Source organism: Rosa chinensis, chromosome 2 (assembly GCF_002994745.2).
Source record: "Rosa chinensis cultivar Old Blush chromosome 2, RchiOBHm-V2, whole genome shotgun sequence".
Taxonomy (NCBI): Eukaryota; Viridiplantae; Streptophyta; class Magnoliopsida; order Rosales; family Rosaceae; genus Rosa; species Rosa chinensis.
In genome coordinates, this window is record NC_037089.1 from 87585162 (window position 1) to 87637975 (window position 52814).

The 52814-nt window shown below is 38.8% G+C and overlaps 7 protein-coding genes, 1 long non-coding RNA gene, 1 other non-coding gene and 1 pseudogene across 9 annotated transcripts; 7 read left to right on the forward strand and 3 right to left on the reverse strand.

Annotated features, from left to right (window-relative positions):
* Positions 1 to 2280: 2280 nt before the first annotated feature.
* Positions 2281 to 6953, forward strand: LOC112189792 (uridine kinase-like protein 1, chloroplastic). Its single transcript, XM_024329149.2, has 14 exons — positions 2281 to 2485; positions 2626 to 2717; positions 2820 to 2889; positions 3018 to 3136; positions 3296 to 3392; positions 4345 to 4424; positions 4600 to 4794; positions 5168 to 5251; positions 5336 to 5396; positions 5631 to 5691; positions 5932 to 6025; positions 6132 to 6204; positions 6414 to 6496; positions 6583 to 6953. The coding sequence occupies exons 1-14, from the start codon at positions 2281 to 2283 to the stop codon at positions 6727 to 6729; spliced, it is 1461 nt and encodes a 486-aa protein (XP_024184917.1). The 3' UTR covers positions 6730 to 6953.
* A 637-nt stretch (positions 6954 to 7590) lies between these two features.
* On the forward strand, positions 7591 to 10644 carry LOC112189791 (receptor-like protein EIX2). The gene has a single exon (XM_024329148.2). It carries the CDS (start codon positions 7614 to 7616, stop codon positions 10518 to 10520), a length of 2907 nt encoding a protein of 968 aa, XP_024184916.1. The 5' UTR covers positions 7591 to 7613; the 3' UTR covers positions 10521 to 10644.
* Positions 10645 to 18221: 7577 nt separating this feature from the next.
* Positions 18222 to 20116, reverse strand: LOC112185329 (protein SUPPRESSOR OF QUENCHING 1, chloroplastic). Its single transcript, XM_024323569.2, has 4 exons — positions 20053 to 20116; positions 19685 to 19852; positions 19017 to 19187; positions 18222 to 18695 (listed from the first exon to the last, which is right to left on the reverse strand). Exons 1-4 carry the CDS (start codon positions 20114 to 20116, stop codon positions 18541 to 18543), a joined length of 558 nt encoding a protein of 185 aa, XP_024179337.1. The 3' UTR covers positions 18222 to 18540.
* Positions 20117 to 21388: 1272 nt separating this feature from the next.
* LOC112185330 lies at positions 21389 to 22901 on the forward strand (annotated as a pseudogene).
* A 2882-nt stretch (positions 22902 to 25783) lies between these two features.
* LOC112185677 (receptor-like protein EIX1) lies at positions 25784 to 28933 on the forward strand. The gene has a single exon (XM_024323955.2). It carries the CDS (start codon positions 25795 to 25797, stop codon positions 28798 to 28800), a length of 3006 nt encoding a protein of 1001 aa, XP_024179723.1. The 5' UTR covers positions 25784 to 25794; the 3' UTR covers positions 28801 to 28933.
* A 6736-nt stretch (positions 28934 to 35669) lies between these two features.
* Positions 35670 to 39433, forward strand: LOC112187090 (uncharacterized RNA methyltransferase pc1998). Its single transcript, XM_024325736.2, has 15 exons — positions 35670 to 35931; positions 36021 to 36135; positions 36221 to 36332; positions 36427 to 36471; positions 36572 to 36639; positions 36713 to 36767; positions 36871 to 36950; positions 37036 to 37119; positions 37196 to 37309; positions 37653 to 37771; positions 37860 to 37977; positions 38250 to 38383; positions 38469 to 38622; positions 38756 to 38835; positions 39143 to 39433. Exons 1-15 carry the CDS (start codon positions 35723 to 35725, stop codon positions 39225 to 39227), a joined length of 1572 nt encoding a protein of 523 aa, XP_024181504.1. The 5' UTR covers positions 35670 to 35722; the 3' UTR covers positions 39228 to 39433.
* On the reverse strand, positions 39312 to 42529 carry LOC112187089 (chloride channel protein CLC-b). Its single transcript, XM_024325735.2, has 6 exons — positions 42306 to 42529; positions 42016 to 42216; positions 41717 to 41894; positions 41046 to 41578; positions 39780 to 40932; positions 39312 to 39648 (listed from the first exon to the last, which is right to left on the reverse strand). Exons 1-6 carry the CDS (start codon positions 42497 to 42499, stop codon positions 39541 to 39543), a joined length of 2367 nt encoding a protein of 788 aa, XP_024181503.1. The 5' UTR covers positions 42500 to 42529; the 3' UTR covers positions 39312 to 39540.
* Positions 41569 to 42881, forward strand: LOC121051688. Its single transcript, XR_005806486.1, has 2 exons — positions 41569 to 41890; positions 41975 to 42881. It is a non-coding gene; the product is annotated as an uncharacterized LOC121051688 (long non-coding RNA).
* An 806-nt stretch (positions 42882 to 43687) lies between these two features.
* On the forward strand, positions 43688 to 43759 carry TRNAH-GUG. The gene has a single exon. It is a non-coding gene; the product is annotated as a tRNA-His (tRNA).
* Positions 43760 to 48693: 4934 nt separating this feature from the next.
* LOC112185808 lies at positions 48694 to 49755 on the reverse strand. Its single transcript, XM_024324118.2, has 3 exons — positions 49572 to 49755; positions 49396 to 49471; positions 48694 to 49309 (listed from the first exon to the last, which is right to left on the reverse strand). The coding sequence occupies exons 1-3, from the start codon at positions 49617 to 49619 to the stop codon at positions 48846 to 48848; spliced, it is 588 nt and encodes a 195-aa protein (XP_024179886.1). The 5' UTR covers positions 49620 to 49755; the 3' UTR covers positions 48694 to 48845.
* Between the last annotated feature and the right edge of the window lie 3059 nt (positions 49756 to 52814).

A 52814-nucleotide genomic window follows, 5' to 3' on the forward strand; every position in this document is an offset into this window, starting at 1 on the left:
GTCGCTCCTCTTCTCCAGTTCCTGTCGTTCCTCTTCTAGCCGCTCAAGACTTCTCCTCTCAACCAGTCCGGTCGCTCCTCTTCTCCAGTTGCGGTCGTTCCGGTCGTTCCTCTCAAGACTCTCCTCTTCTAGCCGCTTCGGGTACGTTTGTTCTGCTCTTCTTCTCCTGAGTTCACTTTCTTATCCTCTTTGCTTTTCTGAGTTTTCTCGATCGATTTGTTTAAAAGCAATATTACTTGATTCACCTTTCGGTGAGTTTTGAAAGATGGTGAAGTTTGCTTTCATGGGTTTGGTTCTTAATCTCATTTTCTGATGTGTAATTGATAAACTTTAGTTCTTTGGAATCTGGGTAGTCGTAATTTTGATGTAAGAAGTGTTGGGTTGGTTTATATCAGCATGATTGTAGTAAAAAGTGAGCTTAATTTGCCTAAAGTGAGCATCTTTTTGTCATTCTCACGTTTTGATTGATGATATAAACGCTGATTAGATTGCTTTGTGAACTGAGAATCGTTGAAACTTGAATTGTGTATTGGTGTAATGTTGAATTGTGTATCTTTCAGGAACCATGAGCACCGGAGGAACACCTCCTATTAGTTCTAGTTCTTGAGATTGCTAACCTTTCACTTGATGAACCACAATTAGAGGGGGTTTTGTTTGAAGATGAAGATCTTGAGGATGTTGTCCAAGTTGAATGAAGTTCATGGTTGTTGACTTGTTATTAGTTGTGCTAACCTTTTACTTGAAACTTTGGATTGATAATACTTGATTGTCATAAACTAGTACTTGGTTTATGTTTCATATATTTTTTTTTTCTAATTATATATATATATATATATTTAATTGGCGTTTCCTTCACGTTTCCGTTTCCTATTACATTTAAGATTTGCCGTTTCCACGTTTCCGATCGTATCGTATCCGGAAACTCGTACCTGTTTCCGTGCTTCTTAGCATTTCACTAACAGATGGATAGAACAAGGAGGAGGGCTAAGAACAAAGAACATACTGATGAATGAACAAAAGAGGGAATTGGAAGAACAAAGAATGATAATTTCTTTGAGCAAGAACAAAACAATCATTTTTTTATTCCTAGGGTTAGGGCTAGAAAACCCTTTGCTGTTCCAATTCTCTATTGTTCAATTAGAACAAACACCACCGTTCAATTAGAACTACCACCACCACCAAGGTTTCAGAAACTTGGTCTGTTAAGAATGATTCAGCACGAACACGATTTAAGACCAGCCATATCAGACCAAAAAAATTGGCTAATGGCTTTTTCAGTTTCTATTTGTATTTTACACTTTTTTGTTTTTGTCTTTAACTTGCTTTGATATATGTTACCATACAAAATAGTATTTTTCATAAGAGTGCTTGTTTTCATACCTCTAAAATTGATAATTGAACCTCCATATTTTCATAAGAGTTGCGAACTGGTCAATTTTTGATTGTGGCCATTCATGACCGGAACATTTCAAGCATTTCGTTGATTAGATATGTTTCCAGCGACTTCACCTCCACTGGAATTTGGAGTGGTGACTCTTTTTTTTTTGGTGGAATGGTGACACTCTGAGCAAGTTCCATTGAGTTGCCATCATAAACATAATTCCAAACAGAAGCTATTAATATTTCGGTACTACAAGTTTGTAATTGAACATCTTAATGCTCCAATTGAGTGGCTATACAAATATGCTCGAGGAATGTTCTTTGGGCATATAAAAGAGTATAGGAATAGGAAAAGTTTGGTCTGGCTCCATTTTTTCCCCCTTCCCTGCAACAACCTACTGTTCAGGCTCATCAAGGTTGGTATACTTGGTGCAAATGCCAACAAAGTTACTTCTGCATGGCTAGCCTGATCTTAGAACACATCAACAAATTTACTACAGAATTATGGCTTCTCAATGGGAAGAATTAAGTGGCAACCCCTAAAAAGGAGAGGGGAGGTGCCTGCCAAACATTTATAAATAGTTTGTCGACCTCTAGATCATCATTCGAAATATTAATACTATATCTATGAGGGTACACCAACAGTTGTCAGGATACTACTGAAGTGCATACATAAAATGCAATCAGAAAAGCTTATTCCTCCAATCAGAAAAAACATTTAAACATTTTTTTTATCCAAAGAGAGAAATAGGTGGGGACCAAAAAAAAAAAGGAGCTATGCGCGCGGATCGATCGCGACAAATAGGCACAGTCACTGAGTCACGTTAGACTGTAGAGTGGTGCTGTAACAGAATTTGATTCCGATACTCGAAAGAGTGAGAGAGAGAGAGAGACTCCACGATGGCGGAGGAGACGAAGACCACCGTTGACTACCGGATGGAGAGAGCGTCTGGTCCCCACTTCTCGGGCCTCCGACTCGACGGCCTCTTATCTTCTTCGCCTAATTCTTCTCCTTTTTCAGCTTCGCCTCTTTCTCTTCGCTCTTCTGCCGCCGATTCTTCAAACCTCGCCGACTCCAACGCCGCCAAGCAGCCCTTCGTCATCGGTACTCTCTCTCTCTCTCTCTCTCTCTCTCTCTCTCTCCATTCGATTTCAGTTAGCGTTTCGATTATTCCGTGCATTTGATTCAGTCTCTGCTACTGCATTTTCTTTCAATTGTTGATTGTGGCTTCACTGATTAAGCAGGTGTTTCTGGAGGTACGGCTTCCGGTAAGACCACGGTGTGCGACATGATCATCCAGCAGCTTCACGATCATCGCGTCGTCCTTGTCAATCAGGTTAGGGTTCTATGCTGACTTACTTTGCATTTTCTGCCTGCAAAGTTTTCCTTAATTCAAAATGAAAATAAATTCTGAAGAAAGCTTATTTGATTTGGTTAGGATTCATTTTATCGTGGTTTGACGCCTGAGGAGTCTGAACGAGTGCATGAGTATAATTTTGATCATCCTGGTAATCAGATCATACAGTTCAATATGAATTGAAGTTAATTACTCTCGAAATGGATGTTGCCCGTGAAATTAGGCTGTTTGGTGTGCCGAAATTCTATTGAGTATATGATGGTTATGTTTGCTATGTAGACGCGTTTGACACTGAGCAGATGTTAGAGTGTGTTCAAAAGCTAAAAAGCGGGCAGTCTGTCCAAGTTCCAATATATGATTTTAAGATACATCGGCGCAGTTCTGATAGTTTTCGACAGGTACTCAAGTCATTTATGTTTATTTTACTTAGCTTTCATAGGAGTATAAAGATTCTTTTGCTTGTAAAATTGGTTGTTATTGTTGTTTCTATTGCTAATATTGATGTGTGGCATTCTCTTGACCTGTGCTATGCATTTTTTTTTTTACTTCTTTGTCAGGTGAATGCTTCTGATGTAATAATCTTGGAGGGAATTCTGGTTTTCCATGACCAGCGTGTCCGTAATCTGATGAACATGAAGATTTTTGTCGATACAGGTTTGATTTCCTCAGTCTAGTTTCTGCTGTCACTGTCATAATTTCATTGTATCATCTTATGATCGTCAAATCTTTTAGCTTTCCACATTAGCTATGTTTTGCATGGCATCCTTGTTTAGGTTCTCACACCATGTGGTCTTGATGTCTCAAATTACATTGTTTTATAGAGTCTAGAAAGATTTGCTTCAGCAATCAAATATGAAAAAGAAACAAATAGATAGATTTATGATACCTGGATTAGAAAAGGCATGGAACTCCAGAGCTGACCTGTAAGTTCTCATACTGCTTATCGATGTTAAGGTTGCTAATTTGTAAACTACTGCTTAAAAGAAACCATGGAGGCATAGGCGCTTGGATGGTTAATGATACTTTAAATTCTTAGCCAATCCATCTAGAATATCTTCATTTGTTTCTTTTCAAATTTCAAATAATGCTCTATCAGCTTGTAGGTTTTTACCCAAAAAAAAATAAAAATCCTTTTATGAAAATAAACAAGTTTTCTTTAGTATCTCATCTACCCTAAGCTTTCATTTTTAAAACTTCAGAAAAGAAAATAAAAATATGTGAATGGCTATGAAAAAAGCCATATGTACTACTCAAAATCAGCCTCACCTTTGCATTGTTCTTTTTTCATTTTGAAAAATATAAATAAGTGGAGTAGGATGGAATGAAAATTTTGGGTAATGAGTATGAAAATACATTTTGGGCTTGGGAAGCCTCGAGTTTGGCTTTTGATCTCTGAAATTCTGTGCTAATTAAAAACCTTATCGTTATGGACCTACAGAAATTTCTAGTTACAGAAGCCAAGAACTTCTTGGGGCTCACTCTGTGACTCTGCAATAGCCAGTCTATAAGAATTGTGTATCGGCCAGTCTCTATATGAATGTCTGAAATAGGTATGCTCTCTTCCTTTCTGAATGTTTGCTGTCTCCTTGTTTGCATATGCCTTCAGATGCTGATGTGAGACTTGCTCGTAGATTAAGACGAGACACTGTTGAGAGGGGCAGGAACGTAGACTCTGTTCTTGAGCAGGTAAGGCCTCACTCTTGAACAATCTCTTTGGAGACTACTTGGTGCATCGCTTAGTTCATAAGATTGGGAATACATAACCATGTTTCCTGTTGAGTTTTGTAAGAGAAGAGTATGACTCTATAGTAATTTTTTCAATTTGAATAATCACATCGAGAGCATTATGCTTATCATGCAGTATGCCAAGTTTGTCAAGCCTGCTTTTGATGATTTTGTTCTCCCCTCAAAGAAGTACGCTGATGTGATCATTCCCCGGGGAGGCGATAACCATGTTGCTATTGACTTAATTGTACAACATATTCGCACAAAGCTTGGTCAGCATGACCTTTGCGAAATATATCCTAATGTGTACGTTATACAGTCCACGTTTCAGGTATGCCTTCTGTTTTATGTTATTTGGTGTTGTAAGCATATTCTTCACCTTTTGTTTTTTGGGGGAGTCAAAACTTTGTAATTTTGGCTTTGACTTGTGACACTAGTAAAAGTTAATTACTGCTGATCTTCTAGTGCATAAAAGTAAGAAAACTTGCTAAACCTTGTTTCCTGCGCTTCTTGCATCTTTGACTCTAGACTTTTAATAGTAAATGTTTTTTGTGACCGACTTAGTCTTTGTTGTTGTTGTTGTTTTTTTTTTTTTTAACATTTCTATAATTTAGGCATGCAAACTATAATATGTAATTTTTAGTTCTGAAAGGATTTCACAATCACATTTCATAGACCTTAATCTAGTTGTTCTCATATTACAGATTAGAGGCATGCATACACTGATTCGAGACCGAGAAATATCAAAGCATGATTTTGTATTTTATTCAGATCGCCTAATTTGTCTGGTAATTTTTGTTTCACGCCTTACTCAAGTTTCATTTATACCATAGTTCAGCTTCTATGTTCTTATACTTTGATGTGGTCTCTAGGTTGTGGAGCATGGCCTTGGTCATTTGCCTTTCACAGAGAAACAAGTGATAACTCCACCAGGTGTGCCCATTATGTTTCGCCACCCTGTTCTTATTGCTTGTATTTATGTGCATCTCTATGAATCACTGATATGAAGCTTCATACATGTTTGGTCGCTGACAAATAGTGGCAGCTTATGTTTCTGTCTGGTCTTTCATTGGATCTTGTGTCTACTTTTATCTCTGCACATTTAGACATGTTCTGCAGAAGGAATAGTCTGCATGTTTTTAAATTTGGTCTTTTCTTGTATTTCAGGATCTGTGTATACTGGGGTTGATTTCTGCAAGAAATTATGTGGAGTTTCAATTGTTCGAAGGTGAGCTTTAAATCAGGTATTGTTTTTCAGAAGTTACAATTATGTGGCAGTCAGACCTGTGCACTTGAATATTTGGGTAACTGGGTTGGTTACCATTTTTTCTGTAGAATTGTGATGAATCCAATTCTATTCCAGCGCTTTTCTAGGTGTTTTGGAAGATAATAATAAATTATTATCCTTCATATATCTTGGTCTCTTGTTTACACATACCAACAACCTTTTCTTGTTTGTTATGATTAGTGGTGAGAGCATGGAAAATGCATTACGTGCATGTTGCAAAGGAATAAAAATTGGGAAGATCTTGATTCATCGTGATGGAGACGATGGCAAACAGGTGACATTATGTTTATGAAGTAGGATTAACTTTGCCAAGAACTAAGCCACTCCTCTCTCAAATTTGATAAAACTTCTGTATAATTGAGTTATTCCACCTCAAGCAGCTTATATATGAGAAGCTCCCCAAGGATATTTCAGAGCGTCATGTCCTGCTGCTAGACCCTGTACTTGCTACAGGTAATTCCATTACTTTTCTATAAGCTTGGTTCTGCATCTTTGCTATCTGCATGTACTGAGGAAAAGTAGTTGGTGATGTAAGAAAACTTTGTACTCTAATTGCCCAAAATATGATGAAGAATTTTTGGCCCATGTTAATAGAAGCATTTTTAAACATCCATACTTGCTGATGATCAAAATGCAATGACCAATCTGAGTGTGACTTGTAGGTAATTCTGCTAACCAGGCTATTGAACTACTCATACAGAAGGGGGTTCCTGAATCACATATAATATTCTTAAACCTTATATCTGTGAGTACTTCTTGATGCTTGCTGATTACATATTAGAATTTACATTATGAACTATGCTGATTTACCACTATTTTAATCTGCTTTAGGCTCCTGAGGGAATTCATTGTGTTTACAAACGATTTCCATCCTTGAAGATCGTCACTTCAGAGATTGATATTGCCCTCAATGAAGAATTTCGTGTCATACCAGGGTTGGGTGAATTTGGGGATCGTTACTTCGGCACAGATGATTGATCATGGATAAGTGATCCTAATCAGGCTGTGGCCTTGAAATAGATCGTTATGCAGAAACACCAAGGAGATATGTTTATGCAACTCCTGCCAGGGACTTGTCTTCAACTTTTGAATTATGGAATGTATTGCCCTTATGTCTTAATTACGGTTTGATTGCTTGAATCGGTCAAATTGCAGTATATAAACAGTGTGATGTCAGCAATATCATATGCCCTCGTATGCAATTTGTAAAAATTTGGAAATTTCAAAGCAATATAGCCAAGAATTGGAGGTCTAGAGTCTGGTATGTGCTCCGTGCTTGTTCCCATTTAACTCGAACACCTATTCCAATGTTATTATGACCAAGACAAAAACACCTCAAGTCTTTTACGGGTCTGAAAATGTATATATGAATCCCAAGGTTGATTTCTCCAAAAAAATAAAAATAAAAATAAAATAAAAAATAAATAAAAAAATAAATAAAAAATAAAAAATAAAATCCCAAGGTTGAAAATTTCCTCAGGTAATTTCTTATTTCCAACGTCTGGGTGAGAGTCGGCATCACATTGAATTGGACTTCTTTGCATAATGGCAGGTTCCATGAATTAGGTCTTATATGGTCGACCTTACTGGACTTGTCGCCATTGAATAGAACTTGCAAAGCCTTGGTGTTAGAAAATGGTGTCCATTTTATATGGTGAATGTCGGTATGAATGATATGGAAGTCCTGTAATCACGTGTTAGAAAATGGTGTCCATTTTATATGGTGAATGTCCCTGAATTCTCATCTCTTTTTTCCACCATGACTTGCCTTGGTCCTTTATATATAGGCCTGTTTTATATATTGCAAAGATATCTTTCTAGTCTGTATACATCCCATTGCTTACCATAATCAGTCAAGAAGCATGGGACACGTTACTCCGTTCTTACTTCTTTCACTTATACTACTGTCAGGAACAGTTGCACTTTCTTTCGGCAATGCAGATCCTAATGTGGGTTGCATGGATATCGAGAGGAAAGCCCTTCTGAAGCTCAGAGAGGGCCTTACTGATCCTTCAGACCAGCTTTCGTCTTGGGTTGGAGTGAATTGCTGCACATGGAGAGGTATAGGCTGCAACGAGACGACTGGACGTGTGGACAGCCTTAATCTTCGCAACCCGAGTGATGATAGAATACTCCATGCTTTAGGAGGTGAGATCAATCCTTCTTTGCTTGTTTTGAAAGATTTGCTTTACTTGGATTTGAGCATGAATAACTTCCGAGGTCTAGAACTTCCGAGTTTCATTGGATCACTAGAAAAAATGACGTACCTCAATCTATCTGGTGCATCTTTTGGTGGAATAATTCCCGCCAATCTTGGAAACCTTTCAAAATTGCTTCATCTTGATCTCAGTAATAATGCTATTGAGAGTGATCTCAGATGGCTTCCCAGTCTTTCTTCCTTACAGTTTCTTCACTTGGGAGGAGCAGACCTTACCAAGGCTGCACCATATTGGCTTCCCACTGTTAACATGCTCCCTTCACTTCTTGAATTGCATTTGCCTGGTTGTGGACTTTCCATCCTTCCTCCTACCCTTCCTCATATCAATTTCACATCACTATCGGTTCTTCACCTATCTGCCAATGGTTTCAACTCCACACTTTCTCCCTGGTTGTTCAATCTGACTCAACTAGTCAATCTTGATCTAAGTTCGAACAATCTGAATGGAGAACTTCCAGAAACACTAGGGAGTTTGACTCATTTGAAGAACCTTGATTTGTCAGAGAATTCAGATATTGGAGGTCAGTTGCCGAGAAACTTGGGGATGCTATGCAATTTGCAGTCTCTTAAACTTTCAATCAACAAAGTTACTGGTGACATAACTGAGTTCATTGATAGTATGTCTAGATGCACAAACAGCAGCTTAGAGAGGTTGGATTTAGGTTTTAACAGTCTCACAGGAAATTTGCCAAATTCATTGGGACTTCTTAAGAAGTTAAGATTCCTCAAGTTGTGGCACAACTCATTTCAGGGTTCAATCCCAGAATCTATAGGAAACTTGACATCTTTGGAGGACTTTTACCTTGCACAGAATAAAATGGGTGGAGTCATCCCAGAAAGTTTTGGGCAGCTCTCATCCCTCGTTGCGGTAGATCTCTCTGAAAACACATGGGAAGGTGTTGTAACAGAAGCTCATTTTCTGAAACTTCGAAGCTTAGAAGAGGTGGCAATCCAGAAAGCCTCCCCAAACATTTCCCTAGTTTTCAACATTAGTTCTAAATGGATTCCTCCTTTCAAATTGGCATACTTATACCTTAGATCATGTCAACTGGGTCCCAAATTTCCTGCATGGCTTAGAAATCAGACTGAGCTTGTCACGGTGGTCCTCAATAATGCTAGGATTGCAGATTCCATACCAGATTGGTTTTGGCAGTTAGATTTGTTATTAGATGAACTAGATGTTGCTTACAATCAACTAACCGGCAAGGTGCCTAACTCGTTAAGGTTCAGCAATCTTGCTAATGCTGATTTGAGTTCAAACCACTTTCAGGGTCCCCTCCCACTTTGGTCACCAAACATTACAACACTCTACCTCAGGGATAATCAGTTTTCAGGGCCAATTCCTTCAAACATTGGTGACGTGATGCCCTCCTTGACTGATTTAGACATATCAAGGAACGGTTTGAGTGGAAGCATTCCCCTGTCTTTTGGTAATCTAAGCATGTTGACAACTATGGTTCTCTCAAATAATTACTTGTCTGGTGAAATTCCTCATTTCTGGAACAGTATACCAGACTTGTATATTGTAGATATGTCAAACAACGGTCTCTCTGGTACAATTCCAAGATCCATGGATTCTCTTATTTCACTAAGATACTTGATACTCTCTAGTAACAACTTGTCAGGCGAACTTCCTTCACTGAGAAACTGCACTGGCATGAAGAGTCTTGATCTTGGGGATAATAAGTTCTTTGGAAACATTCCGGCGTGGATAGGAGAAAGCATGCTCTCTTTATTGATTTTACGCTTGAGTTCCAACTCATTCACCGGAAGCATTCCTTCACAGTTGTGTGGCCTTTCCAGTCTTCACATATTGGACCTCTCACACAATAATCTTTCTGGTCATATTCCCCACTGTGTTGGTAATTTGAGTGGCTTGAAAACATCTGTAATCTCAGATAAAGATACATCATACCTTTACCAGGGAAAACTGAAGGTAGTTGCAAAAGGAAGAGTGCAGGACTTCGATTCCATTCTTTATCTTGTTAATAGCCTGGATCTCTCAAGCAATAACTTATCAGGTGAGATGCCGAGGGAGCTCACAAGCCTAATAAAGTTGTGGACCTTGAATTTATCCATGAATCATCTAACAGGAGTAATTCCATCAAGGATTGGGAGCATGGAGTTTATAGAAACTCTTGATTTGTCAATAAACCAGCTTTCAGGTTCCATTCCACCGAGTATGGTTTCATTGACATTCTTGAGTCATCTAAACCTCTCATACAACAACTTGTCTGGAAAAATCCCAACAGGCAACCAGTTTAACAGCCTGGTTGATCCATCAATATATGAAGGCAATGCCGCTCTTTGTGGTTTTCCGTTGCCTGATTGCCAAGTCAATGGCGGAACACCTCAGGGTCCAAGTGGAGGTGGAGAGGACAATGGCTTTGAAATGTTGGGGTTCATCATTAGCATGGTGATCGGTTTTGTTATAGGGTTCTGGGGAGTTTGCGGGAGTTTGGTCATCAGCAAGTCTTGGAAGAAAACATATTTCCACTTCACTGATAAAATGATCGTTGCTTGTATGCGGAAATATCAGAGGAGACAGTAAATTTAAGTAGTTTTACTTGAAACTTTTTTTGTTTTTGGTCATTCAGGAATAAACCAGGGTTGTGTAAGCTTGTTGTTTTCTGTTCCTAAGAGTTTGTAAGCTTTTCCTGTTCTAAACTAATTAAACTGCAACTTGCATTTTCTTTTTGTTTTTACCTTTGCAGCATGGTCATTACTCTTAGTCCTGTACAAGTGCACATATTATTATTATTTTTGCATCATACAAATTATTAATTTTTTCTTCCTGAAATTGAAGCCAAATCGTTGCCAACTATTATTAATCAAGGGATCATTTTGTAGTGATCAATTATCATGTGTCCGATGGGGATCAAATGGCTGTTCATGTACCTTTATCTTTGGAGGCTCAAGCAGAGGCCCGTATACTTGTGTTTTCTCATATGAGTTTGTGAAAGTTTTGAAAGGCTCCGTCCCACACACTGCAAAAAATAAGATGACATCCAAATAAAATTATTACTCCAGATTGTGTTTTTTTTTTTCGTTTACTCAAGATTGTGTTTGGATAGAACAATTTCAATTTTTGTTTTTTGAATAAAGAACAATTTTAATATTTGAATGCTGAAATTAAAATTCAATCATTTATATATCTAATCAATCGTAGATTTTGTTTGTTTGGATGTAAAATTTGTAATTTAAATAAGGATTAATTACATATAAGTGCATATTTGAATGTTTTTTTTGTCATAAGGCCACAAGCTATTTTTTTTCTCTCTCATAAAGCCACTAGATTAAAAAGTGTATTAAATTTTAGATATAAAAAATAACATATTTACATAAATGCCACTAGAGTAAAAAGTCAACAATCATCCTCTCTCTTCTCTCTGACGAGGTTTCCGGCCAACTTCAGCGGGTCTCCAGTTGACCTCCGGCCAACTCCGGCGGGTCTCCGGTCAACCTCCTACGAGTCTCCGGTCAACCTCCTATGAGTCTCCGGTCGACTTCCAAGCAACTCCGGCGAGTCTCCGGTCATAAAAGCTACTATCACAAGCAATAAAAGCTATTCTGGTGAGATTTCCTGCAACCTCCGGTAAGGTCATAAAAGCTACTATCACAAGCAATAAAAGTTACTCTGGTGAGATTTCCAACAACCTCCGGCGAGGTCACAAAAGCTACTGTCACCAGCAACAAAAGCTACTATTACAAAAAAAAAACTTATGCTCCACAAAACCAAAAGTTATTATCCTCACCAACAAAAACTACTCTCACCAACATCAAAAGCTACTCTTACCAGCAACAAACGTTACTGTCACCAACATTAAAAAACTACTCTCACCACTAACAAAAACTACTCTCATCAACGCCAAAAGTAATAACCAAACAGAACAAAAACTATTAAAAGTTACTCTCATCAATGCCAAAAGTAATAACCAAATAGACCAAAAACTACTCTCACCAACGACAAAAACTATGTCACCAACATTAGAAAGGTACTCTCACCAAAGAAAAAAGCTACTATCACCAACAACAAAAAGTCAAAAACTACTCTCACTAATATAAAAAAACTACGTTTACCAGCACCAAAAGCCTAGTTTCACCAATACCAAAAACTACTCTAACCATCACCAAAAGTTACTTTCACCGACACTAACCAAGCAAAAACAAGCTATTCATACAGATTGAGAAAGTTATTACCAGAGATTAACAAATCTACTCTCACTGACTGAGAAAACTATTACCAACCAACACAAAAGCCACTATGAAACATCAAAACAATTATAAATCTACAATATTAAAGGCTTACGATGCTCAAACGTGAATGCATTGCACATATTATAATTTGGCAGCATAAGTTGTATCCATGAGCATCATTCACTAGAGTAAGTCCTAAAATCCATAGGAATTACCAAAATCAAACCAAAGCTATCAAATTCAATGAAAAATATGAACAAATGAGTTTCTACCTTATCCAAAAACAGTAACAATACAATATTCAAACCACAAATCTATACAAAAATAAAAAAACTCAACAAAACGAATGGCATTGAGGACAACTCGTCACCGGAAAGAAGCCAAACGAAATCGTGCTCTAGCTCAACCCGAACCAGACCATTGAAGACAGTTTTTCTAGGGGCTAAAGTCGGTTTCAAAGCAAAGCTAATAAAAGCGGCAGATTTTGGAGATCAGGGATCGGTGCCAGAATCTCATTTTCAGAATTGAAGGACGGCGGCGTCATCTACAATGCACCCAGCTACACTCTTAATTTCGAGGACGACACCACATGCATCGACGACATCCTTCTCCAGTCGCGGCTACCGGCCTCCACCTCCTGGAGTCTGACCCCGCCGGAGAAGTCAACCATGAGCTGGCGTATTCTGGATGATGTTCTAGAGGAAAATGAGGACAAAGCTAGAGGTCACCGACGAGGAACAAAGCTAGAGGTCACCGACGTCGAACAATTTGAAGGAGAAGCATCACCGATCGATGCGACGACGGATCTCCCGAGCTAAGATATGCTTCGAATCTTCGTCGAGATCAAAGAAAACAGCGGAGAAAGAGGAGGAGGTGTTGAAACGATGCCGTCTCGTTTCGCTCCGATCAACAACAAGGCTTCTCTCTATCGAGATTGTCTGGCCAACGCTGAGCTTCTCTGCGCAATCGTCAATTGCTGCCGAGGGAGAGTTTCCCACGTCAGAGAGGTTATTCGTCAGCGACGCCATGTATGACAACCACAATGAGAATTGAACAAGCTCGTCGGAGAAAGAGAACATTGAATCACCGGCGAGAGAGAGAAAAGAGAGAAACATGGATCTGATTTTTTTTTTTTTTTTTTGAAGAGAATGGATCTGATATCCTATTTAGTTGGCTTGTTATTAAGTGGAAGGGTAAAAATTGTCAAAGACCAAATAAAATAATAAGAACTTAAAAAATATATAAAATAATAATAATAATAATAATAATAAGAACTCAATTGTGCGTATTAGGTTTCTGCAAAAACTGAAACAGCAGCCATAACCCAATTTCTCCTTTCACTGTATATCCCTTGTATTTATACAAATCACAACACGAATAATAATAATTTAAAAAAGCAGTAGCAACCCATATATATGAAGAATACTAAACAAACTGCAGCGAGCAGAAGCTGGCAGAGGAAAACAGATGGTGTAATTGCCGCTTCTCACAGTTTCACCCTATTCATCTTTACTGATGTAAAAGATTTTGATCATTCCTCGTCATCATCAGTTCCCGCCAAAACTTTGATACGAGTCACCATGATTAGTGCGCACCTTACGTACCTTGGGCTCCATCACCAGTTTAAAACCACCACCACCAACATCTCCTCCGTCTCTCTCCGGCGTGCTCCCGGTATGACCTCGCTAACGAAAAGCTTATGCTTTTCCCTTTCTAATATTACTTAGGGTTTTGGTATGATATTTATCTGGTTGAGAAATAAGAAGAACAGTGTTAATGCCAAACAAGTCAAAAATGGTTGGCGCTCATTGCCGTTGAAGTCTTTCCATAATATATCATAATTTTCATGTGTATCTTAGTGCGACATTTTCAAGGATTTTTAATGCTTTGAATTAGGTCTGATAAATGATCTACCCTACTTGATCTGTTGCCAATGAATAAAATTTCCAAAGCCTTGAAATTAGACAATGCATGGTGTTGATTTTTATAGTGAATGTCAGTATCAATGGTTTGGAAGTCCTGTATTCATCTGAATTCTCATTTCCATAACCATAGTTTCCATGGATTGGAGTCTCTTAGTGTGATCTTGTCAATGATTTTTAATGCTTTGATATTAGTCCATGGTGGGTGCTACGGTTATAACCTTGGAAATCTTTACGACCGATCATCGGGTAATCTAGAGTTTTTGAGGCATTATAATTCCTTGGCAATGTTAGTCCTATATAAAGGGCTTGTGGTTTCTTTGAAATCATCTTCGATCAATCCTACATATCAAATTGCATATGAAACAATGTGCCACAGTAGTGCTTCCATTGAATTCTTTTACTTGCACTATTGTCAGGAGTATTTTACTTTCAAACAGTTCAACATGGCTTCTGCAATGCAGATGTCAACGTGGATTGCATGATTGTGGAGAGGAGAGCCCTTCTTGAGCTCAAACAAAACCTCTCAGATCCTTTGGATCGACTTTCGTCTTGGGTGGGAGAAGATTGCTGCAAATGGAGAGGCGTAAGCTGCAACAACTAAACTGGCCGTGTGGTCAGCCTCAATCTTCGCAACCCAATTTCAGATGGTTTGGACGGGGATGATGGAGCACTGCATGCTTTAGGTGGTGAGATCAAATCTTCTTTGCTTGTTTTGAAAATTATGATTTACTTGGACTTGAGCATGAATAACTTTGGAGGTGTCAAACTTCCAAGTTTCATTGGATCACTAGAGAAACTGACATACCTTAATCTTTCTGGTGCATCTTTTGGTGGAGTCATTTGCCCCAATTTTGGAAACCTGTCAAGGTTGCTTTGTCTTGATCTAAGTAACAACCTTGTTGAGAGTGATCTCAGATGGCTTTCCAGTCTTTCTTCCTTACAGTTTTTTAACTTGGGAGGAGCAGACCTTACCAAAGCTGCACTATATTGGCTTCCCACTGTTAATATGCTCCCTTCACTTCTTGAATTGCATTTGCCTGGTTGTGGACTTTCCATCCTTCCTCCTACTCTTCCTCATATAAATTTCACATCACTATCGGTTCTTGACCTATCTGCCAATGGTTTCAACACCACACTTTCTCCCTGGTTGTTCAATCTGACTCAACTAGTCATTCTTGATCTAAGTTTGAACGATCTGAATGGAGAACTTCCAGAAACACTAGGGAGTTTGACTCATTTGAAGAACCTTGATTTGTCAGAGAATTCAGATATTGGAGGTCAGTTGCCGAGAAACTTGGGGATGCTATGCAATTTGCAATCTCTTAAACTTTCAATCAACAAAGTTACTGGTGAGATGATTGAGTTCATTGATTGTATGTCTAGATGCACAAACAACAGCTTAGAGAGGTTGGATTTAGGTTTTAACAGTCTCACAGGAAATTTGCCTAATTCATTGGGACTTCTTAAGAAGTTAAGATTCCTCAAGTTGTGGCACAACTCATTTCAGGGTTCAATCCCAGAATCTATTGGAAACTTGACATCTTTGGAGGACTTTTACCTTGCACAGAATAAAATGAGTGGAGTCATCTCAGAAAGTTTTGGGCAGCTCTCATCTTGCTGTAGATCTCTCTGAAAATACAAGGGAAGGTGTTGTAAAGCTCATTTTCTGAAACTTCGAAGCTTAAAAGAGGTGTCAATCCAGAAAGCCTTCCCAAACATTTCCCTAGTCTTCAACACTAGTTCTAAATGGATGCCTCCATTTAAATTGAGATACTTGTACCTTAGGTCATGTCAAGTGGGTCCCAAACTTCCTACATGGCTTAGGGCAACTCCAACCGTAGGGTTCAAAACTAGATTTTGTTGAATTATAAGACTTATCATCTCCAACAATGCTTTTTAGGGGGAGTTGGTCCTAAAATTATAGGACTCGGGCTCATCCCAAGACTTGGATACTGTTCATGGGGCCCAGCAGATGGGTTATTATTTGCTTTTTCTCAAATTGACCTTATTTAATCTGACGGCTCAGATTTGAGGAAAAAAAAGTGATCAATGACTCTTATTAAATCAAGAGTTATTATTTCTATTTTGTTCCAAAAAAATTTTAAAAATCACTAGAAAATTGAGGGGGGAAAAAATACCTATTGGAACAGTAAATTGTGGGAAATTCTATAAATATCAACCCATTCTTTTCTATTTCCACACACCAAATATCATCCGTCTCCTTCACAATTGTTTACCTTATTTAACTATCACTATGCCAAAAAAACCTTCAGACGACAGATTATATCTGTCGTCTGATGAAGTAAAAATCTGTTGTCTAGGTGGCTGCTGTCTCTAAGCCATTCAGACGACAGATATTCTCCGTCGTTGATAATGCACTCAGACGACAGATTTACTGTCGTCTGAAATACCTAATATTGAAGAATCGGAGTCTATCTGTCGTCTGAAACACCATACAACTACATATTAATGTTGTTGGAAATTCACTTCATCAACGGATTTAAAAAATAACTGTCGATGTAGTTAATGTAAGATGACGGAGTTTTTGTTGTTTCTGTCGTTTGATTGAACTAATATTAAGCTTAATTGATGCTTCTGTCGTCTGATTTGAAAAACAACGACAGTTATATGTTGGTTGATTTTGTATGCAACAACATAATTCTGTTGTTTGAAGTTGGTAGAAACAACATATCAACCACCTACTTGTGTTGTCTGAGAGCTCTTTGAACTCTACTTTTCTGTTGTTTGAACGTGGTAGAAACAACATATCAATCACCTTCTTCTGTTGTCTGAGAGCTATTTGAACTCTACTTTTCTGTTGTTTGAACTTGGTAGAAACAACATATCAACCACATATTTCTGTTGTCTAAGAGCTCTTTGAACTCTACTTTTCTGTTGTTTAAACTTGGTAGAAACAACAGATGATCATTTGTTTCTGTTGTTTCTATTTTCTTGATACAACATAAATTGTGCTGTATTTTCTTGATACAACATAAACCTGCATATATATGTTGCCTTTCAACCATTTCAACATCAGTCATTTACAATAAAATTGGACTAAAATCAGCATTGAAAATGATGGCTACGTTTCATTAATTGCATCAACATCATCCAAAATACAATCCATAGTTCCAACTCTAAACCTAGCCAACAGTTACATTATGATCGAGAGAACCAAAAAAACATCTTATCTCGATCATTTACCTAGTGCACCATTCTTTTGCAATTTCCTTAAGGCCTTGTTAGTTTGTTCATCAAAGATCGACTTCTTCATTGTTGAAACCATCTGTACATTCACAAAATGAAAAGAAACAACGAATGACTTTTAGGAAAGAAACAACCATCTGTCATCACCCACTATGCCAAACTATTTAAATAAGCATGAATTTAGATAGCCTATACTCAATGCTTGAGGTAGAATGATCTGAAAAAGATCTATCTAAACAAATGGAAGAATCTGAAGATTAGAATGTCCAAGACACCTGAAATAACCTGTAGTACAAATGAATAGATAATGTCACTTCATCTTTATATTCTGTTAGCAACAGCTAATATATGTGAAGGTGTAAGAAACAAATGACAATTATACTTGCAGAGAAGGGAGTTGAGAATATTACCTACAATTATACTTGCATATTACAAAAGTGGAAATCCTAGGTAGAAGCTGGTATCATATGTATCCCTGGAGCAGCCCAATATTGCGGTTCAAATGCACTGTCTCGTATGTATTTGGAAGGTAGATATGGGCCACAGACAACTCCATTAAGTTATTCAACAATTAACCGTAGAATGAGCATGCAGCCTAGCGGAGATGAAAGGGAATCAGAGATGTCCTGATTATATATGTTCTAGTAATCAGTTTTGAATGTATTATAAACTAAGACCATTACTTACAGATTTTATATCCACACAAACACACATATTCCGCGAATTGAACCTGGGACCTTACCAAACTCAGAGGCACCTTAGTTTAGCTGAGTGGGTGACCATGCTCTCCCCCGTGTTTTGGAAAAAAACTGGAACATCCTAAGCATGATACAAGGACGCATTTTAAAAATGATGTCATTGTATCCAAAACCCATGTGTCCCCAATTTAGGTTTCTGTAATCTGTAGTAGTGATAGTGAACTACTTAAAGGTGGCTACTTTTCTATTTGTCACTATATGTACATATACATATGCATACTGGAACAACCTGTAATACAGTGCAATCACATCAAAGAACAAATTGACCAACGGAAATTCAAATGATGAATCTTGACTTATCAAAACTCAGCAAGACAAATCATAAATGATGAGGCATGTTTCAGAGAGACAAATGTGCAAAAACAAAAACAACTGTGCAATAATACTGAACCTCAGAGCAGTAGACCTCCAACAAATATGATAGTAAACCTGTGGAAGAGATTGAACTGTACTGATAATCACAATCCTCCTGGTTGAGAGATATCTACCTAAGAGCAGCATTTCCTCTATCAACAACAAGCAAGGAACAAGTAGGCTGGACATATACTACATCAAAATCGTTTGAGAACATTGCATCTTCACTGGGTCCATCCCTGTAGCCATCAATATTTGATTTTCCACCAGCTATGGTTGTCACACCTGCAGAAAGTTTGTTCTAGAATTTTAGCAAGATAACTTATAGAAAATCCACCTTGAGGCTCTTTTAAGGGATTTGTAAGCAAGGTTCCCAATACATCTCCAAGAAATTGAATTATAAACAGCCTAGAGTCCCATGTAAAAGTTAGATTTGAGTATCTAAGTTTGGTAACTCAAAATAAATAAGAAATCCATGCATGCATGAGTACATATATGCATGTTTAAACCTAATAATTTTCCTTATATTTAGTTTCACGTGTTACCAGGATAAATCAGTAGTATAAGCTTCCACCTGACTGCAAAAATTACATGAAGTACACGTACCAGCTTCTCCAATTTTTCTTATGGCGTGATTCAAGGTATCAGCAACATATACATTGCCTTTATCATCCATGGTTACACCTTTTGGATGATTGAAACGAGCATCACTTGGCTTTCCATCAACATGGCCTGTATAACCCTGAAATGATCCAGCAACCAATCTTCCCCTACTATCTGCAGCAATGAAATATTAAATAATATTAAATCAAGGAACCTGTATGTAAATGGAAAAATCTTGTTGATCTTAATCATCTTATAGCTCGACAAGTGGATTTCCATAATTTAACAAAACCTCCATCACTATGAATATGAGTAATGGTAAGAGAAAACCATATCAAACAAAGCCGAAATTCATTCTACATCCCACACAACAGAAGAACTATGGTGTTCGTCCTCTTGTACAACCTTTTAATAAGCTCAATTTTCTTCCAAGAATGGACCCAAACATCACATAAGAATAAGGTGTCGTTCTGCATGCAATACTTTCTCTTAAGAAATTATTGGCACCAAACAAGCTAACATTTCAAAATGTCAAAGAAACCGCATTTAAAAAAAAAACAAAATGTCAAAGAAACCCTTGTACTATGAGAGAGAGAAGGGGGGGGAGAGAGAGAGAGAACAGGAACTGTCTCAAATATGGTAAAACGGTACAAGTAAATACTTTTGCATACATTGGGACAACGGAGGAGTAATCCGAACAATGTTGCTATTAATGGACTCCACAGCAAAGAGTTCGCCATCCTCTGAAATGCGGATCTTGAAAGGAACAACTCCAATATCAGTTCCTTCCACAACAGTCTCAACTAAGTACCCACTCTCAAACTGAACAACATTCCCATCTGCAATACAACAAAACCGTATAAAGCTCTAAGAGATACATCCTCAACCAATCTTAGCCTCAGAGTCTTTACTGCATCTAGTTCGAGTTACTTGCTAAGAATTTAAACAAACAAAGAAAGCATGTCTAAATGGAATGGCAGGTCGCAGATGACAGTTGAAAGCTAGTGTGTCCAAAAATGCTATATTTGACTCACAAAACCAGCAGAATGGAAAGAAGAAGAGAGTTGAAATGCATATCCAGGGTCAGCAAGCTTCGCAACCATAGTTGCCTCTCCTTGTTGTGCCTAAGGACAACATTAGATACAGATTATGAGCACATAAAAAATACACCAATTACAAGAGTGAAATGGAAGCAGAGTTAGAGTTAGAGTTAGAGAGAGAGGCAAAAAAGGCACCTTGAGATCATGGGAAGCACATAATTGCAATCTGGGACCAACATCGACGGAGCTGTTGGGGAGGGTAGACTGATCTTCAAAGTTGTAGTGAATGGAGAGGTACTGAGAGATAAATGACACCTGAGGCGGAGACACCGCACTCTTGTGGTTGTTGTTGAACAACACCTTCAGCTTGGCCACGCATAATGCTTGTTGAACGAAGAGCTACTTCACGCAAACACAGTGAGGACAAAGCTTGTTGCTGCGGAACAAAATCTTATTGTCAAATTTCCAAATTGGTTCAAAACGATCGACAATTCTATATATATAGACACACAGAAGAAGATGAAGAGGTAGAGAGAACCTGAAGATGACTACCGGATTGGACGAGACGAGCTCCTTCACCTTGCCCAACGCCATTTCGAAAACAACGACTCTTTCTATTTCGAAACCCTAAATCCCCAAATCGCTCCCGATTCTGTGATCTCTGTTGGGTGTAGATCTGGACTCCCAGTCGGAAGCATATGGTGCTGACTTTCGGTATCGTTCTTTGGTTGTTGGTTTGTAGATCGATATGGAAGACCAATGGGCGGAAGAGCATCGAAGAAGAGGTGCTACTAGGTTTGGGTCTGGGAGATGGAAAATGAGTTTTCTGATTTTTTTTTCACTAAGTGTGGGAAAGCACCGGGGGGGGGGGGTGTCTAGGTCTATTAAGATAGATAAGTTTTAGTTCAGCCAAAAAGAGGTTTTTGTCCACAGAAGAAGAAATAATTTCTTCATTTACTCAGACAACAGAATTCTGTTGTCTGACTTTTCTAAATTACAACAAACTTGAAAAAATTGATCTAGTATTGATTTTGATACTATTTAGACAACAGAAATGGTTAAAACTGTCGTCTGAAGATGTTCAAAAAAATCAGACAACAGAAAAAATCTCTTCTGTCGTCTGAGGGGTATGGTCTAAAGCATTTTTTGGCATAGTGTATATTAACATACTTTTAATATAAAATTCATCAACATTACACTCATATTATATTTTAATCAAGAATAGTGAAAATAGCACCCATATAGCACCTCATTGTTGGAGATGAGAATTAAGTCATATATGAATAGTGCAACAAAGGGGTGCTAAAATGAGAATAACACCCCCAAATAGAGCATATGGTTGGAGTTGCCCTTAGAAATCAGACTGAGCTGGTCACTGTGGTCCTGAATAATGCTAGGATTTCAGATACCATACCTGATTGGTTTTGGCTATTGCATTTGGTATTAGATGAACTAAATCTCGCTTACAATCAATAAGCGGCAAAGTGCCTAACTCATTAAGGTTTAGCTATCCAGCTAATGCTGCTTTCAGTTCGAACCTGTTTAAAGGCCCCCTCACACTCTGGTCACCTAACATTACAACACTACCTCAGGGATAATCAGTTTTCACTTTTCAAGGCCAATTCCTTCGAACATTGGTGACGTGATGCCCTCCTTGTCCAATTTAGACATCTCATGGAACGGTTTGAGTGGAATCATTCCCCTGTCTTTAGGTAATCTAAGCATGTTGACAACCATGGTTCTCTCAAATAATTATTTGTCTGGTGAAATTCCTCATTTCTGGAACAGTATACCAGACTTGTATATTGTAGATATGTCAAACAACAGTCTCTCTGGTACAATTCCAAGATCCATGGATTCTCTTATTTCACTAAGATACTTGATACTCTCTAATAACAACTTGTCAGGCGAACTTCCTTCATTGAGAAACTGCACTGGCATGAAGAGTCTTGATCTTGGGGATACTAAGTTCTTTGGAAACATTCCGGCGTGGATAGGAGAAAGCATGCTCTCTTTGTTGATTTTACGCTTGAGTTCCAACTCATTCACCGGAAACATTCCTTCACAGCTGTGTGGCCTTTCCAATCTTCACATATCGGACCTCTCACACAATAATCTTTTTGGTCATATTCCCCATTGTGTTGGGAATTTGAATGGCTTGAAAAAAATCTGAAATCTCAGATAAAGATACATCATACCTTTACCAGGGGAAATTGAAGGTGGTGACAAAGGGAAGAGTTATAGATTATTATTCCACCCTTTACCTTGTTAATAGCCTAGATCTCTCAAACAATAACCTATCAGGAGAGATGCCTATGGAGCTAACGAGTAGACCTTGAATTTATCCATGAACCATCTGGCAGGAATGATCCCATCGAAAATTGGAAACATGGAGTTGATAGAAACTCTTGATCTTTCAATAAACAATCTGTCAGGTTCCATTCCACCGAGTATGGTTTCATTGACATTCTTGACTCATCTAAACCTGTCATACAATAATCTTTCAAGGAAAATCCCAACAGCTAACCAGTTTAAAACTCTGGTTGATCCATCAATCTATGAAGGCAATGATGCTCTTTGTGGGTATCCATTACTAACTGATTGCAAAGGCGATGAACCTCCTCAGCTTCCAAGTGAAGATGGTGAAGAAGATGACAGCAAGCTATGGTTAATCATCAGCGTGGTGATAGGTTTCATTACAGGGTTCTGGGGAGTTTTTGGGAGTTTGGTCATCAAGAAGTCGTGGAGATATGCATATTTTTAGTTCCTTGACAAAATAAAATATGCTCTTCTTGATTTGATCTCATCCATGGGCAAGCATATGCGGAGGAATGCAGATGAAATTTAAAAGCACTTGTTTTCTGCTATTTTGATTCAATAAATAAAGCAGTGTTATACATGATCCTTTCCTTATATGTAAAGCTTCTTTCTTTTGGGCAAGAATTTGTAAGATGAATTATAACCAGCTAATATCAGATGAATTCTAACCCCAAATGGAAACAAAAGCAGATGTTTCTCTTATTATATTTAGTAACATACCATAAAACTGCTAGACTAATTGCTGTTTTTCACCTTATTTAGTATTGCCTTTACGCATCAAATTTTCTGATAAACATTGTAAATTGTCCTGAAACCTGAGTCATTTTTCATTAGTTTCTATAGGCTTATATGCTTTCTTTTATTTCTCGATCTCTTTGGCATTACTTTTGGTTTTGAGGAGGGCACTTTCATTTATTTTCTCTTGTTATTTTATCATATTTGATGCAGGAAGCGTGATCGAACATGATAGTAAGAGACTCCGTCAAGCGTCGAAAACCATATGAGATGAGCTAGAATCCACTAGCAATTACTGGCACAGCCAGGAAACATAGAGAAACTTCTCTAATATTTGGTTTTTTTATTGATAACTTGAATGAAAATTACAATCTAAGAGGTGCCTGATATAGAGCACATAGCATAAACCTAATACAACTAGAAACATAAAGAACAATTTATTGTAGGCTAAAACTAAGAAACCTAATTAAACCTGATTAAATAAAAATCGGAAATAGAATCCTAGATACTAAAGAACATTACATTTGGTAGTCGCATCCTAAACCTACTCCATTTATGGAGATAATTTCAGGCTTCGATCTCTGTGCGTTGGCTTTTGCTATTCTCGATGGCAGAGCAGGGTTTGAGGAGAGTTTTGGCGTTGGTGTGGTCATGATGGTGAGCCAAAGGACTTTTGGATCGGCGAAGGAGGGCGGCGGTGGTTGTTGGAAGGAGTGGGATCCGGGTAGAGGGTTGAATTTGTTCCCTTTCTCTCACGGTGGTCCTAGCGGGTCGCGTCATCCCTGCGATGATGGCACGATGAGTAGGCTGTGGTCGAGAAGCTTGGGCTCATTCTTTTTCCAATCGGATCTTCTGAGACTGCTGCAACAGGTTTGTGGGTTGGCAGTTGGTGGGGATTCCGTTGGCTTCAAGGCAAGCAGTGACCTCCGACGTACGTAGACGCAGTGAGCATGGCGGTGTAGGCGACTGTTCATGTATGGGTATGGTATGGGCGCGTTCATTCTATGGGTCGGCGATTGGTGGTGCAGGCGACCTCTTCTGGCCGGTTAACTCCCAATCGTGTGGCGGCATGGCGGACACTCGATGCGTCCACGGCAGCAGGGACGAAGGTCGAGATGCGGTGGGTGCTTGCAAACGACCTAGTGGGCCTTGGGCTAAAGTTAATATCTTGGATCTGGGCCTGAGTTTAAGTGGGAGGACAATTGCCGGCCTGGTGGTCCACTCCTATGAGTTTGTGGTCTTCGATCCCATTTCGTTTGTTATTGACATTAGAAGGACCCAGATTTGGGATCCGAGTGGAATCTGCCAAGGATTCCGGATCTGGGATCCAAGAGGGAGTTGGGCTTGGGCTGCGTCCCACTGTTTTTGTTGGACTGTTGCTCATTTGATACCATGGTTTGGGGCTCCTATGCATTACTGGTATTGGATTCGGGACCTAAGTCTTTGGTATCTGTTCGTGAAAGATCAGCTGCCAACATGGCCATGTTCTGACACCCTTGGCTAGCTTCGATCTTTAGGTGGGAGAGTGCCTTCATTCCGGCGCCAAGTTGATTTTTGTCAAATTGTGCGTTGGAGTTCGATGGGTAGTCAAACCACCGACTACTCAAATCACTACACGACTGCAATCTGTAGTGTAAAATCAGCGCTGCGTTTCGACGTTGCTGCTCTTGCATTTTTAATTCTTTGTATTTCTGATGCAATGTTTGCATCTTTTCTTTTCGCATTGTTTATTTCTTTTTTATGCCTATTGGCTTGGTATCGTTGTAATCTTTCAATTTCAATAAAGGGCTGACCTCATTTTACTCAAAAAAAAAAATTTACTCGAGAATCCCGATATATCCTAAATAGTAATTTATGATTAATTCCATCATTAAGAAGCCTATTTGAATACCAATTTTCAATATTCAAATTATTCTTCTTAATGTGAAGACACTTATTTCTTTTAGAGATTTTTTCTTGAAACTAGCTAAAATCTCGTCCTACATCAATATTTAATTTGTACTGTTTTTTCTTCTCTTGTAGCAGCTCAATATTCATATTTTTTTATGATGTAGAACATTCATATATTTAATACCCACTTGGAGCTGCTTAAAGAAAGGTTTGTTTGGAGGTATGAAACTATGAATAAGACCATATATGCATTTGATGCTAATGGGGTCAAGTTTGTTAATGCTTCCATATTATAAATAATTGGCCGTAGTGAGAATTGGAATCATTGACTTGGAAGTCTTTGGATGATCATAGTTGATTAATTGGAGTCTCTTACTGTGCTTGACCCATATCTGCACTAAACTATGATTTAACATGATGAAATTCAGTCATGACTATAAATAAGACAAGGAACCTGGACTCTTGACTGGGTCCAAAACAAAAAGGTGTTGAACTATATTGAGGTCCGTGTATATATATATTGAAAATGTAGTTTCCCTGCATTGGAGTCTCACAGCAGTAGGAATATCCTCAATTAATAAGTTTAATATAATCGCTCCCACTAGACCTGTTGTTGTTAATGCCTTGCTCCTGGAAATCACGTATTGCGGGTCTGCTAAAATGACTTCGAAGTTATCACGTAATTCATACTATAGGAGCTGACGTAAATTGCCTTTGTCCTAAATGTATTCTCTCTATATATTATACATTCATCTTCAATCCAACATATCAGTATCCCATTTCATATCATAAGAAGCATGGAACACAGCCACAAAAGTGCTTCCATCTCACTTCTTTCACTTGTACTACTGTCCTGGATTTTATACCTTGAAACAGTTACACTTGTTTTCTGCAATGCAGATGTTAATGTGGACTGCATGAATATTGAGAAGAAAGCTCTTCTCAAACTCAAAGACGGCCTTACAGATCCTTCTGACCGGCTTTCGTCTTGGGTAGGAGAGGATTGCTGCAAATGGAGAGGTGTAGGCTGCAACAACACAACTGGACGTGTGGAAAGCCTTAATCTTCGCAACTCATATTCAGATGATTTGGACAGTGATGTTGGTACACTTCATGCTTTAGGAGGTGAGATCAATCCTTCTTTGCTTGATTTGAAAGACATTGTTTACTTGGATTTGAGCATGAATAACTTTGGAGGTATCAAACTTCCAAGTTTCATTGGATCACTAGAGAAATTAAAATATCTCAATATATCTCGTGCATCTTTTGGTGGTGTCATTCCACCCAATCTTGGAAACCTTTCAAGATTGCTCTATCTTGATCTCAGTTATTACCTTGTTGAAGCAATTGAGAATGATCTCAGATGGCTTCCTAGTCTTTCTTCCTTAAAGTACCTTGACTTAGGAGGAGTGGACCTTACCAAGACTGCAAGCTATTGGCTTCCCACTGTTAACATGCTCCCTTCACTTGTTGAACTGCATTTGTCCACTTGTGGACTTTCCATTCTTCCTCCCACTCTTCCATACATTAACTTTACATCCCTCTCGGTTCTTGATCTCTCTAGCAATGGTTTTAACTCCACCATACCTCACTGGTTGTTCAATCTGACTGAACTAGTCCACCTTGACCTAAAGTTTAATAGTCTCCACGGAATGCTTCCTGAAAGATTTGGTATGTTGACTTTTCTCAAGACACTTGATTTGTCAGAGAATTCAAACATTGAAAGTCGGTTGCCAAGAAACTTGGGACTGTTATGCAATTTGCAGACACTAAAACTTAGTGTCAACAAAATTAGTGGTGAGATTACTGAGTTCCTAGACAGTTTGTCTGGATGTGCAAACATCACCTTAGAGACGTTGGATTTAGGATATAACAATCTGTCAGGAAATCTGCCTAATTCTTTGGGATATCTTAAAAGCTTAAGATACCTCAAATTGTGGTACAATTCATTTCATGGCAGAATCCCAGAATCTATTGGAAACTTGACATCTTTGGAGAACTTATACCTGACTAAGAATCAGATGAGTGGGGCCATCCCAGAAAGTTTTGGGCAGCTCTCATCGCTGGTTGCACTAGAAATCAATGATAACAAATGGGAAGGTGTCGTAACAGAAGCACATTTTGTCAAACTCCGAAACTTAGAAGAGGTGTCAATTAGAAAAGATTCCTCAAACATTTCCTTAATTTTCAACATAAGTTCTGACTGGATACCTCCTTTTAAATTGAGATACTTGAGCATCAGCTCATGCCAACTGGGTCCGAAATTTCCTACATGGCTCAGAAATCAGACTGAGCTGGTCATAGTGGGACTCATAAATGCTAGAATTTCAGACATCATACCAGATTGGTTTTGGCAGTTGGATTTGCTTTTAGATGATCTAGATTTCTCTAATAATCAACTAAGTGGCAGGGTACCTAACTCCTTACGATTCAGCTTGAGGGGCATTGCTGATTTGAGTTCAAACCACTTCGCTGGGCCTCTCCTGCTCTGGTCATCAAACATTTCTGGTCTGTATCTCAATGATAATCTATTTTCAGGGCCAATTCCTCACGACCTTGGTGAAGTGATGCCTTTGGTAGAAGATTTAGACATCTCTAGGAACTCTCTCACTGGTAGGATTCCACTGTCTATTGGTAATCTAAGCCGATTAACAACCCTGGTTATCTCAAATAACCACTTGTCTGGTGAAGTTCCAAATTTTTGGAACAGTCTGTCCGAAGTCTATATTGTAGATATGTCGAACAACGGTCTATCAGGAGCATTGCCAATATCCATGGGTTTCCTTAGTACACTCAGATTCTTGATACTTTCAAACAACAAATTCTCAGGCAAACTGCCTTTACTGAAAAACTGCACTGGCATGAAGAGTCTTGATCTTGGGGAGAATAAGTTTTCTGGAAACATTCCAGCCTGGATAGGAGAAAGCATGCTCTCCTTGTGGATTTTACGCCTGAGTTCCAACTTATTCACTGGACACATTCCTTCACAGTTATGTGGCCTTTCCAATCTTCACATACTGGACCTCTCAAACAATGATCTTGTTGGTCACATTCCTCTCTGTGTGGGCAATTTGAGTGGTTTGAAAATATCTGAAGCCACAGATACAGATACAGCATTCCTTTACCAGGGAGAATTGGAGGTAGTTTCAAAAGGAAGAGTGCTTCAATATGACACCATCCTTTACCTTGTTAATAGCCTAGACCTCTCAAACAATAACTTATCAGGAGAGCTTCCTGTGGAGCTAACAAGCCTTATAATGCTGGGAACCTTGAATTTGTCCATGAATCATCTCACAGGTATAATCCCTGAAAAGATTGGGAACTTGAAATCGATAGAAACTCTTGATCTTTCGATGAACAAACTTTCGGGTTCCATTCCACAGAGTATGGTTTCTTTGACATTTGTGACTCATCTAAACCTGTCGCACAACAACTTATCCGGGAAAATCCCAACAAGCAACCAGTTCAACAGCTTGATTGATCCATCAATTTATCAAGGCAATGCTGGTCTTTGTGGCAGTCCGTTACCAACTCCTTGCCGAGACAATGAAGAAACACCTCAGGTTCCAAGAGAAGATGGAGAAGGAGATGATGGTAAATCTGAAAAGGTATGGTTAATGATCAGCATAGCAATAGGTTTCATATTGGGGTTCTGGGTGGTGGTTGGGAGTTTGGTCATCAACAAGACTTGGAGATATGCCTATTTTCGCTTCCTTGACAGAATGAAGTATGCTGTCCTTGATTTTGTCTTAGCCATTGGGAAATGTTTGTGCAAAAGATCAGGCATAGATGAATTGTCCTAGTTTCCCTGTTTTATTCAGCAACTAAGTATGTATTTTCCTTTCTTTTACAAATTTGTATAATAAGAGCTTGTATGCTTGCAATAAACTCCAATTTTTGCTTCAGCCAGCCACAAGTTGTACATTATTACCTGCAACAGACAAAAGCAGAAAAAAATTAGCAGGTTCTCTTGCTATCTTGAATTACACATCCACTTTTAACTTTACTTACTGTTGAGATTTTTTTTTAGATTTTAAAACAGCTTTTTTAGTCTTGAATTATCATTGCGAGATAAGAACTGAGCTGTATAAAAAACACCAAGGAATGGTGTGTTGTGATATGTGCAGGTGTCTCATGTGACTCTAAACAATGATAGTGCATGGAGTTAAATTAATTGTGGTATATGCAGATATGCAGATGCCCGGTGACAACATACTAAATTTTTTTTTTTCTTTTTCTTTTCTCCCAACTGCACATTACGTGAAGTACTGGAAATCGGGAATAGTGTGTTCATGACAAAGATCAGGTAAAATTTGTGAGGTGTTGAATTATTTATCTTATCAGGTATGACCGAGTTAAAGCATTGAGCCGCATAGAAAGATCAGGGAACTGGTGATTTTTGATATGTGCAGGGGGCTGATGCAATTCTAAATATCGATAGGGCACATATAGTTAGTATTTCTTTTTGAATTGGATGAAATGGTGCTGTATGCAGATCAGCAGATGCCTTTGACAACATACGAAGACTTTTTTGTTGGCCATTCATTAGAAAATAGTGTACCAAAATAAGGAATAATTCTTATGACTTTGAAAATTTTCAGGTTACCATATACTATCAAAGTTGGGCTTTAATCCTATAAATCAAGTATTTGTTTGAGTGAAAATGGAATTACAGAGAGAATTGTGTATTATTATTGATAATAGAAGTCCTTTATATAGGGATTTATAGAGTAAATGAAAGATAATAGAATCCGAACATAACTAGGAAATCTAGAACCTTCTCCTATTACAACTCTAGGACTAAAACCTAGTTTGAAGAGGCACACATAATGTCGACATCCTTCAACACTCCACCTTGTGCCGCTCAAACTTGGTGATGATGCTTGGATCGTTGCCTCACTAAAAACCTTGTCACGTAACAAAAACTATGTGGGACAAAAATAACCCTGGTCGAAGGACAAAAAGAGCACAACACGTCCATCACTCTTCGAGATCGAACATGTAGACATCATACCTCCCCCTAATGTCAATATCTCCCCCTGATTGCTACAATCATGGGAGTTCGGATAACTTTTTTAATCCGATACTCTTCACATGTTTCTTGAAAGTGGATTTAGGTAACGACTTAGTAAATAAGTCCGCTACATTATCCTCAGATCGGATTTGATTTACTTCAATATTTAGAAATGATTGTTATTTCTGCTTGTAAAAGAACTTTGGCGATATATGCTTGGTATTGTCGCCCTTGATGAAGCCTAATTTCATTTGCTCTATACAAGCTGCATTATCTTCATAAATGCATGTAGGCTCATCTGTGGTAGACTTCAAACCACAAGTTCCTCAAATATGTCTAATTACAGACCTTAACCAGATGCATTCTCGCACGGCTTCATGTAGAGTGATAATCTCTGCATGATTCGAGGAAGTAGCAATAAGGGTCTGCTTTGTAGACCTCCAAGATATCGCAGTGCTTCCCATGGTAAAGACATAACCTGTTTGGGAGCGACCTTTGTGAGGGTCAGAGAGATACCCTGCATCAGCAAAACCCATCAAGACATCGTTGTCATTTTGATGGAGGGGAAGAGGAGGACGTCGGCCACCATGGGCTGCGTCGCCGGCGTCTACATCACGGAAGGTGTCATTTTGCCTTGTGCGGTCCGATCCCATACTTCTGTCATTTCTTTTCTCTCTGTAGGAATAAAGCAAGTCCATATCAATCGTACCTCTCAAATATCGAAAGATTGTCTTTACACCAATCCAATGGCGGCATGTTGGCGCAGAGCTATATCGAGCTAACAAGTTCACTGCGAATGAGATGTCTGGTTTTGTGCATTGAGCTAAGTACAATAATGCGCCTATTGCACTTAGATAGTGCACTTCAGCCTCTAATAAGTCTTCGTCCTCATCCCTTGGAAGAAACTGATCTTTTCCGGGCTCAAGACTACGGTCGATCATGAGAATACTCACAGCCTTTGCTTTATCTTCATTAAAGCGCCTTAGTAATTTTGAGTATATGCTGACTGATGGATCATTATCCCATCACTACTGTGCTCGAGTTCTAGTCCGAAACAAAACCGTGTTTTCCCAAGATCTTTCATCTCAAATTCGGATTTCAAGTATTTAACAGTTTCCTTTAACTCATCTAGGGTTTCAATTAGGTTCATGTCATCGAAACATATTGCTATAATTACGTGAAGTACTGGAAATTGGGAATAGTGTTCATGACAAAGATCAGGTAAAATTTGTGAGGTGTTGAATTATTTATCTTATCAGGTATGACTGAGTTAAAGCATTGAGCCACATAGAAAGATCAGGGAACTGGTAATTTTTGATATGTGCAGGGGGCTGATGCAATTCTAAATATCGATTGGGCACATATAGTTAGTATTTCTTTTTGAATTGGATGAAATGGTGTTGTATGCAGATCAGTAGATGCCTTTGACAACATACAGAGACTTTTTTGTTGGCCATTCATTAGAAAATAGTGTACCAAAATAAGGAATAATTCTTATGACTTTGAAAATTTCTTTTATTCTATTTCAGGATCAGCATATACTATCAAAGTTGGGCTTTAATCCTATAAATCAGGTATTGATTTTCAAAATTCTGTTTATCTGTCAATATGACATCTTTACCTGAAAGTTTGAATTTTATGTAAACTGATAGTCTGATTACCGCCTCCAGTTTTTACGCTGGATCAGTAGTAACTGTATAGTGCAGATTTTGATCCCATTGTATATTGCTTAATGTGAATTAGTGACCCTTGAACTGGCTGTAATTCATGCCAAGTGAGTTCCTACGGCCCTTGAACCGGAGTAGGAATACCATGAAAGAGAATTTCGGTCCTTGAGCCTTGAACCGCCTTGGATACGACTACCTCCAAAGTAGGGATTTGCATCTACATTATATTAGCTTCCGACACATAGAATTTGAGTGAAGGAACCTCCCTAACACCAGACATTCCCATTTATTTGGTTACACTTTTATTAATTTATTTTCATTTTTATTAATTGATTTACATTTCATTACATTTTGCTAATCTAAAATCAACTCTCAAAATATTGAACTCCAACTCATTGTAAATATTCATCACTAGGCTCTTAGTTTTGATTAGGCTTTGGTGAAAATCAAAGCCGAGCATTGCTAAGGCTTGGTGCCTTAGATTAACATTTTTATTTATTCTCTTTGTTTGCTAAGTGTCTTTATTTTCAATTACCCAAGGATTGTGGGTTAGCCACTAACTTTGGGCATAATATTTCCCTATCTTGACAATGATACGTACGCTTGCGTAAATGTGTATCAAGTCATGAATCTTCAAAGCTTAAAAGAGGTAACAATTACCAAAGATTCTTCAAACATTTCCTTAGTTTTCAACATCAGTTTTGATTGGATACCTCCTTTTAAATTGAGGTACTTGAACCTTAAATCATGCCAATTGGTCCCCAAATTTCCTACTGGGCTTAGGAATAAGAATGAGTTGGTCACGCTGGTAATCAATAATGCTAGGATTTCAGACATTGTGCCAGATTGGTTCTGGTAGTTGGATTTTCTATTAGATGAACTAGATGTTTCTTCTAATCAACTAAGAGGCAGAGTGCCTAACACATTAAGATTCAGCTATCTTGCCACTTTTGATTTGAGTTCAAACCGCTTTGATGGGCCCCTTTCACTCTGGTCATCCAATATTACTAACTTGTTTCTTAGAGATAATCTATTTTCTGGCCCAATTCCTCGTAACTTTGGTCCAATAATGTCCAAGCTGTGGATTTTAGACAATTCTAGTAACTCTGACTGGAAAAATTCGCTCATCCTTTGGTAATCTAAGCTTATTATTAACCGTGGCTCTCTCAAATAACTGCTTGTCTGGTGAGATTCCTAACTGTTGGGATAGTAAAGAAGATCTATATATTGTAGACGAAAATGTTCCCCTGGTCAACTGCTGACCAGGGATTGTGTGGTCACTCACCGTCCGATTTCAATGGGACGGTTGACAGCTCTCACCACAGATCTCATCACTTAGCTGTCAACCGTCCTATTGTGGGGTTCTGGGGAGTTTGTGGGAGTTTGGTCATTAATGTAGAATGGATGGCAGCCCGGTTCGAGGAGTAGTTTGATCGAGCAAAAGGGGGAAAACGAAAAGGTACTAGTAGCCAGGAATGAGCTCGGTGTCCGATTGGGGCGGCCGTAGCTTTCCAGAAAGGAAATCGCACTAGAAATAAGATTGGTCGCTTTGCCACAAGTTGTGGGCTTTTTCGGGCTTTCGGGATCATTTAGGGCCTCAAAACTGCGTTTTTCTATTTTTTCCGAATTTTGGTTTTCTAATCTATTTTGGATTGTTTTCGTTTTTACCCATGGGCTTTAGGGTTTCATTGTTCGTCGCGCTAGAGTTTATTTTCTCTTATTTAAGCAGCCTTAAGTGGCTGCAGAACGCATCTTTGATCTTTTATCAATAAAAATAGAGAATTTTCTCTTTTATCTCTGGTGGACTCCAGAAGTCCAGAACCCTTTGTTTAGGTTTATCTCTTGTAAATCTAGTTTATCATTCCGACTGCGTCAAGTATGCTCTGATTGATTTTATCTCAGCCATTGGCAAGCATCTGCAGAAAAGATAGAAGGGCACATAAGAATTTTAAAGCAATGTTTATCTGTTTTTGTTTATTGATTCAGCAAATAAAGCAATGTATGTATTGTTCTTCCCTTTATAATTTGCAAGTTTTTCTACTTGCCAAGAGCTTTGTAAGCATGTACTGGAGTACCATATATATATTTCAGCAAATTCTACAGTCCTCAAGAGCATTGCATGTGTTGCATTTATCAACTATTAAAACTTTCGGGTAAACATAATTTGTGTAGCTCAGTAGTAGTATTGACATGTAGTTACTTAACCACCTTAACTTTTTTTTTTTTTTTGAGAGAGTGTGGGTGTCAATCCACTGATGGATATAGAAAATATTACATATAATAGCTCACCCATGAGAGAGCTACAACAAGATTGAGCCATCCTTAGGGAGCCCTTAGAGGGCCAAACCCGAATTGGAACAGTAGAACAAGGCTATCTAAAATGCAAAATTATCCAACATCACTAGAAATAACTAGTAACCTGACACTAGGGAAGATTCCGAAACGAAACCAAGAACTAACCCTAGCAGTATTCACTAAACCCTAAGATAACCCTACGTAGAAGAGGATCCTATAGGACAATGCTACATGAAAAAGTTTAAACAAATCTAGATTTAAAACCCTAAACAGACTGGGCCCAAAACCAATCAAGCCCAGCCCCTAGACAGCCCAACAAGAAGAAAACTCAAGCAAGGCCAGCACTTCACCCTTTGACCCCGATCCATGTCGCCACTGCCACCTATACTTCCTGGACTCCCGCCTCCGCCTACACCTACATACCCCGCGTGCGATCCAGACTAGACAATTGACGAGCAACTGCCTTCCTCTAACCAACTGAACCAAATCCAACGAATCAGATCCATGAGGACCACAACGGCCCAGCCACTCCCGGTGAAACCACCTCCTCCACCTGCGCTCCCCACAATGTGCCCAACCTCGCCTGCTTAACCAACTCACGAGCCTTAATCTAGGCTAGAATCGATCCAGCCGACATGTTGATGCATCGAGACACTTATTTCTCTCCCAACCCCCACCTCTCACTCTAGCAGGGATAGCAGATTGGTGCTGAGACTAGGAAGACCCGTCCGAAGACGTCGCCGTCAGACGGGAGCACGAAAAAGAGTGGAGGCTGCTTCTCGAGAGAGAGACGAGAAAGCAACCCTTTATTAGGTTAAAGTTCTGAGACCATATGACTTGACATCATTTGAATAAATTCAAATGTTCATTGAACATGGTAAAATCTTTGTTCCCTACAAATTAGTGAAAATTATTCTCTATTATTTCAATGAGTCTAACTTAGATTTTTGTACTGTGACTTTGTGAGCACCACAATCGAGTGCATTGGCGAGCAGAGCAATTCGTGTTTCCAGGACGAGGTGACAACTTCTGCTTAGTTCTGCACTAGAATTTTATTAATCTTTCTAGGTTTATTCTACCTGCTGCTATTGTTTCAAGATGTCCTTTTAACGATTATAACTATATTAATATATGCGTATTTCTTTTCTTTTCTCTTTTTTTTTTTTTTAAAAAGGTGCGGCTATTGCCACTCTACTAAGTACTTCGTTCACCCTACATATATTTTTGTAATTTCAAATTTACTTAGTTCACCCATTTACAGTATCTAAAATACCCTTTTTCCAATATAGAGTTTCACTCGAATTCTTTTTCTATTTGACCTCCTTCGCGTTCGAATTCTTTTTTTGTTAACATAACATGAGAACGATTAAAGATGATGAATGCTAAGAAAACATTAGGATTTAATGATGAATGAAGAAATTAATAATGAAGTTTAAGTACGTGTTCTGTAAGGTGTAATAAGATAAACAAATTGTAATTTTTAATAAGATATTGTGATTTATTGTAATTTTATATTATGACATTTTAGTCTTCCAATAAATCAACCAACTTGTTGGATGAAAAAAAAGTAATTAGTAGGTTGGCAATAGCAGCACCCAAAATAGTAGAATTTTCATACTAATTTTACATGATAAAGAGCCAGGCCAGTTAGTTACCACGTTTAAATTACCGTTGGGATATTTCTATCCGTATTTTCATCCAACAGTGTAATACTATCCATTCCCGCCACACAGCAGCAGCGGCGGAACCATGCCTCTCTGCTTCCTCTCCCCCCGCCTTCCTCCTCCGCCACTCATCACCTGCCGCGTGTCCCAATCCTCACTCCGCACCCTACTTCCTTCTCCTTCTCCGTCACCGTCACCGCCACCGTCACCGTCGTCTCTCTCACTCTCACTAAGCCCTAACTCAACCCCACCGCCGTCGCTAACCTGCGCCCTCCACTGCCCACACTTCGAACTGTAACTCCCCGACTCTCATCCCTAACCTCCTCTCTTCTCCTCATCTAATTTTCCGCCCTAACATTTCTCTCCGCCGCCTCCATTTTCAGGTGCTCCGGCTGTACTCACGAGTTCAATCTCCACCGTCCGGCCATCGTCGACGAGGCTACCAAGTTCTTCAAGTCCCTAGGCCTCTCCGATTTCTCATTCGACAGTTGCAAACTGGTTATTGCCTTCAATTCCATTGATTCATGCCTTTTGACTATTCTATTTTTGCTAGTACTGAGGTTTTGACTGGTCTTGTGTTCAGTGGGGATGGCGGTGCCGTGCGAAATTGGCCGTTCGCGGCTCCTCGGAGCACCCTCTGATTGGGCTGTATCAGGAGGGCACTCATAATATAGTTGATATTCCTGACTGCAAAGGTGTCAATGCCGATAGCTTTCTTTAGTGTATTTTGATATGTTCATTTCCACGGTAGTTTCTCGTTTTTAATTTGACTTTGATCTCTTTGTGCAGCTCATCATCCGAATATCAATGCCGCGGTAGAGCTGCTTAAGAAAGGTCTGTTCTGCATTACTAAGTCTCAATAAGTTTTATGCTTTAGGTTTTTTTTTTTTTTTAGTGTTGAATTTTGATTGTTAGTTTTTTGTATGATTTTCAGGGATTACTGCGCTAAGGATTGAGCCATATGATGAAGATGAGGGGACTGGTGATTTGCGTTATGTGCAGGTGAGCAATGGCATACTAGATGTGGTGTAGTTTGTAAGTTATTGGGTGATTGAATCAATGGTGGTGTGTGCAGATGGCCGTGACAACATACAGTACATCTCTTCCTGCTGCCGAAAGATATAGAAATGGTTAGTAGCTGACTTCTATTATATCTCGTTCTTAGAGTGAGATACACAGAGTGATCAGAAATATGATCAGGCATTAATTGGTTATGTTCTATTTTCTTTATAGGTAAAGTGCAGGTATCTTTAGTATGGAATTCGAGAAATGAAACCTCCCCAAATTCAGAGAAACTGCAAGCCTTGGCCAATGTGAGCTAGCTCCTTTATGTCCTGCAAATTGAATATTTTCTTATATATGTTTATATTGATCTGTGGTCTGTATGCTGGTTTCTAGTTTATATGGAGGAATGGTGGGCCAAGGAACAATGTCCATCTGATTCACTCTGTGTGGGCTAACTTTCAGACATCAAGTAACAATGTGAGTGCGAAGGGTTATTAATTATCAGTCTCATTTGATTGGTCTTCAATATACATGTTTTCACCTGGTGATGCAGATAATCTTTGGGAATAGATGGAGACATCTTTTAGGAGAAAGAGACTTTTGGGAGCATGTCGGAGGAATTGATATTTCCTTGGCTCCATCCAGTTTTGGCCAAGCAAACACACGGGTACTTTAAACTCATAATCTGACTAGTGAAGTTTGATTGAAATGCTTGACTTCATGTACAATTTATCCACTACTGTCGATGCTGAATATAGAGAAATCAAACCCACGTCACGTCTTAAGATTACTCATGTACGTATTATAATATCATTGTTAGTGTCTAACTGGAGCCTTAAGGTGTTGTCATTTGAAAGATGAAACGTCAAGAATCTTTGGTTAACCGTTATGATTGGAAAACATGTTTTCTGACACTTTATTTTTGGAAATTTAGAAACAATACCTATTAGTCTTCAATTTATTGTAACAGATTTACTTAAATCACCTTGCCTAATGCTAGTTTGTCCCAGGCATTTGATACCCTACTCCGGAAGCTACAAAGGTATGTCCCTCTTGGAGCATCTGTTGCTGATTTGTATGCAGGAGCAGGTGTTATCGGATTATCATTGGCTGCTACAAGAAAATGCAGGCAAGAATTTAAGATATCTGTAAATCCACAGTATTAAAACTCAGAAGTCTCGAACTTTATAAAGTGAAACTTTCTAATTGTTTTCTAGGTCTGTGAGATGCATTGAGATTAACAAAGAATCAAAGCTATCCTTTGAGAAGACGGTTGACCGCCTGCCAAACATAGTAGATAGCAGCATCAGCTGGCATCATGCAGACACTTCTAAGGTTAATAACCCTGGGAAAGTTCATGATCATATATTTTATGAGCTTTTTAACTCATGGTCTCATACATATGCAGCTCTGTATTCTTCAAATTTATATCTTATTGGAAATAGTGTTTAATTTACTATTTAAAGAGCAATGTTGTACAGAGCAAGGTGAAGATATTAGAAGTTGTACAGAGCAATGTTGTCATAGTTTTATTGGAGATTTCTTCCTTTATGATTATTGTGGAATAGTTTCAAAACTAATTCTAATGTTTCTAACAAATAAACTAGGAACCTCTTTCCTGGATCATGGGATCAGATGTACTTGTTGTTGATCCTCCCAGAAAGGGTCTGGATGCATCTCTTGTTGATGCATTGCGGAGTATATCTTCTATAAAGGATAAAGCTAGGTCATCATCTGAGAGGTTAGACCATTTCTGTACTCAGTCAAGGACCTCATAGCTGATCCAAGGGGAAGTTGATTAACTCGATGTAGTTTACATGTTTCAGTTCAAGCTCAAAGGAGAAGGATGAGAAGAGGCCATGGATGCTACGTGCAAGAGAAGATTCAATTCAGATTGGAAGCAAAATGACTTCAGAGGATAGCAAAATGTTGCCTAAAACCCTCATTTATATAAGTTGTGGATGGGAAAGCTTCAAAGAGGTACAATATCCTTGCTACAAGATTCCATGAGATTAGATTATACTCAGCTCTGGTTATCCCATCCCGTTTGCTATGGTTTGAATGTTACCATTTTTTTTTTCTATTATCTAATTAGGGACTCATATCTCAACAGGATTGTGAAGACTTGTTGTCAAGTAAGGGATGGCGCTTGGAAAAAGCCCATGGCTTTAATTTTTTCCCTGGCACACAGAGGTTCTTCTTTTACCCCCTCTCGTCCAATATGTGATCTGTCTTATTACAGTAAACTTGCATGAATTTGCGTATCTTATATGTTTCTTGGTATCAATATATGTTCAATGAATTCATGCATTACTAATTAAGAATAAATTTGTGCTTATTGGTGTTGGTGATATAAAATTGAGTTTCCAGAAAGCCAGCCTATTTGGTCAAGTATCAATCTGGAATATAGCATGGTCATAAAGTTCCATCATATTTGCATTTCATGCATGTCTTAATTTCAGTTTTCTTTTTTCTTTTCCCAATTTGTCAATGATGGCAGCATCGAGGTTTTAGCTGTGTTCAAGAGGGGCCAATCAGTAAACCCAAAGAAAAAGAAATCAGGGAAGAAGAAGAAACGCTTGTGAGAAATTTGGAAGTTAGATTTTGCCGAGACTTTTTTCCAGGGTTCTTATAAGATGTAGAGTAGAGAATCTAGTAGGAAGAGAAAATAGCAAAACCAATTCCTCTCTGTTGTTTCCTCTTTCAAGGAAAGGAATTTTGTTCATCATCTCCTAAAATATGTGTAAAATGAATAGTTACAAATTAATAAAATTGCACCGTTGTGCCATATCTATCTGACTTCTTTGGAATTTGACGTAAAAATGAATCAATGAGTATAAAGAAGAAAGCAGCATCTTGCCCCTAGAAAGCTGTGAGTTGGTTGAGGAGAAGACATTTTCAGTTCCCCTTCTCTCTGCCTTTGGGATTTTTGAGATGAGGAAAGGCATTCAAAATGTTGTAGGCTATCAAATCCTGCCTGGTTAAGATCCCAACCACTGGAGGCACCTACAAATGGAGCAGATACTAAGGTTAGTGATACTAAATCTTTTAAAATTTTAGGCTATATTGAATGACATCTTGGTGACTCTTGTTAACAACTGACATATAAATGAGAATCTGTTGATATATATACTCACCCCTGCTGCCTCGTACTTTGGCAGAATGAGCAAATGGCGGAGTCCCACTTGTCTGAAAAGCACCATAGCTTTTGCCACCGACATGCTTTCGATCACTGTGTAAGGTGTCGTATTGGTGAGTGGATGCAGATCGACATACATCTCCATTTCACCACTTGTCACAGCCACCTCCTCAATCTTTCCTTCTCTCTCGGCTAATTCAACTGCGGTAAACTTCTCTCTCACTTCCCACTCCTCTGTTCTTCTCCTTTCCTTTAGGAACCACTTCTTCTTCAGCACCTGGACAAGGTGAGCTCTTAGTATTAGTCCATGTAGTTCTGTTGCCCCAACAGCTAGTCCTACTGATGGCACAACTCCATCATCTACAACTGGGAAGCCATTATGTGTGGTGTTTCTGAGGACCTCCACAATCCGTTCCACCTTTTCGATTCCACGGAGGGTGACTACTGGAGGCTTGGCATCTGCAAGTTCACTTACATTCAGATTCCTCATCCATGGCTCTGGATGTGCATCTAAGAAAGGTAGACCTTTTAAGTGCAGTATAATCTCATAGATGCTTGGGTTGAAACAGTCTCCAACAGTTTTGGCAATTAGAAGGACAATCATTGTTATGGGCAGTAAGAGAAGATTGTTGGTCAGCTCAAGAAATATGACACATAGTGAAACAGTCATCCTCATCGATCCTGCCATTAGGGAAGCTGCACCAAGAACAGCGTAGAGTCCCTGGTCAATGTCTGTGTACGATTTCATGGCAATACCAAGCATGCGGCCATAGGCTGCACCCATAAGGATGATGGGGAGGAACAGGCCAGACGGCACAGCAATTCCAAAGGTAAACAATCCTAAGATGCAGAAGAGTGCAAAGAAGATTAGGAGGTTGAGTGGGTGATATTCAGTGGAAGTGTTTGTTGAGAAGATGTTTCGAACTGCATCATCATTAGTGGTAAGCAGTAGAGTAGCCAAGTCATTATAGTAGCCATCTGGGCAGTTGAACTGTTTGAAGTTGCCAGACCGTCCATTGGTGGGGCAGACAGAATCTGTAAGTGAGGGATCACAGGGTGTACATTTGGCAAGGAAAGGAAGACCATATAGGCACGTAGAGGTGAAAAGTGATACCACAAGACTGAGGAGGATCTTGTGAATTTTCCCCTTCCTGCCAAAAGAGGAAATCAAGAAGCAATTATTACTCGAGAAAATTAATTTACACCAATAGTTTATGTTTAGGACGAAGAGATTGAGGTTGGGAATTGGGATTAGGTTGCTTACTGATTTATGAGATTGTACAGTCTGAGGACCTTGTGAAGAAAATAATTGTACAAGCTTCCCAAAACGCCACCAATAATGCCAATCACAACAACAGGGACAATATCCATCCAACGGTATGTCACAGTTACAGTGCTGACATCAAACATGATAAGCCCTCCTTCTCCAAAAAGGCCACATTCCCCGGTGCTGCATATTTCAATAAAAGCCCTGAGCACCACCACCACAATGGCTGTGCTGAAAAAAGTTCTCCACAGAAGGGCACTCCTCCACCATGTTGCCACCTCTTCAAGAGCAAACAGTACACCACCCACAGGGGATCGGAAGGCTGCACAGACCCCTGAGGCGGCCCCACAGGTAATGAGATCCCGGCGGTCACGGTCGTTATTCATGTAGCGAAGCCAGCGCCATTTAACACGGTAATTGTCAGGCCCCCCTTGGCCTAGTAAGGAAGCAATGCAGCTTCCTATGTGCACCAGAGGTCCTTCTTTTCCCAGATCTAAACCTGCAGAGACGGCCCCAATGCTTCCAACTATCTGTGAAACATGATAAAAAAATTCTTAACACTTAGTTTACAAGTAGTGCAGTGATCTGAATCTAGTTTCCAGAGTAGTCTTATATAGCTGTCACTAAAATTATAAAGTAAACAAGATTCAGTTTGATAGCCAACTCACCTTGACGATCAATGTGGAGGCACCAAACATGTTGGGAGTATCAACTCCGTTTAGATAAGCTTTGATTTCAGGTATACCAGGTCCAGCTGCAGTGGGTGCGAAACACACGCAGAGAACAGCGGCAACTGCGGTGAATAGAAGATTTGTCACAGCTAAAAAGATGAACCCCATCAGGTACCTACACAACATGATTCCCAAATTGACTTTTCTCATCATAGATATTTAGAACACAATGTAAATATCATTTCTGGATTGCAGCAGCTGGGGATAACAAATGAAGTACAGGGAATGCCACAAACCTTTCCTCATCTATGTAAGCAACCACAGCAAGAAGCTTGTAGCCTGCAATATTCTCAACGGCGAGGTTGATGAGAGTGGCAATTAGACCGGTTAGAAGTCCAATGAGCCAGGCAAGCGTCCATTTCAACAATACATACTGGAAGACTTGGACCTTGGATCTGCTTCTCCAGTCGTGCTTAAACAGGTCATTCTCATTGATCCTGCATCGAACTAACTTCAGTTCAATGTAAAATCAAGACAAGGAAACCGGAATTGCATTACAATGAAACAGAGGAGTTCGGATAGTTACTCGTAGTCCAGACTCTCGATGTGGGAGACTTTGGCTCCAACCAGAGCCAGTGGATTGGAAGAGAGTGTTCTGTTTCTCTTGAGGAGTGGTTGGATCAGTGAATTGCTTTCTGGATCTCTTTCTTCCGATTCAACTTCTCCTTCCACGTTCTGGGGAATTGCTGCTTCTGCATAATGGTTTGAATGTTCCTCCATCGAGCTAATGGAAGCTCCACAGAGAGAGACAGAGAAGCTCAGACAGTATGAAGCTAGTGCTCTGTTCTGAGTTTAGAAATGGTGAGAAGCAGAGAAGAGATCTCATGCAACATTTATAGCGAGTATATTAATAATTACATATGGATAGACACTTGTTCGATTTTGTACATACATGACAACAGTGGCATTTCTCTATTCCAATGATTGATTGAGGTCATAGATAGATTTTCGTGCCGAATAGGCCAATGTGGTTAATTCCGTCGATGTGGGAGTTGGTCAATATGGTAATTTTTCGAATGGATGAAACCTTATCGATTATTAGGCTTGGACGTTTACCATAACTGAAGTTGAATAATTGAATTGCATAATGTGTTGCTTTCAATTGTTATCAAATTGGATTGTTTATCATTTTCATTTTGCTTATACTTTCAAGCATATGCATATAAATGATCTTATCATGATTTGTGTCATCTCTCAACTCATAAAGGTTTAAGATATACTAACTCCTTATATAGTTATAGATTAATTTGATATCAAACTAAGCTAGTCTATCAATACATGGAGTCATTATTCCTCTATATTAAACTGGAGTACTCGATGTAGCGATGTACTAAATTATCATAAGTGAATCCCTATTAGTCAAAAACATTGAAAGACAAGTCGGTACACAGATAATTTACACTCCTCGGTGTAAGATACAATAATCTGTTGTGTCATTTTCTGATCTGAAGCCTTTTCAATCTGCATCAACCCCCTCCCAGAGAGAGATAAGCACTGCCACTTGGCCGGACATACGTGTTATCATCTGATCCGTAGATCACAAAGATCCAGCGGGGAATATCAAATTGCCGCTTGGGGTGTTCCAAAAGCCATTTTATCCTTTGCTTGATTTATAATACAATATGAATTTCATGGCCAATAAAAAATGGGACCTATTTGATTTGGTTGATTGCTTCATGTTTGGTTCGATCAAATTGCACAGGTGAGGTGACATGTGGAGTATATATAGTCCCACTCCAACTCCCATAAAGATGATTGGTTATGGATTCTAGCTTCTAGTTACCACAACTATATTGCTGAGGCCACGTGGATAATTCTTTCCCGATGATCTATGAAGAATTCTCACTTTTGATTGGTCTGGGTTGTACAAAACGATAAATAATCACTCGCATTACGTTCTGTCAACTTGTGGCTGTAGTTTAGTGGTAAGAATTCCACGTTGTGGCCGTGGAGATCTGGGCTCGAATCCCAGCAGCCACACCTTTTTTTTTTTTTTTTTTTTTTTTTTTTTTTTTTAGTTTTCTTGGTTCATATATTCTCTTGTGCTCCGGTATCACTTGTGTTCCGATATTCCTTGGCTTCCAAACCATATAATTAAGATGATGCTCATTTTTCCCTAAAAAAAATGACGCTGGGTCTCTAGATTCTGCTCAAAATATATGTGATTCCGGTCTGTACATAAAATTATACTTTTCTATAATGTTGAACTATATCGAAATTGAATGCGTGACAATTGTTCAATTTGATCTTGGGTTTAAGGTGTGGTTTAATATGATAGAAAAACAAGTTGATTCATATTTTCCACAATCACACTTCTATTAGGTTATTCTTTTCAACTAGGACAAGATCCATTGCAAGAAATGATTTCATGCATCTTTCAAGATCAATTATACTTGCCCTAGTGTTTAACATGACAGAAAGACGAGTTAATTCATATTTTCCATGATCACACTTCTGATAGGTTCTTTTCAACTAGGAAAAAGATATTTTACAAGAAATGATTCCATGCATCTTTCAAGATCGATTATACTTGCCCTAGCCTTAAATGTGTACTAATTCAATAGCTATTTTGTGGCTAAATTAACGTCCTTATTTTATGAGGAATTTCCATGGCTGATATACAAAGGCAAAGGAAGTAAGCCATGAGAAGTATCAAGGAAAAATTTGCAAGGATTCTTTGCTTATGCTTGTAATTTTGATATATAGCTAATACAAAGAGCAAAGGAAGTAAGCAAGTATCCAGATATGATCGAATACCTTATTCCCAAAAAGATAAGACAACAATTGGAATAAGCATAACTATAAATCAACTCACTAGAGTTCAAATCGAAATCTTCAAATTATACTTGACAAAGTCACACTCAAACCCTCACTAGCTAGTAATAAAAATGTAGAAATCCATCCAATAAATAGTTAATTTCTCCATAAATACTCGGAGAATTACCCTAAAACTTCTTATCATCTCCTGGGCAAATATTTGGAGAAGAAAGAAGATCAACAAAACTAATATGTAAAAACTAAAACACCCCGCCTATATTGGTACGGCGGGCCACTGGTATTTTTACTTCGATCAGAATCTAATTATAATAGACGATCACATAATGGTGCACTGGGTGTCTGCATCATAAAATCGGTGACTCACCATAGTCGACTGATTGTCTAGTTGTTCGTAGCTCCTACTGAGAAGTTGACCATAAGAATCCCCCCCATAATTGTTACAGTTAGGACCATAACCATGAGAGCTACTACTAGTTTTCCCCTGAACGTTGGGGCCATAACCATAGCTAGTACTAGTACTTTTCTCCTTCAAGACTTGTTGACGATATCCTGAATCAACCCAAAGCAGCCGAGCATGCCTTCCAGACTTTGCTAACACTCTCAGAAGGGTGTCTGGGTGGATCGTACCAGCAACATATGCGATTCCAGCTTCTGCATCAATGTAGTATTTCACTCCTGATCAATGAACAACAATTGTTCAATTCAGTCAAATCATAAATCATAAATCATTATATTAAAAGATTCAAAAACAAGACTTTAATTTCTAATGTATTGAACCATAAAAATTGGATGGAATTGAATGCAATGACGTCTCTAGTTGAACCCTAATCAAGCTGGTAGTTCATTCAACAGTACTGACTAGTGTTGTTCAACATTGTAGAACATGCACCTAGAGGAAGTGGCCGGTTCATTTCTAACAAAATACACCTTATTGTCTTTGAATGTAACAAAACCTGAGTAAAGATCCGAGGTCTACACCATATGTAAATATGTGTTTATATATAAAAGTATACCTTTGATACTATTCAAAACTTTGATCATGGTCATATGCCATCCCTTGGAACTGGTATCCACTTTCAGTCCACAACGCTGCAAAAAGAAAAGAGAAACAAAAAAACATGATATATAGATACGTACAGTCCTAAGATGACATATACTGACTATCAATTATAAGCATGAAAATTCGGAAAAGTGTAAGAAAAGAAATAGATCTGAGGAATATAGTTTGGTCTAACGTCGAAACTAACCATATAACCACTATTGGTCTCCCCCATGATCGATCAGAAAACACTAGAGAGAAGATTAAACAGTTAGTAGATTGCTCTCTCTCTGCAGCTACACTTGGTTCATGAAGCTGTTTAAGTATAAAAAAACAAAGAAGATATGATAGTGGTACGTACTAGCTTAGTAGCTTATATATGAAACAAAGGAGGTCGGTCCTCTAGCTAGCTATTAATTACATTCCAAATCATACTATTAAGGAAAGTTTTATGGCAGATTCTCGAGCCATAAGGAAAGTTTTATGAAATAAAGTAGGCGATTTTGCTATCTTCTCGAGCCAAGGATCTCTGAGAAAAATAAAACTTGGAGACATAAAACTTTTCCATTTCCATTTCAAATATCATTTGCTCATGAAAACTTATGTTTTAGTGTTGGATCAATATGGAATGTGAGCGCCATGTGTTGCGCTGGACAATGAAACGAAAGGGAAAAAAATCATACAACCTCCAATTTACAATCAATCAAGTTTTTAGTGAGCCCATCTAATTTTCCGTGAAATAGATAATTAACTTTATTTAATTAAGATCGAGCTTATTACTTCTAATTACCACAAGATTGCAAGAAATGATTCGTATCTTGCAAGGGAATCTTTCAAGATCAACTACGTGCCCTTCATTTTAATTGGTAATTATTATGTTTTAATTTAGAAATTTGAATTCAAATAAGTGTAATCTCCAAAGAGCTGATTAATATCCCTCTTTTTGTATATCAGTCACTCTAAACTCAACTCTTGCTGGTGGAACATCAAAATCTTTGTTGATTTCGTTCTCGAATGTGTCTAAATTTGAGTCATATCTATTTATTTAAGTACTAAATCCTAGATTATTATCTTCACCAACAAAAAAAAAATCATAAAAAGGCCTTTTCAAGTGTATCCCAAAGGATTCAAGTTTCATAGATAACCAATTCATTTTCCTTCTTAAAGCATATAGACCAGTCAGAGGAAAAATCTTGAAGCCCATGGTTCAGTATAAGTATTTACATGTGGTTAGAAAGGAAAGGCTGAGAGAGAAGACAATGCTCACTCTAGCCAGTAGAAAAGTCTGATATGGTCGGAGATTATTCGCTTAACGTACGTTGTTTAATTAGGCAGTAACTTCTGAAGCATATATCGTCGGAACAAACATAAATTCGTCCTATAGTATGCATTCATTTGAAGACGAGAGGCATATATATGATGGCAGCCAAAGAACATTACATGATTTTATTAATTAAGGCAAGATCCATCTAATTGTGAAATGTATATCTAAACTTATATAATGGTTTTTGTCCATTTACCCCATTGTCAGATATTTTTTTCCCACTTACCCCATTAAATTTCTTTAATTCCATCTTATCCAAAATACTCTAAGGAAGTCTTCCCCAATACCCCATAATACCGTTTTACCCTCACTCATGTGTTACTTAGAGAGAGAGAGACTATAGGAGACTTCGCCGGAGCCCCATCACCGGCCGCAGGATTCGACCAACTTTGTCGGATTCTGGTCACCGGTCATTGGATTCCCGTCACCAGCTGCCACCTACAGGAGTTTTTTGAAAACCTCACCGGAGGTTTCCAAAGAGGTCGTTGGAGATTTCATAGGTCGCCGGAAATGTCTATTGCCCCCAATAGACGTATATTGCCTCCTAATAGAGGGGCAATAAACCTCTATTGCCCCCCAATAGACGTCTATTTCCCCCAATAGAACTTTTGGTAGTCGGAATGGGAACTAATCTTCCTAAAATTAGACAAATAAAACTTTGATTACAGAAAAAAAATGAATAAATTATATCAATTCAAAACGTATATTGCCCTCTAATAGACGTCTATTGCCCTCTAATAGACCTTTATTGCCCACCGATTTCTTTTTTCTTTTTTCTTTTCTTCTGGGCTTTTGCTGTCATTTTGCCAAAAATATATGATTTGGGTACCCAAAAAATATTGTGGGCACCCAATTGCATTGCATCAATACATCAATACACACATATATGAAAAAACCCCATTGAAGTATTGAACAATTGAAGTTAAAGTGAAATGAATCACAGAACATACGAACAGTATAATTCGAGACCAATTACAGTCCTTACTGACCGTAAGTCTGTAATCAAGTTTGGTGAGCTTCTGGGCCGAAGTCCGGGATATGGACCAGGGCAGATTCTCTTTACCGACGCTAGAAGATCTCGTGTCGGTTTTGAGAGCGCCTGCGGGGTTGGTTCATCGCGGAGGTTGGTTCCGATTGCGATGGTCTTCCCTCCAAATCAAATCGCTGTTTTGAAGAAACTGAAATTGATCAAGATTCCGAGTCTGATTGAGAATCGGAGTTGCCGGTTTCCGATGGGTTTGGGGCTTTCACTGCGAATCAGAGGCATAGAGTAGGCTCTGATCGTCGACGCTGTTGACGACGAGCTTGTCACCTTCACCGCCGCAGAAGCAGCAAGACTGCTCTAATGATCAGTCGCCAGAGAGAGAGAGAGAGAGAGAGGCATGGCATTGATGTAGTTTTTTAATTAGACTGAGGAAAAAAAGGTCAGGTTAGTTTAAATTGTGTTAGTGGGAATAAAAATTAGTGGGAATAAAAATCTGTTACAGGAGTAGTAGATTAATTTTGGTCAATTTTGGTACTTTGAGTCAATGACCCTTATATAATGGCAGGCCAAGAACATTACATAATTTTATTACTGAAGGCAAGATCCATCTAATTGTGGAATGCTTCTAAACGTTTATTAGAGTTAAAATAAGAAATTTAAGATTTCTACATTGTGCTTCAAATTCGGAATATTAAAACGCCGGAGAATACAGTTCAAATTATGCTCTTCCAGAAGTAGCACTCAAACCCACAATCGTAAAAAAGATGTAGAAATCCATCCATCAAAACTATAGATTGATGCTCCATACATACTCGGAGAATCGCACAACCAAAACTCCTTAACATCTCCTTGATCAATAAACATGTGGAGAAGAAAGGAAGAACAAAAAACATCTAATTAAAAAACTAAAACGAGTATCATAATTTCACTGAACGTATGGTTACATAATCGTGCATTGTGTCTCTGGATCGTAAAACGGGTGAATCTCCAACGGCGGTGGTGGCTGTGGAAAACCTAATCGTGGTGCAGGTGGCGCATGTGGCGCAGTGGGCCTAACTGGCTGCTGCTGATAATAATTAGGGTAGAGCTGATGATGATTGCGATAGTAATCTGGTGTTGTTCCATAAGGGTATCCAGCTCCACTCTGATTATAGTATCCATATTGCTGAGGATAATAACCATTAACATAACCAAAAGGGTATCCATGTCCATAATAATATTGTTGTTGTAACTGCTGTTGCTGCTTCAGTTTTTTTATCCGCGCCTCACGAAGAACTCCTGTATCAACCCTAACCAGCTCTATTTTCTTCCCAGATTTCGCTAATCGAGCCATAAGGGTTTCTGGGTCAATCCAACCCGTAACAGTTACGCTTCCATTTTCCATATCAATGCTGTAAGATACTCCTATATATGTAATCGATCATTAAAGTAAATTAAGTTAGGGCTACAGAAACAAAAAGCTAACAAAATTTCAATTCATATAAACGTACCCTCGATAGTTTTCAAAACTTTGGAAATGGTCTTGTGCCATCCCTTGGCGCTATTATCCAGCTTTAATTGACAAGTCTGCAAAACCATGATTACAGATACACACAAGGATGAAAGTTGAAACAGAAAAATGAGATCTGAAAATGAATGACATAGAAAATTTAACAATAGTACTAACCACTTCATTACTGGGGATCTTTGCCTTTGTATCATCCTTGGCCGCCATGAATTAGACAAAACAAAGAGATGAAGCTCTTTTTCCAGAAACCCTAACACTTGAATGTCGCGATATGGGCTCAAAGGAAGCAAGGGGTTGGGGTTTATATAGTAAAATATATCGGTCTGATTACTAGCTACAATTAAAGGGGTAGGATTTGTTTCTGGAATATTTCCATTAATTACAAAATGAATACTGAACAATTAAAGGTAAGCTTATATGGTATATTTTATAGGGAAAAATTCACCAACGGTGTCTGGACACTTAAGGGACTTTCAGAATGATACCTGAACTTACAAAGTTATCAATGTGATACCTGGACTCATTTTTTCGTATCAATGTCGTACCTATGACCAATTTCCGTAACGGCTCCGTGACGGAAATTGGCCATAGGTATCACATTGATAAGAAAAAATGAGTCCAGGTATCACATTGATAACTTTGTAAGTTCAGGTATCATTCTGAAAGTCCCTAAGTGTCCAGACACCGTTGGTGAATTTTTCCCAATTTCCCAATTTTGCACGTGAGTCACTTAATGAAAACAAAATGACCGATTTACCCTTAAATTCTTTCTTTCTTTTCTTTTCTTTTTTTCTTTATTCTTCTTTCTTTCTTTCTTTCTTTCTTTCTTTCTTTCTTCTTCTTCTTTTCTGGTTTCTTCTTCCCCTGATTTGAATCATCAAGATTCAAATCATCTTGCTCGTCCGATTCCCACCGCCGCTGCGTCTCAATCCACCTTAATACACCATAGATGTTTCTGGTTCCCCCAACTTCAAATCCTATAGCAAATTGAAATTGTGTATTGAGGCTTCACCGCACACTCCGAGTTCATCCCCGCCGCCGTCGCCAATGACTTGACCACAACAACCTCCACCACCGCACAACAACATCATCCTCCACTGCTTCTCGATTGGGTTTGGGGATAAGGACTGCTTCTTCCTCCACCGCTAGCGAAATCGTGGAGGCTCAAGGCCACATTCTAAGGGCCACCGGCCGGAAGGACAGCCACAGCAAGGTTTGCACCACCAAAGGCCCCAGGGATCGCAGTATCAGGCTCGTCGCCCACACCGCCATTCAATTATACGACATGCAGGACCGGCTTGGATACGACCAGCCTAGCAAGGTCGTCGATTGGCCGCGCAGGACACGCAGAACGTAAGCCTCAATTTCTAGATGGTGGAGGCTCCGAGTCCTTTGTTTACTAATCGGCGAGGCACAATGGTGGGTAGCAGCGGAGTGGCAAAGCTGGTGAATAAGAACAGCTCGAATTTTCTGCAGGTGAGGATGGTGTTGAGGCCGAAGTTGTTCATCTTTGTCTGCCGAAAATTGCCTCTGATCGAAGTTGGGCTAGAGGCCGAAGTTGTCGGCTAAACCGATGAAGTTGCAGGTGAGGATGGTGTGGAGGTGGTGTTGCATGTCGGGAAGAAGGAGAGGATGGAGGGGTGTGATTGGAGCTGTGATTTGAGAGTGCAGGGCTGGCGGGGTCTGAGTTTCTGATCAATGGTGTATAAAAGGGGGTCGAAGGAGAGAACGAGAGTGGTGGTGGTCAAGTCATTGGCGGCGGCGGCGGGGATGAACTCGGAGTAAACGGTGAAGCCTCAATCCACAATTTCAATCTGCTATAGGATTTGAAGTTGGGGGAACCAGAAACATCTGTGGTTCATGAAGGTGGATTGAGACGCAGCGGCGGTGTTTGATTGGCGATTGGCGGTGGGAATAGGACGAGCAAGATGATTTGAATCTTGATGATTCAAATCAGGGGAAGAAGAAACCAGAAAAGAAGAAGAAGAAGAAAGAAAGAAAGAAAGAAAGAAAGAAGAATAAAGAAAAAAAGAAAAGAAAAGAAAGAAAGAATTTGAGGGTAAATCGGTCATTTTGTCTTCATTAAGTGACTCACGTACAAAATTGGGAAAAATTCACCAACGGTGTCTGGACACTTAGGGACTTTCAAAATGATACCTGAACTTACAAAGTTATCAATGTGATACCTGGACTCATTTTTTCGTATCAATGTGATACCTACGGCCAATTTCCGTCACGGAGCCGTTACGGAAATTGGTCATAGGTATGATGTTGATACGAAAAAATGAGTCCAGGTATCACATTGATAACTTTGTAAGTTCAGGTATCATTCTGAAAGTCCCCTAAGTGTCCAGACACCGTTGGTGAATTTTTCCCTATTTTATATTGACACGATTCAAGCAGACGATCTCTCTCATATTTGTGTGAAGACATTTTTTCCATTTGGAGGACTATATCTTTCTATAAATATATTTTATTGCTCATAATAATGTACAATAAATGTACGGATTTCCATGAGATATGAAATTAAGATTGGTAAATTAAGCCTCTGTATCGTTATCTTCCTTTACTTGTTTTGTCATCAATGGCAGAGACCAATCGGAGGGTCAGAGACCCAACGAGTTAACTCTGTCTTCTTAAATCTCAAATTCCAAATTGATATGTCTAAACGGACCATAGGAAGAGAAGTAGGTTGTGCATCGAACATGGACTCTCGAGGAAAACGGTGGAAATTCTGTGCCACAGTACTCTTTGTGGATTTTGGTACTACCAAACCTTAGCGAGCTCTCTAATACAGATCCCAAAAGCAAAGTTGTAAGCAGCAAAGGAAATGATTGATATGATTGTTCCAAGCCACGGACAGTAGTATTTATCTCGTTTTCATTAGGCAGACAAATAACAGTATTAATAGTTTGGGATCCTTTCTTCACGAAGAGCCCCAAAAATATGCTATGCATCGATAAGAATTTGCTAGTTTTACAGACCGAATCAAGTGGCTTACAAAGAAAATAATCATTGAACAGACTTATATCCAGCGTTCCACCCGTAAATTCATGTCACTGTACTGATACTTAGCCACAATGTTAGGGTTCCATTTATATATACAGGGCTTTATTGCTGATATTCCTGTAACTTTTGACTTTTGGTAAAAAAAAGTTACAGCAGCATCCAAATATTGAAAAAAATGAAGTCATGAACACTACAACATTGAAGTTTTTAAAGTGCTTCATACACATATCTTGGAAGCAGCAACAGTCTTCTAAAATTCATCTTCTACTTTTTCCCGTTTTAATCTACCATAGATGCACAATTGCTGTTCCTCTAAGCTAACTGATTCACATTGGTACATATGAGAAGAAAAGGAGGTAAAATAGCTAGCTGGTGTTATACTGTATCTTCAAC

Coding starts and splice junctions, on each gene's coding strand:
- LOC112185329 (XM_024323569.2), bottom strand. CDS start 20,116: ATGGTTGCGAAGCTTGCTGACCCTGGATATGCATTTCAACTCTCTTCT. Junction 19,188..19,684: donor TACTCCTCCGTTGTCCCAAT/GTATGCAAAAGT, acceptor TCATTGCTGCAG/ATAGTAGGGGAAGATTGGTT. Junction 18,696..19,016: donor AAGAAAAATTGGAGAAGCTG/GTACGTGTACTT, acceptor AACTTTCTGCAG/GTGTGACAACCATAGCTGGT.
- LOC112189791 (XM_024329148.2), top strand. CDS start 7,614: ATGGGACACGTTACTCCGTTCTTACTTCTTTCACTTATACTACTGTCA.
- LOC112187090 (XM_024325736.2), top strand. CDS start 35,723: ATGCCTCTCTGCTTCCTCTCCCCCCGCCTTCCTCCTCCGCCACTCATC. Junction 36,333..36,426: donor TGATATTCCTGACTGCAAAG/GTGTCAATGCCG, acceptor CTCTTTGTGCAG/CTCATCATCCGAATATCAAT. Junction 38,836..39,142: donor TTTTTCCCTGGCACACAGAG/GTTCTTCTTTTA, acceptor CAATGATGGCAG/CATCGAGGTTTTAGCTGTGT.
- LOC112189792 (XM_024329149.2), top strand. CDS start 2,281: ATGGCGGAGGAGACGAAGACCACCGTTGACTACCGGATGGAGAGAGCG. Junction 2,486..2,625: donor CAAGCAGCCCTTCGTCATCG/GTACTCTCTCTC, acceptor CTGATTAAGCAG/GTGTTTCTGGAGGTACGGCT. Junction 6,497..6,582: donor TATTCTTAAACCTTATATCT/GTGAGTACTTCT, acceptor AATCTGCTTTAG/GCTCCTGAGGGAATTCATTG.
- LOC112185808 (XM_024324118.2), bottom strand. CDS start 49,619: ATGGCGGCCAAGGATGATACAAAGGCAAAGATCCCCAGTAATGAAGTG. Junction 49,472..49,571: donor AGATCCCCAGTAATGAAGTG/GTTAGTACTATT, acceptor ATGGTTTTGCAG/ACTTGTCAATTAAAGCTGGA. Junction 49,310..49,395: donor AGTTTTGAAAACTATCGAGG/GTACGTTTATAT, acceptor TTACATATATAG/GAGTATCTTACAGCATTGAT.
- LOC112185677 (XM_024323955.2), top strand. CDS start 25,795: ATGGAACACAGCCACAAAAGTGCTTCCATCTCACTTCTTTCACTTGTA.
- LOC112187089 (XM_024325735.2), bottom strand. CDS start 42,499: ATGGAGGAACATTCAAACCATTATGCAGAAGCAGCAATTCCCCAGAAC. Junction 42,217..42,305: donor ATCGAGAGTCTGGACTACGA/GTAACTATCCGA, acceptor AGTTCGATGCAG/GATCAATGAGAATGACCTGT. Junction 39,649..39,779: donor CAAAGTACGAGGCAGCAGGG/GTGAGTATATAT, acceptor CTCCATTTGTAG/GTGCCTCCAGTGGTTGGGAT.